This window comes from Desmodus rotundus, chromosome 1 (genome assembly GCF_022682495.2).
Source record: "Desmodus rotundus isolate HL8 chromosome 1, HLdesRot8A.1, whole genome shotgun sequence".
Classification (NCBI taxonomy): domain Eukaryota; kingdom Metazoa; phylum Chordata; class Mammalia; order Chiroptera; family Phyllostomidae; genus Desmodus; species Desmodus rotundus.
In genome coordinates, this window is record NC_071387.1 from 25,435,493 (window position 1) to 25,507,581 (window position 72,089).

A 72,089-nucleotide genomic window follows, 5' to 3' on the forward strand; every position below is an offset into this window, starting at 1 on the left:
TATAGAGTTCAAAACAATAGTTATAAGGATGCTCAAGGAACTTATGAGCAGAATGGATGAACTCAGAGATAACTTAAGCAAAGTGATAGTAATCATAAAAAAGGAAATAGAAACCACCAAAGAGAACCAGTCAGAAATGAATAATATAATACTGAAATGAAGAATACACTAGAAGAAAACACAGGTGAGATGAAGCAGGGGATCAAATCAGCAATTTGGAAGACAGGGTGGCAAAAAAAAATCAGAACAGCAAAAGAAAAAAAAAGAAAATATTAAGCTAGTTTAAGGGACCTCTAAAGCAGTGTCAAGCATAATCAATGTTCATAGGGGTACCAGAAAGACTAGAGAAGAAAACAAAGGATTGAGAACATATTTGAAGAAATAATGATTGAGAAACTTCCCTAACTTTGTGAATGTAATAGACATACAAGTACAAGAAGTAGAGAAAGTCTCAAACAAGATGCACCCATAGAGGCCAACACCCAGACATATCAGAATTAAAATGCCAAAGTTTAAAGACAAGGAGACACTGTACAAGGGAGCTACAGAAACACTATGAGGGAGCTCCCAAAAGACTGTCAGTTGATTTCTCAAGAAGCATTTCAGGAGAGAAAGGATTGGCATGACATATTCAAAGCAGAAAACAAAATTAACATTCAGAAATCATTTGCATTTTATACAGCCATAATGAGCTATCAGAAAGGAAAACTAAGAAATCAATCTCATTTACAATTAAATTAAAAAGTACCTATGAATAAACTTAACAGAGGAGATAAAATACCTATATTCTAAAATTATAAGATACTGAAGAAATTGAAGATGATATAAATAAGTGGAAGCTGTTATTCTGTTTGTTTATAAAAATATTCTGTGTGTTTATAAGAAGAATGAACATTATTAAAATATTCATACTATCCAAATATATAACTATCGTTGTACTCAAATTTTTATCTGTAGGTATGAAGAAAGTTAATTGATTATCTGCAACAACTTCAGATAGCTTCAACAGAGGTTTAGTGTGCTCCGTATGTACATCTACTCTTCTCCACTTAATTCTGGTACAAATGTTCGTCTTTTTATTTGGGAGTAATTATTTAACATGTGTCAGAGTCACTCAGAGGGCTTGTTAAATGCTGATTTGGGGGACTTAAGAGTTTCGATTTTATGGCTCTTTGGCAGAGCTTCTGAGTTTGCTTTTCTAACAAGTTCCAAGGTGAAAATAATGCTCCTGTTCAGGTGACCACACTGTGAAAACTATTACTTTAGGCATACTGCCATGATTTGATCAATTTTAAAATAAATATTTAATCTTGTTATCAGAGATTGTTGGAGTAGAGGGAGTCATATGTGTAAAGATATATCAGTAATGACAAATCAGATCGTCTTTTTTTTTGTAGAAAAATGGTAATGTGCCTTTCTTCTCCTGCATGAAAATAAAAGTCCACATTCAAAATCCACTCAATCTGGAATACTATTTCCTAAGGATTAATTTAGGGAAATAAAATAGAGATAAGAAATTTCACTTTAACCTTAATAAATTTTATATTTCTATTGCAACCAAGAGAATGCAAACTAAATTGAATAAATAGTTATCATCAATGGCATTTGTCCATAATCATTTTTCCATTTGGAAAATCATCTAAGCTGAATGGTTACAAGTTTGCTTTTCTTCCTTTCCCTTGCTTGTAAATTTACTTAGCTTCAATTTTTTCCCCCTTAGAAAGATTTTTTCTTTTGCTTACCTAAGTGACAATCATAAAAATAAGCAAAGTAACACTTAGAACACATATAATATGTGAAAATATAATACATGCAAATGTTGGCTGTTCTTCAGTGCCAAGTACAGGAAAACTGTGATAAAAACGACTACAATAGTATAACACAAATTGCCTTGAGAACTGATTTTAGCTAAAAAAAAAATTTTCCAAACTACTCCTTTCAACTCTGGTATTAATATACATCTGTTTAATTTGTTTGGGGATTGTTCTACAAATGCAAATATCTGTCAAATCCAAGTACCTTTTGTACTATGAATGTCAAAACATTGTATTTGTGAATATGGAATTCTAGACAAACCACTTTGGGGCTAGATCATTTGTTATAAGCTCACACAACAAACATGTAATAAACTTCTATGAGATATCAGGAATTGTCCTATTTATGTATGCAGACATGAGCATTACATTAAATTTTTGAATATATTAATATAGAGAAACATGTAAGCAAAAAACTTCAAATAAACTTGAGGAAATATTATAACAAAAGTAAAAATAAAAGTTATCAAAGATTTATCTAAACTTTTATCTACTAATTCATTTAATTAAATTGTTTCTATTTTTATTCTTATTATTAGCTTGATTCCCAAGGGCAACACATAAATAAATTGCAGACTGAGGAGCTGTGCCTACCTACCTAAGCATTTTGGTTCCAGAATCAGTTCTTCTACTGACTGTACATATAATTCATAAGCTCTCTATTTGCAGAAGCAAGTTTGAAGGATTACGTGATCACAGAGAAACAAGCTTGCCCAGAGAATTCAGAGAGTAATGTTTTATGGGGAGTTAATATTTAATGCAGTTCTCAAGAGGTGAGAACTATATGGGTATCTATGTAGCCACAGAAGTATGAAATATCAAGGAATACAGGAGAAACAGAAGTAGTCTGTTGTGGAACAACTGAAAGAAAGGAAAAGTTGTCAGAAGATGAAGTTGGGATTTAGAAAAGAGTTAAGTTTTGGCTAATGTTTGTATGCAAAGAAAAGAAATTTAGCTAATGGTAGAAGAGGAAGCAAGTGCACAGTTTAGAAATAGAACAAAACACAATAATAAAAGGAAAGAGTGCTGGGAGGGGAGTCAGGAGTTCCCACCTAGTGACTCTCACACTGTACGGGACGCAGACGAGGCACTTTTCTCAGTTTCAGTGTTCCTGTGTGTAAATAAAAGGATTGGGCTTGGTGTTCTTTTTAAAATTCCTTTCTATTGAATCGACATTTTTGCTGAAGCAAAAAGTCATGGTTGGGAGTGCTTTTCTCTTCAGTTCTATATGTGTGTGAAAAAGGATAACTGTAACCTAGGCAATGAATACTTAAGATACACACACAGAGACATGCAAATTAGCAGTGAATGGGTTAAATTCCACATATTTGATAATATCATAATTTTTAATATTGAATGTTATGTTCTGCTTTCATTCATGTTATAAGCAATGAACAAATTGTCAAAACCAATATAACGTAAAGAGAGCAGGAGGGATTTCTTATCAACCCTCCAATAGCTAAGTAAGAGTCATGGGAAAATTTTAAAAAGGTGTGATGGTTTGACTTATAAGAGATTATTCTGGCTGTAGTCCAGTGTAGAGCCTTGAAAACTACTCTGCCTTGAGGATGTTCTGAGAAGAGAATGGAGAAAGTAACTATTTACAAACCTTCTAACCATCTGAGTTTATTTAGGTTCAGTACTTGACTTAAGTTAATCATTAGGCACTATAAAGTTAATATTTTTGTAATTTGGACACATTATCTACAAAGTTATGAAACAGAATAAATTGAGACTCTATAGGACAAGACATAAATTATGATGAACTGCATATAGTGTATAAGGATAATAGTTTTCCTTCTTCTTATTTTTCATCTAATGTTCAACAATCTGCCCCAGACACAATGACCGTGCTGATTCCATTAGGGTGAGTGCTGAGTAAAAGTAAAAGAAGCACTTTGGTTTGTGTATGTATTTCACCATCAATAAAAAATGACTTAAAAGATATTGTTTCCGCCCACGCAGCAGATGATAGTTTGCACGCAAAAATAAACACACAAACCATTCTAATATAAAATGTAAGAAGTCATTTTACACAGTAGGTAAGGGTTGACAAAGGTATGTGTTTAGCATATCTTTATTGAAAGATGAAAAATAGAATGATTATAGGTATATAATAGTTGTTTATTTTTGTGAAACACCAGTCATTCACTTATATTGTTCTCAAGTGCGAAAGTTGTCATTCGTTATTCTAAAATTGTCATGGAATTCAATAAAATGCTAAAATAATTACATATGATGAAGTGTGTTATATCTAATATGTAAATTCCTGCAGTTAACTTTTCAAAAAGGAATATAATGAGAAGACAAACAGTACAACAGATGTCTAATTGTTCCAAAGTTGTGATTTTTCTAGTTCGGATTTATAAAATGAAATCATTTTTGCTGAAACTACTAGAGTTTTCATTTTATATTAAAATTTTAAAATATAATAGTATATAAAGAAAATACTCATGGCATATTTATGTAGCATGAGAATATTTTCTGGAAGTTGGAAACTAATTTTCAAATTTTTCCCATTAACTGGACCATTTTGATGGCATTATTGAAAAATTCAAACAATGCTTATTGTGATGCAAATGTTTTTTTGTCTGCAGATCTGTGTATTAACAGACTATGTGAAAGTCATACAGAGGGTTCAAATTGTTTACAAATGTATTTATTATTTGAAAATTACACATGTGACCACACAATCTGGGGACATGGTTTGAACATTTTTATTTTAGCCAATTTTTTTGGTTCATCTAGTTTTTAAAATAGATATGGATTTTTCTTTCAGTCAGATGGATAATTAATTATGTTGTCTTTTCTCCAAAGTAATATTTAGGTTACCCTAGAATTCTGGGGGGGGTTTGTTCAGTCTAACTTTCAATCTTGTTGGACAAGAATGAAATTATACTCTTAGGAGAGATTTTAAAGTTATGCTTAAAGCAAAAATAGTAGTTTGAGTATATCAAGATCTCTTCATTGTTTTCTTAACTATGTGTTAAGCGTCTACAAACAAACACTACTCCAATGCCTTTTCCTACATTTCTTGTTGAAGTTACCAAAATTTCAACTTCCTCTGGTTCATAGTACTGTATCCATAAAATTCCCCTTACTAAAATCTCTCTGTCTGCCTTGTCAGCTTTCAACTACAAAAATGATCTTCCATGAACTTTTTCTCCTAGTCCCACTAGAACAGAAGCTCCAAGAAGGGAGAATTTTTAAAAATCTCTTTTTGTCCTTGCTTTATCACCTGTAATACATAGATATTGAGTAAATGAAGGTCACTGGCCTCTCACCAGCCCGCCTTGGCCCTGAATTTATTTCCTCATCAGTACACATCTTTTAGACCCCATGTATTTATTGCTTCACTTCTGCCACATGTTCATTACCTTCCCAATTAGCCTAAACCTGTGTAATCCCATCAACCTAATTCTATCCCAACTGAATTACAGGGTTTTCTCCACCTTTATTTTCATTAAAATTAATGGGTTTTGTCTGGAAACTATCACCAATGTAAGCTATTTAATAACTTCAAAATTATCATCACTGGAACATGTAAAGCTAAAAAAAAAAAAAGCAATTAGAACATACATAGGCTATTGTCAACTGACTAGTGTTTCTCAATTCAGTAAGGGATTAATCCATGGGAGACCTTTTGGGAATCATAATTTATTGGAACGGTAATGTTGCACATGCGTAAGTTTCACCTGATTTTCAAAAGAATCTATGTCTTTATAAAAGTCAGTCATTTGCCAGAGGAATTTGATCATCATCCATAAGGACAAAACTTTTTCTTAACATAGTACACATACATAAATGTATACTGAACATGTTTATTATCAAAATTATCTTTATTCACATGTGCCATACTTTTATTGCCCATTCTAGTCTACTCTATTTCATTTCAATGCATTTTAACTTATCATTTAAACTGAAACACTGGTCATAGATTATCAAACAAATTCTGTAACCCAGAGGCAAGGTTATATACTTCAGTTATAAAACACTGATCCACTATAACCTCTTCATTTTAAAAATATATAGAGATACCCAGACAGTTGAATTAGTTTAGTTAATAATTATGACTTAGTAAATTCCTAATCTTAGCTAAAACTGATCTGAAATTTCTTTGTAAGGGAATGATATTCAGCCTTAAACAATGGTTATTATAATATAGGTAGCTGGATATATATTTACTTTGTAATAACTTTACAAAAAGTAATATTATCTTAATAATTCCCATATAATATCAAATACCTTCACATTTCTCTTGCAACATTTCTGAATGATAGAAATAAGCTATTGAAGTTTTTAAAATATATGTGAACAATTATTTGCATGTGCTTTTTTTATTTCTTTCAATAGGATGGTGGTAATATTCTGTCATCAAATGTCACATAATTGCCAACAAAGTGGAAGTACTCCTTATTCTTCTGTAGTATTTCAGTAATGCCAAATGAGTGATTTTTGGATTAAATGCAGGCTATTGGTAGAATACACATGGCTATAGATCTTTACCACTAGTATTCTGAGTGTGCCTTAATTCTTGATGGAATGATATTTATAGTTACGATGTACCCAAGTGCTGATGTTTACAGAACATTTATTCTCTCTTATATAACTGTAAAAGTGCATAAAACCAGAAATTTGCTTATAACTGCTTTAACATCTGAGAATTTATCTGTATGAGTTAGTTATGCACAAGTATAACACTTAAAACTTTATTACACCTCTGATGATAATGTTGAATAATTGTTAATGATATCTACTGTATATGGTTGCTGTGTGAATTAAATACAGTTTTATCTGAAGAGTGCACATAGCTAGTACTTGGTATATAAAAAATATTCAAGGGTTTTTTATTTATTTTTGTTTGTCAGCTTGAAAGTAAAATACTAAACATAGTCCATGAAAAAATTTTTTCAATGTGTATAAAGTTTCTGTTATATAAGATGAATAATTTCTAGAGATCTGCTGTATAACTAGGTTCATATAGTTAACAGTACCCCAATGTGAACTTCAAAATATGTTAAGAGGAGAGACCTGATGTTAAGTACTCTTACCAAACAATAACAACAACAAAAACACGCACACAAAAGACTACAAGGGAAAAAAATCACTTCCCAGCTTTTCAAAGAAGATCAGCTGGGGAAATAACTAACAATACTTATCCATACTTTACCTTCTTGTACTTAAACAGAGAGTGAACCATTCCCAGATTGTCTGGGAGAATTAATGTGAAAAGTAATATAAAATGATGAAATTACCAATTAAACTAAAATAGCATGCCTGACAAAACCTTAAGGTATTATATGAAAAGGGGAAGGAAAGGAAAATAAATTTATCACACCAATATGAATTTAGTCAACCATTACTTATTGACTGTGGTTTCGGAATCAGTGCCTTGCCAACGTCTGAAAATTCATGAGAGAATAAGACATTATCCCCCATTCCCAACAGCTTACAGTGTAGTGGTGTGGGGATGGTACATAAGAGACCAGACAATGACAATATACATTTAAAACTAGTGCAAAAAGTGTATTAAATGGTCTGAACTGGTAAGATTACAGCTTTGCTTTGCTCTCATTATGACCTTCAAGTAAGCTGTTTCAAATCTGCTTACAGATTTTAGGATATCTTGGGTACATCCAATAATTTAAAATTGTCCAGCTGGGGAAGGAGGTGCCGCGGTCCCCTTCTTGAAGGCACTTCAGATAGCTAGGACGGTTGTCATGGAGACACCGTCTCTTGTTCAGTGATGGAGCCATGATAGGTGTAGTTTCGGTAGCAGCAGTTAATAGTGTATCAGCAGTGGTGACAAAATCAATGGAAGGTCTTGTCGGAGTTCTTTGCTGTCATCTCCTAAAACCACGGACACAGTCTGGCCCTTTTCAAAGAATGAGTCTCTACAGGTCACCATAACATACGTTATTCTCTGAGTTTGCTCCATCAGAAAGGTGGAAGGAGTCAAATGCTTGCTACTTTGGATTAAACTGGACTTTGGATTAAGTTCACCAGAGGAGTATTGAGTGTGAGCGCTTTGTTTTCCACAGAAGGATCAAAAGTCATTGGATGATTGAAATGCAGCACTGAAGAGTTCAAGAAGAATGCTAAAAAGAATGAGCTATTGTTTGGTATCCCAAGTAGGTAAAGTGCGGGACATAGCTTTTGTACCTTAAGAGACCAGGGAAACCATAGGTATAAAGTAAAGGGCTTAGATATCTAGGAAATATTTCACTCGTTTCTCCCTAACATTGATTAAAAGAAGGAATATCTTGCTTTTATGGGTTTGGATTGATGGCGGTTTTAGGTTTAGAACTATGGTCCAGGATAATTGTTGAATGCTGAACTGCTGATCGAGGATATGTGCATAGGAAGTCTGTCCGAAAAAAGCCCAGCCATTGCTAATTTAACAAGAACAGTTTGTGCAGCGTCAGTGTAACCTGGCAGCCAAAGAGAGTGGACTGCAATGCGCATGCATGAACTATGATGACTTCATGGTGCTGATCAGTGCAGGTGACAGAGGCATTGAGTGAGCATGTGTACTGTGTAGCCATCACATTCAAAATGACTGAGCGCGCAGAACAACAAACTGCATCAAAGTTTGCATTAAGCTTGAACACTCCTCCATGGAAACTATTCAAATAATTCAGAAGGATTTTGAGGAGGATGCAACAAGGTCAATGAAAACAAAAGTGTGGCACAAACGCTTCAAAGATGGTCAAGACTCTGTTAAAAATGATCCATGTTCTGGAAGGCCTGAAACAAAGCAGAACATCTGAGAATGTTGAACGTGTACAGGCTGCAATCAACAAAGATTGGCGACTCAGGTGATGCTGCCCCCTCCAGCCCAGATTTGGCACCCCATGACTTCTGGCTTTTCCCCAAACTAAAATCATCTTTGAAAGGGAAGAGATTTCAGAACATTGATGAGATCCAGAAAAATATGATGGGGCAGCTCTTGATGATTCCAACAAAGGATTTTGCAGAGTGTTTTGAACAATGGAAGAGACACAAGAGAACTCTGTGAGGTCCCAAGGTGCCTACTTTGAAGGAGACTATGTACAATGTTTCCTATGTCATGTATCTTCTGCAATAAATGTCTCCATTTTTCATATTACATGGCTGGACACTTTCTGAACAGGAAAACAGTGTTTGCTCAGAGGCTCAGAAACCATACTCATGCAACGCTTTAATACTTTCGGTAATGACTCAGCCTCCCAATAACATGTTCATGTCTGCTTGCTTTATGTCAGACTTAAAGTTCTCCTCATCTGGTGGATTTGTTCATTAGACCTGCCTCAGCTTATGGATAACCAGACGTTAACTGTATAAAAATGATTTATTTCTGAGTTCAGATTTATCCTAAATGGAATCAATATCATAAAGACAGGTGAGTTCCTATTACTGGATAAACAGGCACCAGAGGGTGCTAGAAAAACCTGGGGAAATCCTTTCTGCAAGGCCTCAGAATCCTGCTAAGGAGGAGGTTTTGATAGAGTCAGGACACATTGTACAAGGCCTGTGCCATTCGGTTTCCCCAGAGATCACTTATAAGTTATGAAAGAGAAGGATGGAAAGCATGAGGTGTCTGCCTGATACTGTTTTAATACCTTAATTTTTGTACTGAGTAGTTATGCATTTGCATTACTTTGTAACTACATACATACATTTACACATGTATGACTCTGTGTGCCAAGGTAAAGTCATGCTACAGAGCTGTTGGACGACAACTGCATATAGTTAACACTACTGGACTGTACATTAAAAACGGTTAAGGTGCGGAATCTGCAAAAGCAAAACAGATGAATAAATCAAAATAGAAACAGACCTGCAAGTGAAGAGAATAAGCTGATAAGATTGCCAATGGGGAGGGAGGTGAGGGGATGGGAATTAAAAAAAGGTTAAGGTGGTTCATTTTATGTTATGTGTTTTTTATCACAATGAAAAGAATACAATAATTATAATAAATGCAAATGATAACTCCGTGTGTTGTACCTGTGTAAATGTAATGATCAATAATAGTCATTCATGAGAGACTTTTTAAAAGTGATTTATCCATCCTGTTTGCACTATGTTAGACGCTTTTAATTTGCTAGGCAAATTGCCATTCTGTTCTGTTTGTAGAAGTGAGGAAACAACCGACAGCATTTTTTCTGTACTAAATGCTTTACATGTCAGAGGAAGAGAAAATTGTTGACTAGAGAAACCAGGAGGAAAATTTGCAAGTGAAGTCAAACAAAACACTGATCAATTATTTTATGTATTAAAATGTTTTCATTTTCATAACCCATTTAACAAGTAGGTGTTTCCTATGATGCAAAAATAATGTATTTTCTTCTTTCAACATCTCTACAAAATGCTTTTGTGTAAAATACTTCACCATAGGATACTAACTTACAGACTTGATGCAAAACCTCATTTTGGGAAACAAAAGCAGTGATGAGTTATACGGCAAGAGAAGGAATATTACGTTCCAAGTTGATGGAGGACCTGAGACTTCAAATCTAAAATAAGTGATTGGAACCACCCCCTGCAAAAATTTCAACATATTACCCTTTCCTTTGATATAAAATCTGAGAATGTAGAGCAAACAATGAAAATTCAAAAAGGTTAAAAACATATGTCATGTATCTGTAGTAATACCATAATAGATTATGATGACTTGAAAGGAGCAAATACATGGGTGAAAATCTATGAAATGCACTATGACTGCAGTTTGGGACGGGCCATTTCGTGGATATAAAGTAGCCAGACCTTTGCCGACTTTCACTCTTCCATTTTGATGTATTTTTGTCCCTGTGAGCTTTGCCTTCAGTGATGCTTCCTACATCAATGGCTTTTTTCTTTTTTCAAGTGCAGGTATAATTATTCAATAATTAAAACCTACATTTTCAGAATTTTTTTAAAAAGTATTATCCCTTTAAAAGCATTTAACTAGTAGCTACACAGCTCATTGTCAAAGTCATTGCAAGGTGGAATACAATCATGGATTTTACTTTTGTTGCATTATGTTTGTGGCAGACTAAATACCCCATGTTATGCAGTTTCCTGGTTTTCACTCAGCTCCTGTCCCTTTTTAGGGCTGATATGTCAGTTGCAAGAATTTGAGCTAGTAGAAAATTATACTAATCCTTTATCTCTTATCAACTTTCCAGATATGATAATTTACCACTCTCTCAAGTTCTAAATACCCAAACCACATCATTAATTCTAAATAAATAGAGTAAAGTTGAATTCAACAAATATTTATGAATTATATTAATCTGGCACATTGTGCTATGTACTAGAAAGAAAACTGAGTAATTCTTGACCTCAAGGAACCTTGTGTAAATAGGGATTGTGTGGGTATGTGTCTGTGTGTGTCAGGAGAGAGGGACGGAGACAGAGAGTGAGAAAGAGAGAAAAAGAGGGAGAGAGAATATTTTATCAGTGAGGAAGAATTTAAATAAAAGGGAACTCACTACCTTACCCATAACAACATGATACATACAATATTGCATAGATATTTTACCAGATAATTTTTATGGTGTGTTGAGTAAGGACAGTCGTGTATTCACACAGCAAAGTCATTTGCTTACATAAATTCAAAATATATAAATGAAGAGTCAAATTGCTATTAAACATTTTTGGCTGATTTATTTTATTAAGAATATGTGCCCTATTCTATCACTTCACTTTGATTAGAATAATTCCATCATGGTATTAAAATTGCTACATCTCAAAGGATTTTTAAATTCACTGTAAGTAAAAATATCCACAGTTGCAGGAAATGTTGGAGTTAATTTGCATTTTTTAAAAGACTGACCTTTTAAAATATTAGTGTTAGAGCTTCAGAAAGTGTTTCAATTCACAAGATATCATGTGGTCATTAAATTCAGAAACCAGCATGAAAAATATATGGGCTGAGTCAAAAAGTGAGTCAGAAATTGCGTTAGAAAAAAATGAAAAAGAAAATCAATTTCTCACAGTCTCTGGATGCTACTAAATTTCTAAAGGATGAGTTTGCCTGGGCTCTCTGCAGATTGATCCATTGAGTGGCCAGGTGTTGATCTAGATCAATCTTTACACTATCAGTTACTGTGAAGCAGGGTTAGTGAATATCTTTTTAAAAATATTTTTTTTAAATGAAGATGACATTTTATCAAATATATTTAAAGTGCCTATAAGCATAGCAGTCTTCTTGGGATGCAATCCCCAAACACCGTAAATGGATGGCTTAAACACAGACGTTCATTTTTGTCATCATTCAGGAGGCTAGTGGGTCATCGTAATAGCACAGGAAAATGTGAATTCTGTTGAGAGTTTTGTTCCCAACTTGTAGATGATTGCTTTCTACCCATGTCTGCATACGGCCTTTTTCCGCTTGGTCTGTAAGAATACAAGAAACATTAAGGGAATTACCACTTTACCCTGTAGCACAGAACTGTTTCTCATATAGTATTTTTTTATTTTGTTAATGATTGGTGTAAAGGGTCTTAAATTCATGTGTGCATGTATGTGTGTATATACACATATATAAATATATACGTGTGTATATATATAATCATTAGCCAAGCACCAGGTACTGTATTAATTGCCAAGGGTAAAAGGACAAAATGGGGAATAAAACACATCTAGTCTCTGCTCTCCTGAAATATGCATCGAAAGGAATATAGAACATATAGCAACAATCACATACATAAATAAATAAAATAACATACCAAGTACAAGTGTAAGAGGATAAGAAAGACTTCTCTGGTTTTGGTGGTCAGGGAAGTCCTCCCCAAGAAAGCGACTGTAAATGGTTTGAACTAAAGGGCAGGCGGGAGGGGAAATTCCTTGAGGAAGCAAAGTACATGCAGCGACAGTGGGCAGAAGGGAAGATGTTATGCACAGAGAGCCGGGAGAACAGCAGTCAGCTTGTGTGACTGAAGTACAAAGAGCGAGTGAAAAGGAGGTTACGTTTCAGTACATAGCTGGGGCCATGCCCTTAAGGTCCTCATAAGCCAAATTTGTTTGCTTTTCTTATTTATAAGATATTGAGAGGCCATTTAATGTTTTCTTTAAAAATTGTTGTTCAAGTAGAGTTGTCTCCACTCTCCAGCCACCACTTTCCCCTGCCCCACCCACCCCCACCTCCCACCTTCAATCCTACCCCCATTTCTCTTTGTGCTTTGTACATGTTCCTTCATGACCCTTCCCCTTCTTTCCCCCATTATCCCCTCCCCCCTCTGCTCTGGTTACTGTCAGTTTGTTCTTTATGTCAATGTCTCTGGTTATATTTTGCTTGCTTGTTTGTTTTGTTGGTTAGGTTCCACTTATAAGGGAAATCGTGTGGTATTTGTCTTTCACTGCCTGGCTTATTTCACTTAGCATAACTCTCTCCAGTTCCATCCATGCTGTTGCAAAAGTGTAGGAGTTCCTTCTTTCTTTGTGCTACATAGTATTGCATTGTGTAAATGTACCATAGTTTTTTGATCCATTCATTTACTGATGTGCACTTAGGTTGCTTCCAGCACTTGGCTATTGTAAATTGTGCTGTTATGAACATTGGGGTGCACAGGTTCTTTTGGATTGGTGTTTCAGGGCTCTTAGGGTATACTCCCAGCAGTGGAATTGCTGGGTCAAAAGGCAGGTCCACTTTTAGTTTTTTGAGGGAATTCCATACTGTTTTCCACAGTGGCTGCACCAGTCTGCATTCCCAACAACAGTGTACTAGGGTTCCCTTTTCTCCACAACCTTGCCAGCACTTGTTTGTTGATTTGTTTATAATGGCCATTCTGACTGGTGTGAAGTGGTATCTCACTGTGGTTTTAATTTGCATCTCTCCCACTGAGCCATATTTTTAATGGTTTCAAACAATGATTTACCTATTAAGATGTGCATTAGGAAGCTGCAGCAGTGGTCAAGTGTTTCTGGAAAAACAGTGAAGTAGAAAAGATTGTAAAAGATATAGAAGCTAAATTCCACAATTTGATAATCTGCCCACAGATGCATTGAACTGATCCCATTTGAGCACAGGGTGCTACTAGATTCCTCTCTCCAAACGCCAATAATGGAATAAGTATCCTCTACTTGTTGTTCTTGAAGAAATTGCTGTCTCTGAGTGAATATGGAAGTACGATGAGAAGAACAGACAAACACAGGATTAGAACTTTTCCAATGGCAATATTTGCACAGTGGAGATGAGGCTGCTCGATTTTTTATTGATGTTCATTGTTTGTTTCCAAACTCTGGGACTTAGAGTCAGGAAAGAGATGGCTGGGGTATGAAATATTTTTTCTGTATTTTATAAAGTATTCTGTTTTATGAGGTGAAGATTTTAGATGCCAAGAAAGAAAGACTAGATCAGTGTTTTCTCAATTCCCTTTTATCTGTCTATCTGTAAGAGTTCTTAAAACAATTCTAGCATTAGGTTTTCTGTCATTTTACTTCTGAGTAACTAGACGTTACAGATATTTTGTGTTTATAAATTTTTAATCCATTATTTCCTCAGAGAGATTATAGAAAGAGGTTAGAGATGACAATTTAGGCTGCTGATAAAATTGTGTTTTAAATGAGAACTTCTAGAATTTAATTTGGATGGGGCTAAACTTTTATTCAAAGAGCTATAAGAGACCTTCATAAATCATTTGGCCCTGTCCCTTTGCCTTCACATAACTGAGTGTCTAAAACTAATAGAAGAATATTCAATCATTTTCTTTCACTATTCAATACTAAGATAAGCAAGGATCAATAGGCAGTTTCACCTGATTACAACTATTTGTAATTTGATGGTATTCTCTCCAAGAACTACTGACTCCGTGCATATTCTCTTCACCAGAGCCTTGGCTGAGAAATTACTGTGATTGATTTATAGGGTTGCAAATATTATTCTCGTCCTCCTACCATCAAAGACAATAAAAAAATAATAGTTTTAATAAAATTCTCAGATATATGTCATTAGGTCTTTGCTTGGCCATGACATGAGTCATTTTGTAGAAAATCCATTCATCAATGAATTCATTTAACAGAATAGACAGTATGTTACCTTCTACTGCATGACAGGTTGTATAATGATCGAGTGGCTATTATGTGCCAGGCAGTCGGTGAACAAAACAAACACAAGCCCTGCTGTCAAGAATGTTACCACTGCAGGTGTCTGTTCGAATCCTTCTGGAGGACATGTACTGTACACTGGGGTTATTGGGTTGGCAAAAAAGTACATTTAATTTTTTTCCATAAAATAAAAGACACATTCTTCATTTTCACCAATGGCTTTATTGATTTGGATATTTTGAGTATGGCGGCTATCTCCCACGTGGTATAATGTTGATTGTTCTCAACGTCTCGATTTGATCACTGTCAACTTCAACGGGTCTACCCAATTGTTGAGCTCGTCCAGTGAGAAATCTCCGTGAGACTTCACAATCCACTTTTGACATGTTCATCGGTCACAGCATCTTTCCCATACACTGCAAAAATCTTGTTTTGCATTTCAGTTGTATTTTTATTTTTCTTGAAATATTAAAGCATAATATGCCCAAATGTTGTGTATTTTCTTCCATCTAACAAAATTGTTTCAAATGAAGTTAGACAACTAAGCACTACTAGAGCCACCTTACAGAAAAAAACCAAACGAACTCTTTGGCCAACCCAATATTTCACCTGAGTGGCAAGGCACTTGGGCATATATACCTCAGTTCTCACTAGATATCAATGACTATTGTTCACGGAAGGTGTTACATTTTAAGTGTTGCTGGCTTCTGAGCACACAGGTATATCCGGTTCAGCTGACAGAGAAATCCTTCAGTCGAACAGATGCACATGCTAGTGGTTGGAAATTGGACCAGCCGTGCCCTCACAACGGTATGTCCCGAGGGAGCCTGGGTGGGAAGTGATGGCGTATTCTATGCACTTCTGCACAGCCCAAGGCAATATATGCTTATGTTCATGCCCTCCCATCACTGTGAATTTTTAGGGTGTTGTCATAATTTATTTGAAACAAATGACAATAAGAGTTAGTGAGGTGGTACAGTCCCTGAAGCTATATTTGGTCTTGAGAATGGTTACTGACTGAATGTCTGTGCTACTCTCAAACTTCATATTTTAAAATCCTAACCCACACAGTGACAGAATTAGGGAGTGGTGCCTTTGGGAGGTACTTAAGTCATGAGGGTAGAGCTCTCATGGGTGAGGTTGGTGCCCTTATAACAGGACCCCGTGGAATTCACTCACACTCTCTCTTAGCCATGCTCCCTGCATCTCCGTGAGGGTATGAGAGAAGGCAACCATCTGCAACCCACATGTTTTTACTAAACCAACAATATTAAACTAATCTGTTTGCCAAAGATGGGCATAAATTATGTGTACTTGAAAAACATTTGGGCTAATTTCATTATTTCTAGGAGTTTTAGGAACATTTATATAAGTACTTATTTATTATTAAGTCAATTAAAACTATCTCATTTATGAACTCCTGTAAGAGATTTCAGAAATTAATTTGATAATACCATCCAGAGGTAAGATAATAGCACATATGCATAACATTTCTATATATATATATGAAAATACATAAACACAGATACAAATAGACATCATATATATTTCTTTCTAAAATTTTAGTTATGAGCCAAACATTAACACAGTGATACAAAATGCATTCATTTATATAAAAGTGTTAGCTCTTTGCTCCACTTAATTTTTTTCTGAATTATGTTTCTGGAGGATGGGACAAATTGAGGTTATCTGCTTAATATGATAGCTAAATATTTATAAAGAAGATTTTTAGGATTTTCTTTTGCCCCTTTTTTGCCTCCATGTTATGGAGGCTGTGGGCTAAAGTGGGGTGAGGTACTAACAGTTGACACCTTACAAGTGTCCGATGAACATTTACTGAAATAGACCATGCCCTAGGTCATAAGACGAACCAAAACAAATCCAAAATAATTGAAATCATACAGATCGTGTCCTATGACCACAACAGACTCAAACTAGAAATTAGCACAAATATAATGTGATCATCTCCAAACATTTAGGAACAAAATGATACACTTCTAGACATTCCATGTATCAGAAAGGTAGTCTTCAAGGAAATAAAGAAATACACTGAACTGAATGAAAAAGAAAGTACAAAATTTGTGGAATCATGAGAGGGAAAATTATAGCATAAAATACATTGTGTCAAAAGAGAAAAATTTCCAAATCAATAGTCTAAGCTCTCATCTCAAGAACCTAGAAAAGAAAGAGAAAGGCAAGTCCACAGCAAGCAAAAGAAAGGAAACAATAAAGATAAGAGTAGGAATAGATGACATTAAATATTATAAAACCACTAAGAAAATTATGAAGGCAAAGAGCAACTTCTTTAAAAAAAAGTTGAAATTCACAAACTTCTAGCAACATGATAAAAAAAAAGAGAGAGAGAAGACAAGTTACCAAATCATGAATGAAACAGGAGATATCACTGAAGAACCTGAAAACATGCACAGGGTATTTGGAGAATATTATGAACAATTGCACAAACATAAATTTTATAACTTAACTGAATTGGATCAATTAATTAAAACACAAAAACTTGACCTGGCTGGTGTGACTCAGTGGATTGAGTGCCAGACTGTGAACCAAAGGGCCGCAGTTCAATTCCCAGTCAAGGCACATACATGCCTGGCTTGTGGGCCAGGTCCCCAGTAGGGGGCAACCACACATTGATGTTTCTTCCCCTCTCTTCTACCCTCCCTCCCACTCCCTAAAAATAAATAAATAAAATCTTTTAAAAAAATAAAGTAAAACACAAGAACTGCCAAAACTCACTTAATATTAAATAGATTATTTGAAAGCCCCTATTTTTTAGCCCTGTGCTATTAAGGAAATATTGTTCACAATTTTAAAATTTCTCCAACTTTGTTAATCAGTGTAATTTATACTTTATATATTTTGTGTTCTCTCAGACTTTGCTACTTTCAGTCAGTCTCCTTTCTCAGAAATGAATGATGAAAGCAATGCCTACAAGTTAGAAATACTGTGGCCAACATAACTCATCATGGAATCTGTAGTAGAATGAATGGTAGTCTCCAAATATCCATGTCCACCCAGAAATGCAGAATGTGAACTCACTTGGAAATAGTATCTTTGTAGATGTAATTAAGGTAGATATAATGTAAGATCACACTGGATTAGAATTAGCCCTAAATCTAATAAGATCATTTTATTTATTTATTTTTAATGTTGTTCAAGTATAGTTGTCTCCACTTTCCCCCCACCACTTTCCCCTGCCCCACCCACTCATACCTCCCACCCTCAATCCTACCCCCCTTTGGCTTTGTCCATGGGTCCTTTATATCTGTTCTTTGAGTACCGTTTCCCTACTTTCCCCCATTATCCCCGTCCTCTCTGGTTACTGTCAGTTTGTTTTTTATTTCAATGCCTCTAGTTATATTCCGCTTGCTTGTTTATTTTGTTTATAGGTTCCACTTATGGGTGAGATCATACTGTATTTGTCTTTCACCACCTGGCTTATTTCACTTAGGGTAATGCTCACTCCAGTTCTATCCATGCTGTTGTGAATGAGAGCATTTTTATAAGAGACAAAACAGGGTATACAGAGACATCATGGAGACTAGAGTGATGTGTCTGCAAGCCAAGGAAGGCCAATTGCTGGAAGTCAATAGAACAAGGAGGAGAGACAGAGAAGTGATTCTCCCTCAGAGCCTCCTAAGGAACCGAACCTGTGACATCTTGATTTCAGATTTCTGGTTGCAAACATGGGAGGAAATACATTTTTGGTACTAAAACCCAACAAGTTTGTGGTACTATGTTATGGCATCCCTAGGAAACTAATACAGAATTAATTACATAACATTTATAGAATATTCATTACCAGCCAGGTACTGATGTGTGCAGTTGGCATGTGACATTCAATAAGACCCAGGTACAGCCATGGATTCAAGTTTAATAACAATGAGCTTGAGGGATGACAGTAATACAGGCAGGTACAAATTGCTAAGGACCTGAGTTCAAGCAATGGGGTAGTAAAACTGCTTTTTATTTCTTTTTCATTTCACTATATATTACTTTGTCACATTCACATTTATTGGCATTTCAATGACACTTCTTAGCTTTAGGTATTGTCAGCTGCCTCTACATATCTAAAATGTACTGCTCTCTTTCTACTGCAGAATGAATGTAGCTTCTTGTGGATATAGATCCGTAGCTTTACATGAAATAAAGTGATATTCTCTCCTTCATCAACAAAGATAATGGTATTTGAACAGTTACAAAGAGAATCAAATAAAGTAATACAATAAAGTTACCTGAATTGGAAGGGAAATATAATGGTTTTCCCCTGTTAATACAATGTCAGCCAAGTAGAAGAAAAACTACTGTGTACAGAGTTGGAACTCAAAGGTTGAGCAGTGCTTCACAGCCTTGTAAGCTCAAGGAACATATGAAAAGCCAAACCAGTGTTTTAAGTTCTGGGTTATCTCAATCAGACATGAAAGTCACCATGTGTGTGTATGTGCACGTACATATGTATATATGTGCATGTATGTATACATGCCTTTCCAAGAAGGCAGTGTTTTTCAAAATGCGTGTTAACAATAGGTGTATGTTTCTTTGTTTTCATACTTCTTTCATACTTTCATACTTCTAAAATGAAAATTTATTTAACAAAATCTATTTGGATATTCCAGTGTTTGGAAGTTGAGTTTCTATTTATTTTCATTCACTGTGTTCTAAGTATGAAATCAATTAAATGAATAAATTTCCTCACAGTGTCCTCTCAACATTTCTTTTTTTTCTGTATATATATATATCTGTATAAAAGACATAAAATAAATTTTGAATGTAAGTAGACTAGAGTAGTTCCTTATTATTGGAGTAAAAAACGTGCTATTAATAAGAAATATGCTTAAATGCTACAGGAAGGTCTAAAGCAGTAGTACGTATTCTGGAGTACATCACTTTCTCTGAAGAGATATACCGGACATTTTTAAAGAGGTTTGCATTTTATTTTATTTTTTCAGCTTTCTTATTTTTAATTTTATTTTTCAAGTACAGTTTATACTTAATATTATTTTGTATTAGTTTCAGGTATACAGCATAGTAGTTAGACAATCATATACTCTACGAAGTGTTCCCATGACATTTCCAAAACCTATGGGCCGCAGCTAAGGCCATCCTGAGTGGGAAGGTCATAGCCATACTGGCCTACCTAACAAACATAGAAGCATTTCAAATAAACAACCTAACCCTACATCTGCAAGAACTAGAGAAACAACAACAATCAAAGTCCAGAGCGAGTAGAAGGAGGGGAATAACCAAGATCAGAGCAGGATAAAATGGCAGAGAGACTAAAAGAACAATTCTCAGGATCAATAAATCCAGGAGCTGCTTCTTGGAAAAGATAAACAGTATTGACAAGCCTTTAACCAGACTCATCGAGAAAAAAAAAAAAGAGAGAGAGAAAGGACCCAAATAAATAAAATCAGAAATGAAAGAGGAGAGATTACAATTGATACCACAGAAATGCAAAGGATTGTACGAAATTACTACGGACAATTATATGCCAAGAAATTTGAAAACCTGGGTGAAATGAACAAATTTCTAGAAAACTATAATCTTCCAAAACTGAATCAAGAAGAAGCAGAAAGCCTGAACAGAGGTTTGCATTTTAGAAGAGTTTTCTTGTAGCTAGCATGATCAAGGGCCAGGAAGACTGGAGTCAGAGTGAATGAATAGGACATTGCAGCAATTCTGGGGGAGAGGTACTGCGACTTGGACTGAGGGATTGGTAGTGGGGATGGGTTGGATAGTACTCTTTCGAGAAGAAGGAGGCAGAGAGAAACCTAACAGGATGAAAAATCACCAATGAAAGGCAAATGGGAAATCCTCCTTTGTCCCACTCCTTTTCTTACTTGGTTTTGGACCATTATGGAAGAGCATTTGTTTTGATAAAGGTGACCTTGGAGAGTCATAGGAATAGCATCGATGAGTTTTGCTGAATATTTAGGCAATGAAAAAAGGAAATTCAGCCATCACTGAGTTACTCGGGGACTGATTATCTAGGTGATAAACTTTTTCAGATTTACCCCCCTGTTTTCCATCTGTTGATCGCAATTGGTCATTTCCCTGCTCATTAGTCTCCTCAGCAGAGGAATAGAAGTTATTTGAAACTCTGTCTTCGAATGCTACATCCTGTCTGCATCTTAATAGAGATTTTGTTAGTTTTTATTTCGGTGGATTACAGTAATCATTTTCTAGCATCAAAGGGTGTTTTTAGAGCAGGAACAGCTCTTGAAAATCATTTAATCCAATGCCACCAGAAAATGGGAAATGATTTGCTCCAAGTCATCTGGCTGGAACAGAGGAAAAGAACTAATTCAAACCCAAGTCTCCTCAAAATTAACGTGGCATTCCTTCCACCGAGTCCACTATCTCTCTTTACTACATTACGATAACGTTAAAAATTAGCTTTAGAAAACAGGTGCATTGGAGATTCTGTAGGTTCATGTTCTGACCACTCAGGCCCACGTCACCGTTTCCCAGAAGTTGTTGCATGCATCTTTATTTTGTGATGCCAGTTTAGGCTGCCTCCCATCAGACTTCATGCCTGCAGGTCCTTTTCCTTTTAAACTTGGCTATAGAGTGGCAAAAAAACCTTCCAATCTTCCCTCTCTTCTTTGGTTCCATCAAAACAAGCAGATATATTCTTTACTTTTTAAATTATTTTAATATTTTATTATTAGGAAAATAATAAATGAGAAAAAACAGCATATAACCCTTTTTAAGATGGTAAAGTGGAGATTTCTAAACTGGAAATTTCATCGAAGTTTTACTCTCTTCCTTTATTCCTACATGAGGAGCTCTCGTATGCTTCCCTTCTTCCTAACCACAGCCCTCTCATTACTCCAGGATTTAGTTGGAAATATAAGTGACATTTGCTTCAACCATAACTGCCATACTGGGTGGCATACACTTATCTTGGAAACTAAATATTTAAATTAAAAAGTGGCAGAAAAGGACAAGAATTTAACAGTATCAAAAGTGTATTTTTTTTCTTTCTTTAAAGAACATTGCTACATGGTGTGTGTGTGTGTGTGTGTGTGTGTGTGTTTATTGCCGAGTTTCTATTGTGCCATTGAAATTTAAATCAATCACTCTGAGGAAGCAGAGTAACCTATGTAGCATTTAAATAGACTGACATTCAGTAAGTTGCCTGCATCATTGCACTAACATATTTTGCAAAGAATAGGAACTTGTTGCCATCTTATTACTACTAAAGGACCCATAGAACTAGGTAAACATACATATGTCAAAATTCACTCAACATTCATTCAGCAGATATTAATTGAGATATTACTGTTCATTAATTATTCCAATCACAGTAATATAAAATATTTCATTATACAGTACTTTCATTTTCTATTAACCGTTTCCACTTGCCCTGCTTTTTCAAGACCTTTGACTCCACACTGTCTGGCTTCCAGGAATGGCCTGTTTCTGCATGTATAAACCATAACTATTTTTAAAGTTGGTTTCTGTATTTTTATTGACATTTTCTTCCTTAGAATCACCCTTTTGTTCCACATCTCTAGGTACACTCTGTAGAGAAGTGAACCAGCATCAGTCAGAGGCCAACCAAGGGTCAAATCCCTAATATGTGCCATTTTATTGAATCCCAACTGAAAAAGTAAGTGTAATCACTTATTGTTTTACAGGTAAAAGAGACACATAAAAGGCTTACTCAATATCATAGCGCAAGCAATTGTAAAAGCTGTTATTTGAACTCTGATAAGCTGCCTCCAGATTAAGGTCTTTCCACATTAAGGCTCTTCACTACATTTCACCACCTGTAACTATGTACGTGTCTATGTATCAACAACATTACAGCTTTAGCTGTCTGAGAGGAGGAACCAAAAGTCATTCAGACCTGTATCTCAAAGTGACAGACTATTTTTGTCTGTTGTACAAAATAAATGTTTTTTGAAAAATATTAAATTGAATGTTTTCTCAATCTCATTATAAGAGAAGTGACTTGTACAAAAAGCTACACTGCAAATCTTGTTATGATAAGCTAGTCACAATTCTGAATCCTGTGGGGAAGTGAACAGGATTAATTTAACCGTGCAATAGGTATCTTCAGTAGAGGAGGGGGCAAAGGTCCATCGAAGAGCTAAGCCTCCCACTCAAACTGGGAAATGCTGCACTGCCTGGGAGTATCTCTTCGGGCAACAAGCCAGATGCTTGCTTTAAAGTGCTATTGTAATGGCTGATAGACTCGCTTTAGTCAACCAGCCTGCAAAGTTGTACCATCAGAACCAGAGCAAGATACATGAAAGGCACGAGAGTGGTTTCTAATAGGGGTAAATGGGGCACTTTCAAATCAAATTCTGTGTTAGCTGTGTAAGAAAGCATTAAATCTTTTAACATTTCCTCATGTTATTGTTGTAGGACACTTATTTCATTTGAATCATTGATTTTTAGGGCCTGAGGTAGGTCGGCTCACTTGGGTTTAAATCGATTGATTATGCCTAGCAGCCTTCTAATATGTGAAGGTTAGTGGATTTCATTCCATGAGGAGAAGAATCTCGCATTGCTAGGGGAAGAGTTTATGTATAGTCTAGGTTCTAACCCATAATAGAAATTAATGGATCATGGGTTTCATCTGGTATTGACCCATCTGTTATTCTGTTGTTCTGAGGCTACAGGCTAAAGCAGTTATCCATATCAGCCTTCAGTACATCTACACCACAAGCCTCAAAGGGGTTAGGTCAATAAACACTGCTGGACTACTAAAATCTGATGCATACCACTTAAAAAACCATCTCTAAGAATATGCATGGTTAAGGTTTGACTGGTGATATAATCACTGTACAAGCAAGACAACACCTTACTACAAGGATTTCATAGAGAAAAAATATGCAAATGATTAGGTTCTATGTTCTAAATCAGAGGCCTGCAAACTTTTTCAGGAAAGGGCCAAATAATGAACATGTCAGGCTCTATGGGCCATAAGGTATCTGTGACAACTACGCAACTCTGCCATTCTATCATGAAGCAGCTAAGATGATACATAACAAACACTGGGGCTGTATTCCGATTAAAGTTTACCTATAGGAGGGCTGGGTGAAAAAGTGAAGGGATTTAGAAGTACAAATAGGCAGTTGCAGAATAGTCACAGGGATGAAAAGTATAACACAGGGAATACTATAATTAAAACATTGTAACAACTATATATGGTGTCAGATGGGTACTAGATTTATCGGGGTGATATCAAATCATGGGGTTGTTCACCTGAAACTAATATAATATTGTATGTCAACTATAATTAAGAAAATATGAAATTTATTTACAGAAACAGAGAGCATGGTACATGACCTGCAGATCATATGAGCTGCGAGCCTTCATTTACTGACTCCTGTTCTAGACACTGCATGTGATTTATCTCATTTAATTCTCACAATATTTATATGGAGTACTTTATTATTATTATTTCTTATTTGAAAAGAGTATATGGAGGAACATAATGCTTAAGTATGTTGTCATTCCACTAGAAGGTTGAACTGTGAAATGAAACCATATTTTCTTGACCTATTTATCATGATACTTATTCTTGTGTGAATTCTTCTTTTGGTCAAGTGTTTATATTAGTTAAGACCAATTTTAACTCCGAATGACCACAGATATAAAATATTAACACCTTAATCAGTATAAAAGTTGATCTTTAATTTAAAGTCAGACAAGTGGCCCAGGTTTTATATAAAAGCCAATAATGTCTAACAGTTCAATTTCTTTTATCTTGTTATTCTGTGATTCTCATCAAGAATATCGCAGCTTGTGATTCAAGAAACACACTCTAGTTCCAGTTAATATATCCACACTCTCAACAGCAGGAAAGAGAAAAGGAAAGGGTACAAAGGAGAGCAACACTATTTGCTTATATGAAACTACCTACCTATTGCATACAATGCTTCCATTTTTTTTCACATGACCACATTAAAAAAAAAAATGTGGAAATAGTCTTTTTTTCTAGGTAACTACACACTCACATAAAATCACAGATTTTATCTAGAGGGAAAGAGGAATTGAATAGGAGAATTGGCAGATTCTCAAAGAGTTATACTTTCTCTGCTTCAGGCAAGGTAACTAGAAGTACGAGTTGGTAGCTGAAATTTATTGAGCCACTTCAAGCATGGCACGGTATGTGGCCTTCACATAGGCTTTGCCATCTAGTCTTCACCAGAGTCCAACTAAAAGGAGTTCTAGGTTGATGAAATAACTTTCCAACTTCACACAGGTAGTAAATAGCAGGTTCAGAGAATGAATTCAGCTAAGTGTAATCTCCAAGTCCATACATTTCACTAGGGTAGTAATTTTTGAACAAGTTAGGGATTTTCAAGCCAGCTTGAGCATGTGTCAAAACTGAACTGAAAGAAAAATACTTAAAACAATAAAATGTCTCCTAAATTTTCTCAGGGCCAAGACCCTGTGAAAACCAAAGAGGAATATTTACAGCAATGGTTCTCAACAAAATTATGAGAATAGGGTCATTTGATCAAAATTTGAGTTGAACTGGGAAAGAGGGAGTTATGTAATATATATTTTTATTAAAAGTAGAAATGAGCACCCTGGCTGGTGTGGCTCAGTGGATTGAGTGACAGCCTGCAAATCTAAGGGTCGCTGGTTCCATTACCAGTCAGGGCACATGCCTGGGTTGTGGGCCAAGTCCCCAGTTGCGGATGCACTAGAGGCAACCACACATTGATGTTTCTCTCCCTGTCTTTCTCCCTCACTCCCCCTCTCTCTAAAAATAAATACATAAAATCTTTTTTAAAAAAGTAGAAATGATTTAGAATAGTAAAAGTGAGAAAATTGTCCCGGGGCAGTACATTAAAAAAAAAAATTAAAAGAAAACCAACTCTGGGAGAATCTCACTAAAGTGCAAATTCTGCATCACTAGGAGTAGGTCTGAATTGGAACCTGCAAACCCAGATAGCCACTTTTTCTCAGTGTTTCCACAAGATGCAGGGCACTTGGGAGTTCTGTGAGGTCTTTTGTATAAGAGTATTAAATCCTACTCATAAGAGCTCCACCCTTATGACCCAACAGCCTCCCAAAGGCCCCACCTCTTAATAGAATCACATTGGGCATAAGGGTTCAATACAATAAGTGGGGGAGGTGTCCTGCAAATATTCAGACCATATGACACCACAAATAGCCAAAACAACTTTGGAGATCTTACACTTACTGATTTTAAAACTTATTACAAAGCTGCACTACTCCAAACAGTGTGGAAAGTTACAGAATAATGACAGATATATAAATCAATGGAATAGAACAGCAAACTGGATATCTCATGCAAAAGAATGAAGTAGGACCCACACTTTACATCATATATAAAAATTAACTGAAAATGGGTCAAAACTTAAATGTAATAGCTAAGACTATAAGAACTCTTCAATGAAAATGTGGGGAGATATCATGACATTGGATTTGGTAATGATTTGTTGGATAGGACATCAAAAGTACACACAACAATAACAAAAAAAAAACCCTAAATTTGACTATACCAAAATTTAAAACTCTTGTGCATGAATGAACACTCTCAATAAAGTTAAAAGACATGCCACAGAATGGAAGAAAATATTTGCAAAATGCAAAACACAAAACCGACCTGATTTCTTCAAAGAAGCTATCCAGTGTAGGGCAAAAGTAGGTTTATAATTATGAATACATGAAACACAGAGTTTATTCTTGTATTATTATTTAGTAACTTAATTGGTAATTATTGTATTGTTTTCCATACATCAACTGTAAACCTACTTTTGCCTCACCCTGCAAAAATGAGCAGTTTGAAAATTAAAAGATACTCAATATCACTTATCACCAGGGAAATGCAAATTGAAACTACAATGAGATACTACCTCACACTTATCAGTTTCGTTCCTATCAAAAAAATAAAAAATAAAACAGACAATAACAAATCATTGGTGAGGATTTTGAGAGAATCTGAAGCCCTTGTACACTGTTACTCAGGATGTAAAGTGGTGTAGCCACTATGAAAAAACAGTATGATGATTTCTTAAAAAATTGAAAATAGAATTAACATATGGTGCAACAATTCCATTTCTGGATATGTATCATAAAGAACTGAAAGAGGGGTCTTGAAGAGATATTTGTACATCTGTGTTCATAGCAGCCTTATTTAGAATAGCCAAAAAATCAAAGCACCTAAGTATTCATCACCATCAAGGGATGAATAGATAAACAAATTGCAGTGTGTGTATAACAGCGATTTATTTATCATTCATATATGCACATATAAAATGTATAATAATGTAATATGTTAATATATATTATATACAAGTATAATAGAATATTATTGAACCTTAAAAATGAAAGAAATTCTGACATATTTACAACTTGGATGAACCTTGAGGAACTTGCGCTCTGTGAAATAAATCAGTCACAACAGATCATGTAGCATAGAAATGTACACTTGAAACCTATATAATCTGATTAACCAATGTCACCCCAATAAATTTAATAAAAATAAAAATAGATATGATTAAGAGAAAAAAAAGAAATATTATAGTTCTACATCTGTGGCCTATGGATATTTGAAACAGAAATAAATATATTAGAGAATGTTGAAAATATATTAAAAATCCTGGGGGAAAGAAGTGCACGTTTTTCTATGACTCCCTGTCCTCACACATATCTGCCTTCTGCACATCTTCAATGATATAAATGTCACATCCACCTGGAAGAAATTTTTGGCAATTCTTATAATTTCTAGAATAGAATTTATAATTTTTTTTCTGTTAATCTGCATGATTACAATTTCTAAAATAAAACCTATTATTCTACACTGGAGTTAATTATATATAAGGTTAGTTTGGCTCCCCAAATGGATCATTGCGTGTAGGGACTTAGCACAATGGGGACAATGGCTTAGGCACTGAAAAAGTTCTAAAGTGATGCCTGAAATTTGATTGTAGGGTGTTTTCCAAAACTGGTATAGGTTGGGAATTAGTAAGATTTAATTGTGCTATTATTCTGGTACCAAAATTTTACTTGAGTATGTCCTCCCATTAGAAGGCCCATCTAAATATGTCCAGTAATTCCAAAGTTTTCGATAGAAGTCTAGTGTGTCTGTGTAGTCTTTTTCACATTAGTGACACGCTTATGGCAACAACAGCCCTTTTTCCAGGCAAGTGACACTTCAGCAAATACTGAAGTAAAAATCTGATTCCATTGACATCCTAACAGTTAAGTACCTTGCTTCTGTCCCCGAGTCATCACTGAATCATATAATATCTAGTTCTATCACTGTGCCTGTGCTACAAGATCAGATGGAATAGAATAGCTTTACAATACTGTTTGGGGTACTTTAAAGGTTACATCTTTATATCTCAACAAATTTAGAGTTGAAAGTCTAATTTTATCATGTTGCAGCTGTCAAGTGTGTGACACCTGGGTACTTACTCTAATGGAGCAGGATGTGGGCTTTCGTTTAAGGATAGAACTGCCACATTTTTCATGGAAAAATGAATAATAATGTTGAGCCGAGTCCAGGTAACAGGTTTGTTTTATAAGTCACTATTACCAAAAACATAGAATGAGGGCCTAAACAAAAATATGAAGTAAGATGCCTCTTTTTAAGAACAGAGAGTACATGGCGGAGATATGGGAAGGTAGAAGAGAGGGATGCTGCAAATCAGATCACATCGCCGGGACACAAGACTCGGGCGTTGCACCCGAATCGATTTAACTGTGAAGATGAAACACAACTCTCCATTTTCGGAAGGGAATTGAGATGGCTAGGTCTGTTTAGGTTTGACCCGTTTCATACTCGGCTTGTATTCTAAAAATGGCAGAACTGGTGAAAAGGAGCTTAGTCAACCGAGGTTTAAATTTGCTATTAAAGAAAAACAAAGAAAAATGAGCCAGGATTGACAAATGTCTGATCTCTTGGACTGATTGTGTAACTCATCCAATTTCTGCTTTATGAATGTCTTAAATTCTTTTCTACTTGGTAAAAGACATGCTTGTATCAGGAATATTAAATAATGTGGTGATATCTATTTAATAGCAAGATATACCATCTTAGTGTAGAAAATCATATAATTCAACTATTTAATTGCATTTATAAAAGTGGCATTTATGTATTACATGAAAAGCATACCCAGAGTTAGCACAGTGGGTCCCAGAAGCTTTCCAGCAGTTGGATACCACTAGGGAAGCCAGAGAGAGGACCTTCTGACAGCAAAAGCAGCCCAACCTTCAGACAGCAAGGACTAGCCAGAAAAAGTCTGTTTTCCCAGTAGCTGAGGGACCACATACTATGTGGTTCCAAGTAGGAGACTGGGTCATGGGCCAGAAAAATAGATGCGTTGTCCAAAGAAGAAGAAAAGTCTCCATGTCTAGTCCACTGAATTGCCTAAGACCCTTTGAGACAAGAGACCCCATCAGTCCTGCCATAAAACACACGGGTTCTTTAGAACAGTACCAGATGATCTCACCTGTTGTGGAACCTAATCAACAAAACAATCGAGCAAGCAAAATAGAACCAGAGACACTGAAATAAAGAACAAACTGACAGTGACCAGAGGGGAGAGGGGGGGAGGGAGATAACAGGGTAAAGGAGAAGGGTCATCAAGGAACATGTATAAAGGACTCATAGGCAAGGACAATGGGCAGGGGATTGTCTTTGGGAGCGAGGATTAGATGGGGCAGGGAAGAGCAATGGGGGGAAAAATGGGAACAACTGTAACTGAACAACAATATTTTTTTAAAAAGATAAAATAGTGCTATAAGTAACTGTAAAAATTTCAAGGCCATCTGTAAGATGTGATAAAGATGGTATGAGAACAATGGATTCCATGATCAGTGTGTCCCTTTCATTTTTTTAAACTTCCATTTCATGCTTAAAGCCACGTTACACAAGGCAGGAGGAATGTCCTGTCTTCCTATCAGATTCTCATTTTACAGCAGGGCCAAGACCTCTCATAAATGTGAAGCAGGTGGATTGGGGGCTGCAAGGAAGCTCAGGTCCACTCCTGGAATAGCTCTCTGTCATTCTCCTGAGCACAAACCTGGCAACCACTTTGTGTTATGTGAGGCAGGAGCACTAGTAAAGCAAGCTTCCAGGAGAAGGTGGTAGGAAAGGTTTGATTCCCTGTGGCAGAGAAAATAAGTCTACCAGGGAATCCAGCCAGGCATATTTTGGCTATTTGGGGCCAGGCAGAGGGTGAGGCATCTGAAGGTAATGGTAAGCAAAATAGTCTTTTTTCCATCATGTATTCAAATTATCATGAATATATATAGTTGAGATAACCACTGTTTACATAAAAACAAATGACCCCCTTATTATTAAAAGGCCAAATATATAGATTACATATTAAGGATGTTTTATCATACGTGATAATTAGTTGTGGGGGGAGGATCCTTTCACAATGTATAGACTATATGAAATCACAATAATTTTAATGGTGATTTTAGAAAATCTTACAATTTTACACTTTATCAATTATACCTTAATAAAGCTGAAATTTAAAAAAGAACGGTCTACCACAAAAAAAATGAGTGTTTTACTGAATCCCTCCAACTGCCCTATGCAATAGTTCTTATTAATGATCCCATTTAACACACACAGTAACTGACTTTAAAGAGTTTCATTAACTTTTATTCTAAAAATCTTCGCAATCAATAATCTTTGTTCCATACCCCTGGTGAGCTGAGCCTAAAATACCAGAAGTAGCTATAGAATAAGGCAGATGCTGGAACATGTAGAAATTAGTGAGATTTTTTTTTCCCCCCTAAGGGAAATAGTAGGGGTTTGAGAAGTTCTAACCATAGAAATTGCAAAATCTGATTAACATTTTAAAAGGACACCCTAGACATTTTGAGAAGCTTTGAAGAGAATTGATTTATAAATTGGTAAGAATGTATTCAAAGAGACATATTAGGGGGCTACTTTTGGAAAAAGTTGTGTGACTTGAAAATTGAATTCATGGGTCTTATAATAAGGAAGAAATAATAAAATGGCCCCAGGTCTCTGAATGAGCAAATGGATGAATACAAGTATGCTTTAATAATTCAGAAAAGCATGGCCAACAAAGCTCAATTTTTTTCCGGTAGAATATATATATTTTTTTCAGAGAGGAGTAGATTTCGTCTTCTAAGCATATGACCTACATATACTAGGGATTAACAAGGGCTTACCCTGTTTATAATTTGATCTTTTATAATGGATTATAAAAGATTCTAAGATTCCAAATAGTTGTCTTCTTAACCCAGAAGTTTTCTGTCTTCTTTCAAGCAAATTTTAGTTAACTGTGAGCAATTGCTTTCTGTTTGTTCTTCAGTGGCAATAGCAGTACTGTGACATTTGTTGGGATGCATAAATGACTTTGATATTAGAATTGTACTCTTGAATTTCCTTTTCTTCAATAGTAGCATCATTTTCCTGATCCATAGAATAAAATAATTTGAGCAAGGAAATAAAAATTATGATGAACACAGTTATTTTCATGGACTTATCTTTTTTTAACTAAGCCTTTACCATTTGTTCTCTTTTCTTTACATGTTTAAGATGTTTATCATCAACTGAGCAATTGTATGATAAAAGGAAGGATGTGAATGATTTCAGTGCATCCTGATATTCTTTATATAGCACATCTGTTATGAAAAGATTTTCTTCCAAGCACATGTTTCAGGTACAAATTATAGAAATCATTTTTTTCTTTGGTCAACTCTTTTTTAAAAATAAATAGAAAACACACACAAATTTAAGAATTTTATTTCCATTGCAAACACACAGCAAGTTATGGGCAAGATTAAGATAAATCACACAGACAATGGTATAATGGTTACCAGAGAAGTGGGGGTGGGAGGGTAGCAAAGGGTAAAGGGGGTCCAATACATGGTGATGGAAGAAGATTTGACTTTGGGCGGTGGGCACACAGTGCAGTATGAAGCTCATTTATTGTAGAAATATACACTTGAAATCTAAATAATCTTATTAACCAACATCACACATAGAAATTTAATAAAAAGAAAAATAATTAATTAAAATAAGATTAGGTAACTCACTGCTAATGTTGTTCACAGCACAGAAAATGTGAACAGAAGATATTTTATCCTCTGGTTTATCTCTCCTAACTAAGTAGTGCTACTTAACTTACCATACTTCAATTTGACACACTTTTCCTCTCTCTAGCACTTACAGCATGCTGTTTGTTCTGCTTGAAACATGTTCATAGATTTGAAAATTATCTCTCTATAAAGCATATCTTTGCAATCATGTTATACTTACCATATATTACCAGAGCATAGCGTATATACCCTTTCACTGCAATTATCCGTCTTCAGCGATAGAATGTATGCTCTGTTAAACCACGGGTAGTATCTTTATTGTGTAACTTTGTGTCCTAAATATATAACTAATAGAAATTAATAATGATTAGAAATTTGATGAACTAATTTAGTAATGGTGTCATCATTATTACTGATCTTGAAAAAAGGAAAAGTGAATAAAATGCAAGGAATCCACTAATACCTGAAGATGAGTGTAGTAAAGCGTGTAGCTTTGGAGAGAGGCTTTTTATGTCTGCGGGGAAAATGGGAGGTATCCTTTCAAATGTAAATTCCAGTGCCACAAAGAAAATGGAAGTATATAAGGAACTTTCAATTTTATAGAAATTTTTTTAAAAGTAGAGATTTGTGTGTTTACTAAGAAATAAAATCTGTAGTTACATAATTGGAAATTTTTAAGGAAATTGTGCCTGGTGAGCTTTGAAAGTACCAACACTGTGGCAGCAGAACGCTGTATTTAATAATAAAAGAAAGATAATGAATTGGATTGTAAAACCGTTGCCTGTCTGTAAATTTTAGAGTAAAATTAAGACCTGGATATTTAAAACCAAAATCATTAACTTTGCCCTGAAATGCAGTCAGCTGTAGGCAGAAATTTATCACTGACTTGCAAAAGCAAAAAGAAAAAGACAAGAATAATAGATTGCCAAATGCTATATCCTTATATCCCTCCAATGAACTTCTTATGCACATTACACACACACACACACACACACACACATTCATTCTCTTTCATTTCTTTGGCAACTAGGCAAAGGCCTAAAGATATCCCCAAATCATATAATTATGGATTAATTTTTCCAAGAACCTAAAAGCTCCTCAAATGAATTACTTTATTTTATTGTCCTATATACTGTCACAATTCTTGAAAAAATTATATAGAAAGTCACCACCAAGTTCAAACAGTGCTATAATTCCTTTGCCACTTCTAGAATGAAATAGCTGTTGTAAGTATATGTGTGTGTATACATGTATATATACACATATGTATATGTCTTGATTTAAATGTATGTTTTGCATGCATAGCCTACTGAACTTTGCTACACTATTTCTTCTTTTTAAATCCTCCCCAAGGATGTTTATTGATTTTAGAGAGAGAGGAAGGGGAGAGAGAGAGAATGAAAACAGAGCAACATCTATGTGGGAGAGAAACACCCATTGGTTGACTCCCGTGTGCAGCGTAACAGGGGACCAAACCCACAATGTTTTTCATTAACGGATGATGCTCCAACCAACTGAGCCACCCAGCCAGTGCAGTACAGTATTAAACACTGTTATAGTTTAACACTGTCATAAATTGCTTGATTATTCTATTTCTATTTTAATTTGGTTTCTTTGGCAGTTGGTTGTATTCCCCTCGGTAGAAATTACAGTGATAGTCCTATTTTCCCTAGCAGGGTATAATAAATATTTAGATCCAAAATACAAATGGAACTAGAAACAAACAATATACTGAGCAGATATTTTTTAAAATATCTGGCATAAGGCTAAGGAACCCACAAAATCCCCAAACATAATAAAATATAATTCAGGGGAAATAACTAAACTTCAAAGCTTAATTATAATCTTAGACTCTCTACCAAATTCTGGAGGCCTTGGATTTCTGTTTTCACAGTTTGAAAGATGTGAAAGATAGGATATAAAAATAATGGCTCACCAATGGTGATAATCTAGCAATTTATTTCTGCATAAAACTCCCAAAATCTTTACTGTCATTTTAAGAGTGAATGAAAAAGTCGGTATGTTAAGAGGAATAAAGAACAAAATTCCCTGATGAATTTTGATTGTTCTTCAGTGGAAATAAAGTCAGAAGTGATCATTGGTAACTAATCACAAGTCAAATCTTCTAAGGTTTTTTAGTCATTCACCAAAATTCAAACTACATGTGTATTCTGGAAAAGTAAGTTAGAATTTAATTTAATGTAACTTTTGCTTGAATGTGAGAACAGATCAATGTAAATGAGCACAAAAATGTTATAAGGAAGGTGAGTTTATTCTTCAAAATCACAGCAAAATAAGGAAAGAAGCACCGTACACAATACCCAGCAGACGCAGGCATCAACAATTTTCACATATTAAGTTTCTTCATTATGGGCTCCTTAAACATCTCCTGATAGAAGATTCTCTTTTAGAATGTGAGGCTGGGTATAGTCTAGCCTGCATGTGGCAGAGAGGAATCAAGGGTACATAATACAGCTACAGCAGGAACTTTTCACTGTGGTATGGCATACTCTGTATTAGGGTCACAGCGTTTGCAGTATTCTATCTAACTCAGGCTATACAATATGGTTGACCCTAGGCAAGTTTCTTCACCCATCCTGACTCAATTTACCCATCTGTGAAAGGAAGAAGTTAGAACTGGAGGGTGTAGTAAAGCCTTTCCAGGTCCACCATTCTATTCTTTATGATTCTTTGAAAGACAATATTTTGCTTATTTATTTCAGTCTGTTCTCATACATGGAAGTTGGTGCTGGCTAAGCAGAGACATGCAGCAGGAAGTATGACTTACAAAAAGATAGAATCAATAACCCTAAACTGGATGCTTTAAAGATTGTGTGTGTCCTTCGTTTCTCCTGTGGGGGGAAAGGTTTGAAAAGACAGAAAAAAAAGCGTCAGGAGAACAAATGAGAGCTACTGGGGAGCAGACAGAATAAAGACAGTTGGGGGAGAGGAGAGTGAAGGCAGGATTACATTGTTTGTAGAAGAGTTAGGAAATTGTGAGGTCTGTTGAATTTTAAAAATTCAATTTGATGGATGCTGCAAAGATTTCCTCATGTGCAATGATGGCTTTAGTATTTATGCAAGTTAATAGGTAAAATTACCCTTTGGGCCCTGTCTCTCTAACTCCCCTTGCATTCCCCAAACCCCAAATATGACCTTCCTTTTCCTGTGTAAAGAAAAGCTTTTGTTTTGAAATAAATAAAAACATGCTCAGGGATAGAATTAACATAGCTCAAGGTCACAGATGCCTGTTTTTATCATCTGTCCCATTATCTGTTATTTTTGTTACTCCTACAATTTTATCTGTTTGCTTGCTTTAGTCTACATCCAGAAATGTTTTTCCTTTTTCTGACTTACTCTTTTCCACTCCCTTTATGCTTATCTCTCTCTAATAAAACTCAAGGCAGAAATGAAGCCAAAAGTATTAGTCTTGAACAGAGCTCACAGATCTTCCCAAAGTATTAACATTTTACAGGTGAATAATGAGAGAGAGGTAGACAAAAACTTATTAAGCTTCTTCAACTAATAGCAAAAAGCTAGAACAAGAAAGCTCAAATGTTGCTCAAAGGGTCTATTATTACATTAAATGGCAAAGAAAAAAAATGTGTACTATGATTTTGACCTCAATGAGTATTTTGCTAATTGCATTATTAAAATTACAATAACTTGATTTAATTTCTTATGTATGACATTTTTGGTACTTTGGTGAATTTCACTACAAAGTTATAAACTAAAATTGTCTTTAGTCTTCTTAACCAGAAGTCCATTGAATGACAGTTCAGTAATACGATCAATTTTGTATTTCAGGAAAAAAAAAATTACCCTGATAGTTCCAAAGAAAGATAAACTCAAAGGTAGAGCCAAGAAAATGCATTAAGCCCATCACATAAAGACAAATACTCCATGATTACACTTACATGAAAAATCTAAAACAATCAAACTCATAGAAACAGCAAAATGGCAGCTGCCAAGGGCTGGAGCTTATGGGAAGTGGGGAGTCGTCGTCCAACAGGTGTAAACTCTCAGTTTGCAAGAGGAAACAAGTTCTACAGACCTACTGGACAACATAGAACCTGCAGTTGGCAACGGAGTGTTATACACTTAAAATTTGTTCAGAGGGAAGAACTCATGTTAAGTATCCTTACCATGAAAATGAAGGAGGAGGACACTTTGGGAGACGATGGATATATTTATCTACCTTGATTGTGGTAAGGGTTTCATAGGTATATAAATATATTCAGTCTGATCAAATTGTATACATTAAATATGTACAGTCTATTTGTATATAAAATATACCTCAGTGAAGAGATCATTTTAAAAGGTAGAGACAAGAGATTAAAAAATTATGTAAAACATCTATAATAACGTGAATGAAATGGAGACCAAACTATGGTTGTTCAGCTGAAGGGATGGATGACTACTTCCAATTCTGCTCTTTGGTGTCAAATGCCGTTAATCACTCAGGATTAGGTCAGGGTAAGTATGATTCCAGTAGGTGGTCTTGCCACAGACAGTGGGCTGTTGAAGTATTGCAAAGGAAAGGTCAGGATGAATTAAGGATTAAGTTTATTTTTCACATAACGTTAATTTCCCATTAGATAATATGAGTGAATAAAGGTAAAATAATAAAAGGGCAGAATATGTGATTTTAAAAATATTTAAAGACAGGTGTAGGGAACTACTAAGAAAACAGTAGCTTCCGAGTCATGTTATACATTAACAGGAGAGAGAACCAGGTCATTTTCCTCATGTATGATGGATGATGTATAAAGTGTTTTCCAATGAATCAGCACTCCAAAATCACAACAAAAATTGTAATAGAGAATTTTGGAGGTATAGTTCATTTTTAAAAAATGTCAGAGTAGCGACGACAATATAAAACAAAATGATCTTAGAAATTGTATTGCCAAAAATGGAAGCACACAAAAATTCATTTTCTGATTTTGATTATTATTCAGCCTAAATTCAATTTAATAACAGTTCTGCTTTTCCAATCTAATTCTGAAGACACTGATTTTCATTCTGAGCAGACATTCTGTAACAGTCTAACATTACAACACTTAAATATCATATCGGAAAAGATCTCTGAGTTTCTGTTCTTAGTTTTGGTGATAAATTTTGCTGACTTTTCAATGACAAATATCTAATGGTTTTATTTCATATGCATATATAGCGCTATGTACAGCACATAGATTTGCATAAGAATGGGCTCTTGCACAGTCTTTGAAAGGGTTAAGTGTTTCCTGAGTTCAAGCTTTTTGCACAAGCATCTGAATTTATAGAGAATAGATGTGAACTGCAGAAACTTTGGAGATATATATCACAAATACACAAAAGAATACACAGATACAAATTTTATTTCATTGAGGAAAGGATATTACCTATTTTATTCACCTCTGATTCCTCAGTAACCAAGCATTTTACCAGGCACAAAGTAAAAAGTTATTAACACTTATTAAAATGAACAAATCAATAAAAAGTAATGAAAATATTGTGTTTGGAAACACAAAAAACATTCCAAAACATTCATAAACTCAGTAAACACAGACATCCATGTTCCAGTACTTTTATTTAACAGATGCCAAATGCCACCACTGCCAACAACAAAAATTTCAAGAAACTCAAAAGTTCACCAAGTAGTAGGGAGTTAAATGGAAGTATTGAATTTAGAACTTATTTATAAATTTGGATTCAACTACTTCAGACATGTACTCAGATAAAATACGTGTGAAACATGATCTTTTATTTTCTAATTTATATTTGCTCCTTTAAAAACCAGCATGTGCTAAGCACTGAACTAATAAATTTATAGATATTAATGTATTTTATTTTTATAATAGAAAATGTAGGCAAAATCAGAGCCAAAATTTGCAAAAATGAGTCTGTTGTGAAATATATATATATATCTCCTATTAAAAGTGACTGGTAAAAAGCTGTTTTGAAACTTTACAGAAAATACATCAAAGCATTCAATTAAATTAATTCTCTATAAAGTTTAAATTGAGTATTATAACATTTCAGATAGAATCTGAATTCTAACAAAAACACATCAATTTTTCTGAAGAGATTGATATTTGACTCCTTACTCTTACTTTTCTTCTACCATCTTATGTCAGTTTTACTTTCTTACTATTTCATAACTAATCATTTTTCTCCAACCCATTTCTTTAACTTAATTTTGGCCCATATCATCACTCACATTGGTTCCTGTAAGAGCCTCCTAAAATATCTTGGTACTCACCTCTCTGTGAAATGTATTCCACAGAGATATATTTAAATCAAGTCTGATTAGAACATGCTCTAACATAAATTTTTCAGTGGATTCTAACTGCCTTCAGCATTAAATCAAAAGTCCTTAGCATGACATACAAATTTATCAACTGACCGTCTGTTTAACTTTCCTATCTGCACCCTCCTATTTTTTCTCATTCTTTCCTATACTTAGTCCATCTAAACTGTATTCCTTGTACACAGCCCACCCAGCTATTTCACTTCCTATGCATTTCATGTGACACCCCCTCTAACAGAATGCCCGCTCTCCTGTTTCTCATCTTTGTTTCTGACTCATCAAATGCCATCTCACCGGAGTGATTCATCACTCCTAAGCTTCCAATCCCTACCTCCAAATGTCCATGATGCAAACTTCTATAGTTAGAAATACCAAATATTCTTCTTATTGCCTATTTACTATCTTAGTCTAAAACACGGCCTCCTCTGGGACATGGGATGTTCGAGCCTTTTCGTTTTTTATATTTAATCCCAGTGACTTGTATGTGACAGGGACAAAGTAGGTGCTTGATACTTGAGTGAAGAATAAATGAAGACACAGTAGCACAAATGGCTTTCCAGTCATCCTAAATTATCTTTTTTTATCAGTACCTTTTCTGTGGTCCTTTGCAATATTATGCAAATTAGTTTCTGAGTATGCAATTACAAGCACAATAGCAATCCCAAAAAGAGTTACTTTTTATTGGAACATTAAAGATTACTGCTTTTCAGAATAGAATTTTGGGTAATTTGGCAGTCTGTAGAGATTGCCAGTTGTGGATGACTCTCTTTCCTGCTGAAATCGGCAGTCCTCTGATAACCCCGCTTTCTAAAGTTATTACTAGGCTCATCAGGTTTCACATATAGCACCTAAACTGACTATGCAGATAGAATAGTACCATGAAAATCTGCCATGTGCGGGTTCCTATACTGATTCTCTGTCATTTGTATTATCTTACCAAAGAGGCAAATAAACCATTAAAATACATAAAGCATTGTTCATGTACAGCCTTCTTTTATAATCATCTTGCAGAATTGCAAGATGTTCAATTAGGTTTTATGGCACTAAGATTTTGATTTATGTTATCTGTAGGAAAGAAAAGAAAAATAAACTAAACGTTGCAATTAAAATGGGACAATACCTTATCAAGTAAATCTCAGCAGTACACATTTAAAGTATAATATGCTGAAAGAGATATAAATACATGAAAGATGATGTCACCGCTAAAGTAATGACTCATTGAGATATATGTTTGCCGAGAAAAGAACCTATCATGTTTTGGATAGTGCCAGTTCAGCAACAATGGCCTAACTAATATGTTCTGTGTGGCTTCAATATTACATATTCTTCTTCTCTTAGTACTTTGAGTCATGCTAAGTATTTAAGTTTGCTTTTCCATTTGCTTATCAATAACTGCCTTAGAAGAGACACTATTTTTTTTGAGAGATGGGTAGGTGCACAATAAAATATGCAGTACACCTGGTTTATTTGAAGCTCTTGCAGTCAAGACAGTGTCAGGTCATGAAGCTATTTTTGTATCATTTCAGGATGGCAAAACTCTGCGCGTGCCAGGTTCTGAGAAACTACAAAGACTATTTAAGAAAGAACCTGGCTCTTACTGCCTTGTGGCATCTATACATTCATAAACTTTGTCTTCTGCAGCTGAGGTGAAGGCATCTTTTCTCACACTTACGCTTATCCTCCCTCTGAACCTACTCAAATGTTACTTATTTTCTTATATGGCATATGCCACCCTCTGCAATGCATAACGGTCATGCATGCATTTACTCAGAACAGCCTTATCAGTAGAACACATAACACCCAGGCCCAGGGGAGCAATCAGGAGACATTTTTTAGTTTGATCTATTTTTCATTTGACCCCATGACTGCGTTCTCTTCTCAATATTTCTCTCTTTTTCTCTCCTCCACCTCCTCCTTCATTTCCTCCTCCTCCTCTTTCTCCCTCCCTCCCTCCCTCTCAGAAAGATAATGCATTTTTTCCCTGCATTTTATCACTCCTCTCTAGCAACCTCTTTCCACACCCTTTTGTGGGTGCTAACTTTAGATTTGTGCTCTTTATAATATTCTAGAACTCACTAGAACATGAATTCCATAAAAGTGAATTGGTTGGCAGTACTTTTCACTGCTGTATCACTGATAGATAGTTCCATGCAGAATTCGATGCTTCATAAATAATTGTTAATTTATAACTTAATTATCAAAGTGGATTCTAGTCCTTTTCTTCTGTGGAGCTCTCCCTGCCTATCCCATCTGGTGACTTGAGATACCATCGATCTGCTAGTGACTATTTTCCACTTTTGGCCATTATTTTTTTTATATATCTTAGCTGTTGCAATCAATATATCTTACACTAAAGGGTAACCTTGGCCTTGTATTATGGATACTCTTATTGCAGCCTGTATTTTCCCAAATTGTTAGGTTTCATTTAATTTTTGTGATACAGATTCATTGTTTCCTACCCAAAATTTGCTGTACACCTTTGGCCCTCTCCCCCGTTTTTAATAAAAAAATCCATACTCCACTTTAGAATGTGAGCTTCAAGCATCTCTTTGAGAATTGGTCTTTACTTACCCCTTAGGTTTCAGTATTATATATTGACTTGGGTGAGAATCTCAAGTGTCATAGGGTATTACCTATCTATTGATAACACAGCCTCTCATTTTTTTTGTTGCAATGACCCATCCAACCTCAGCTTTCAAAAATATTAAAAACAAAACAAAGAACAATTCTATGAATTATTTACAGTCAAATGAACTACAATAAAATTGATTTGCTCCCAAACAGATCCTATTAATTTTTTCCTCAATCCTTTTTCTGTCATCTGCTTTGCTCAGTGTTTCAACTATAATGATGAAGAATTGTGCAATGCACAGATTTTACGGCAGTACAACTTTGATTTTACATCTGGAATAATAGAAAGAATAAGACGGGACACTGGAAATTGGTCAACATATTGTGACTATCGGCAACACAATTCAAACACTCATAATCTGAAATAAATGCCTCAATCGTACACCTTGGAATCATATTTGAAGTCTGATTTCTATTCCCTACTTAAACAACTGCCAAGCATAAGAAAAATATTTCCCATGGATAGGGTGAAGGTGAAGGGTATGGAATGTCCTAAATACAATAATAAAAGCAAAATATTATTTTATCATGTGAAGGACTTTAAAATAATTGACCCTACACATACAGGCACAGACATCTGTATGTTATTGTATTAATAGTTGCTTTTTCCTAAACCAGGTGTTTTAAGATATATTTGGGAGGTGTTCAATTAATAATAGATCAATTATTATCTCTCTATTTTTATAGGATTGCATACTATGGGTATAACAATTTATCTTTTTATCAATCTTATTTAAGGGTTTTTGTCAGTGTGAAATGCTGTGTTAAAGCCACAGTAACTGTATTTTAGTCACAAAAAATGTTTCTTTCTCATAACTGTGCACATGTATTTTCATTTATCTGGAAATTCCTCTCTTGCCTGCATATCTTTTTCTCTCTCCTTGCCACATTTCTGACAAAGTGTCACTTCCTTAGGGGAAATTTCTCTAATCTCACAGACTAGGTTCCATTCTTTAAGGGGTCCCCCCTCAACGCTAACACCACCATGCCGCATGTTCGAAATATTAGCCTAAAAGTAACTAACTCAGCAATGTTCGCTTTAGTGTACCTCAGCGTACACACTACGTCAATTATGCTCTCATAGCATCCTGTATTTATTTTCATATTCCTTTCACAGTTTATATCTAACCATCTGTGGGAATATTTTACTTTTTCCTCACTTATCTGTAATCTTCATGAAGGCATGTGTTGGATCTATTTTTCTTGTCACTTAATTCCTAGTGCCTAGTATAGTTCCTGATGTATTGACATATTGTAGGTGCTTAACAATATTCGCTGAATGAATGAATGAGTGAATTAATATTGAATGCCGCAAAGAATATTAAGAAAAGTCTACTTCTGTTTCCATTTGAAGGATTCCTGCAAAATATTCCTAGACCTAGAGTGGTTTCCTAAAAGGGTCTGTGCACTTAAATTTTAATGTAAACTACTGACTTTCCTGAAGTATTGTGTGTGCTACACAGTTGCTGTGCCTGTTGCTTGTTGTCAGGGAATGCTATTCCATTCAAGAGGCATCTTGTCTTATCCAAACACAATCTCATGTTGATTGGTGTCCCATTTCTTAGTGTACATTCCAAAGCCCTTCACACCTTTATTCTCACTGAGCTTTCCTACATTCAATGCAATGCACCTGTGCTCTAGCGAGAGAATAACTGGACTCAGTGTAGGTGGTTGACATGCTGAGATCTATGCTTCAGATGAAGTCACTAGACATTGTGGTGTACAATGAACTGCCTAGGGTGAGAGAGAGAGGGTGTAGGAAGTCAACGGCGAGTGAGGGGAGGGAAGTAAGGGACACAGGCTTATGAAAGTTGCAGTGGAAAAAGACTAATATGAGTTTACAAATGTTAGAGTTTTAAAATATGTACTATAATAATTCATTGTATAGTTAATAAAATTAATTATTAACATGAGGCATTATTCTGTACTATTTCATTTGATATGCTTATGAGGGTTGAAGATTTACTCACTTGAGCCCCCTTTCCCATGTAGGAAAAGGAGAGAATATGAGGGACTTGGACGAGTCAGAGATGACTTAAAGATTCTTAGCAGAGCATAGTGCCATGAACAAGAAATGGGATTCAAAAGGATGGGGAAGAAACGTAATTCATCTGATTTTTTAATTGATTAGTTTGCCTGGAAGGCATCCAGATGAAAAAAAAATGTGTGAGGTTGATTGGAGCTGGAAATATAGATTAGTCCATACTACATAATTTGTCAGTAAAAGATATTTTCCATTTTTAAGCCTTTGTAATTTTTGTTTCATCTTTTTCAAAATGATGTGTGGGTTTCTTAAGCACCTGTAATTGTTATTTTAAAGTAATTAATAGCTGAGTAAACTTAGTAATTGCTTTTAAATGACCAATAAAATTGTTGGACATGGAAAATAATGAAATAATATCTGCTGTGGTCCTTCCAGGAAAATGATCTGGGCCTCATAATAATATCCAAAGAAAGTTTGAAATCGCAAAGAAGTATAAGTGTAGAAGGAGGGGCCACTTGTAGAAAACTAAACTGGTTTTGTTCCTGGATCTATTACTCATTGGCCTGGTTCTTCTGGCAAGAAATTTCACTATTCTGAATTTCTTCTACATAATAAAGATATCAGTGTGTTTTCTATAATTTGTTCAGGGTGACGGATATAAGAAACGTCAGCAGCTGAGAAGCCTGTGGCTCAAAAGCCTGTCTATCAGTCCTGGGTAGCTAAACTAGTTTCTAGTCAGGAAGAAGTGAAAATACTGAAATTTCACATCTTTCTTCATGTTGTTCCTCTTTCATTTTCTCATTTTTTCACGTGTCACACTCCTGGTCCCCATTCATCTATGCTCAATTTAGACACATCATGACTGTGAGATGGATTCCTCTTCTTCATGGTCCCCAGTAGCATGTGACTATGTTCCTGCTCATAGTTCCTAAATAATGCAAAAGATTGCTATTTTTATGATTGTCTCCTGTAAAGGTCCCTTTCATGAGCCTGATATCTAACATGAAGTTTGGCACTTAGACTTTTGTGGAACTGACCCAGCATGAATTACAAGGGCACATGACTTGCAAAGGAAGTCGATGAAGAACTTTTCTCCTGATTATTTGTACTGATGGTTTAAGGCAATTTATAATCTGCAACTCATAAAACATTTTAAATAGAATTCATGTGGGGATATAATATTCATAAGAAAATTCAGAGCACGAGCAAAGAGGAATTGCTTAAAGGGAGAGAATATGGAAACAAGCTATTATATAAATTCTACTTCAAAATCAGGATTAGTTAGTGTGTTAGCCTGCTAGTACTGCCGTAACAAAGTACCACAGACTGGGAGTCTTAGACAACAGAAAATATATTTCCTCACAGCTCTGGAAGCTGGAATTTCCAGATCAAGGTTCAGGCAGAGTTGTTTTCTGGTAAGACCTCTTTCCTTGGCTCTTTCTCCCTCTGTTTTCTTATAAGCTTTTATCTATGAATGCACACTTCTGATATTCCATCCTCATCCTTATGGACATTGGCTGTATTGGGTTAGGGTCACACCCTTATCACCTCATTTTAAGTAATTACCTCCTTAAAAACTATCCCCAAATATAGGCACATTCTGAAGTACCAGTTATTAGAGCTTCAATTTATGAATTGTGGGGAGCATAATTCACCCTATAAGAGTTAGGGAATTGTTTCACAATGGAAGTTGTCAGTATGGGTTGGGGGCACTTGTTAGAAAAATGGCAAATTCCAGAGATGAGGAAAATATTATGAGAAAGGCCTATGGAAGTGAGTTGCTTAGTTCAACATAGGGAAAGACAAAAATTTGGCCTGGATGTGTGGGAATATTTATGTGATATAAATAGAAAATTTAATAAGCTGTACAAAGCCTAAAGCTGCATTAAGACTTTTGGGAAAAAATATATATGGCATCTTTATAAACTTTAAATTAAAAATAAATATACAGACTATAAAACAAGTTAGTAAGGAAAATAAATTTTGTAAATTCAATGCCTCTAGGAAAGCAATGTAAGAAATAATGCATAAAGTTATTTTTTTGCAAAATGAATACTTAGAAAACAATCTAAGCTATAATCTTAGAGAAAAATTCCAACTTTAATTCCAAAAGCACAAGCAAATGTGAAAGGGTGAAAAAATTGCTTATATAAAAATCTAAGACTATATATTTTCTCTTATTTACAAAAATTAATGAACTAAATAAGTTTCTATACATGTAAAATACAGATTGTAAGTAATGGGTCATGGATTTTTAACAGTTCTCTCCAAGTAGTGACAAAGCTTGACATATGAAATCTATTTATCTTTATTATTATCTGTAAGCTGGAAGAATAGAAATTAAATTTAGACAAATATGTTGAACTCACCAACAGACATGTTGAGTGGCAGAGTATGCATCTGTGAATTTAGAACTAAAATATGTGGCTTAATAATAATAATGTGAGCTCTTCCTGAGAAACTCTGAGGCAACATAACCTAGTCTCTGATCATCCTTTCATTTCTCTCTTTTTTAAAATTTTTTTATTGTCATTCAGTTACAATTGTCTGCATTTTCTCCCCATCCCTCCACCCCATCCCAGCCAATCCCACCTACCCCCGCCACCTCTACCCTCCCTCTTGATTTTGTCCTTGTGTCCTTTATAGTAGCTCCTGTAGTTTGGTGGTGCATTTCTTCATTAGCTATGTTAGAAAACCTGGTTAGTTTCCTTTATGATCTGCTTGGGTAACACTATTAGGCATATCATATGTGTGTGTGTGTGTATACACCCACACACATATATAAAGTATTTATATATAATCTATTTTTCTAAATAACATCCAGTTATAATATTTAAATATTTATTTGGACCAAATATTATGAGGTTTAGAAAGATGAAAATAATTCAGCAAAAACAAGAGCAAAAGGCAAGCTAACAGAAAAAACTCTACTCTATGAACCTAAGATAGTGTTGGAATCTGTGTGCTAGAGAAGTGTAGACAATTGTGTATAGTTTAGTATAAATTTGTGCATAATGCAAAAGCCCTCAATTAGACAACTGAAATTGGAAGGTGGTGTGTCAAAATGTTCTAGAAGCAGTGGGAATTTATCTCTGTCTTTGCATTTTCCATTCCATGACTACTCCCAAGAATTGGAAGAGAAAAGGGGGAAGTGGAAGGGATTAGGATGTGTATAAAAAAAGGAGTAAGACAAAATAGAGCAGGAAGAAAGGTAATAAAAGAAAAGAAGATCAATATTTTAATGAGAAGAAGAAGAGGCATGATAGGGAGATAAAATATAGTGAATAGAAACAGAAGACCAGAAAAAGGAGAGAAAAGAATAAATAAATAAGAGAAGAGCACAAGGTGTAAAGGAGCAAGACAAAGGGAGAAGCACAAGTCTGAAGAAGATAGAAAATGATCATGATGATTTATAAAACATTTTCTGTTTCTAGTCAGTATTTAAATATTATGTGTCCAGAGTAAATGGATCCTTAAAAACATCTAAAACTGAGTTAATAGCCTCATCATATAAATGAAATAAAAAATGAACTGAGACAGTATGTGGTATAGCTACTTTTCAGATATAGTGTTTATAGTGTACATCCTAGGGTATACAGATACTTCTTTAGTCTATTAATTTTTATAAATAAGGGAAGCATATAGTCTTGCATTGTTATATAAGCAAAATTTTCTCCTTTCATGTTTACATGTGCTATTGGAATTAAAATTGAATTTTTTTCTCTAAGATTATATCCAAGATCCAGATTAAAATAAATTTATTTAGCATGGCAGGGTTTTTTTCACAACAAAATATCAATACTGAAACTACTTCTGCATAGCTTATTATGGTGTAAGCTTGTAACAATCATACCTTTTTTTTTTGCACTCTACTTTAAAATTCTTTAATTAAAGGAGAAATTAAAAATATCACTCTACTATACTTTTATGGAGGTATTAATAGATTTTCTTGATTTAAATAAAATAGTTTAGTATGAGCAAAAAAGCAGTGTCTATTCTTTAATAAATGTTAAGTGATCTTTTCTATGTTGTTGAGGTCCTAAGTTCATTGAGCATCCTTATAGCCAGTGTTTTGAAGTCTGTATCTGATAGATTGCTTATCTCCATTTTGTTTAGTTTTTTTTCTGGTGTTTTGATCTGTTCTTTCATTTTGTCCATGCTTCTTTGTCTCCTCATTTAGACAGCCTCCCTTTGTTTTTTTTCTATATATTAGGTAGAGCTGCTATGACTCCCTGTCTTGGTAGTGTGGCCTAATGTAGGAAGTGTCCTGCAGGATCCAGTGGCACAGCTTCCACTATCATCCGTGCTGGGTATTCAAGGTGTGACTTTTGTGTGAGCTGAGTACACCCTCCTCTTGTGGTTGAGCCTTGATTGCTGATGGCAGTCAATGGGAGAGATTTACCCAGGTCAACCAGCTGCAAGGAGTAGCTGTGAGCACAGTCCTCCAACGTTCACCCTCCGTGGAGGATCAGCTGTGCAGGGGCAGGGTGATGGTGATCTGACATGGTCTGTAGCTGGACACCAGGTGTGCTGGCCTTGGGGTTTCCTGAGTGGTGCAGGCCAAGATCAGCCCCCACCTGTGTTCTGCCCGGAGCCACCCTGCATGAGCTATGACACAATCTGAGATAGCTGCTACTTGTGCTGGGCTTGGAGATTCACAAGCAAAACTAAGCTGTGAAGCTAGGCTGGCTGTTGCTAGTACCAGCCCTGGGGCCACTTAGCAAGTGGTACAGTGCTGGGGGCTTACTCAGGCTGGCTGTTCCTTATTTGATAGGATTTAGGAAGTTGTGAAGCATGAGCCAAGACTATCCATTCAAATGGAAAAGTCATGGTTAACAGTTTGGGTGGGTGGGTAGGTTGGGTGGGATGGAGTCTCAGGGGATCACCAGAGTGGGCCAAATAGTGTTAGCTGGGTTGATGGAGTTTCAGATATGGCATCTACCTACCAGCTCTGTGGTGCTGTCAAGGAAGGGCTCAGAAATGGGACAATGGCCTCTGCCTGCCTTTCTTTCTGAGAGAAATCTGTCCCCCAACTCCTGCCTTGATGCCAGACACTTCAGTTCCTCCCTGTATGCCACTGGAGCCTTTCAAGCTGCTACCCTAGTGCTGAACCCTAGAGGGAATGAGTATACATCCATGTGTGAAGGGAAATTGCTTGGGACTCCAGAAGTTTCTTCCACCAACTCATTCCCCACTGGTTTTTGCAGCCAGAGGTTGTGGGGACTTATCTTCCTAGCACTGGAACCCTGTTCTAGGTGGCCTGGTTTGGGGCTGGCACTCCTTGCTCCCAAGAACTCCCTCCCAAATTTTAATCCACCATACATGCATGTGGGACCAGCCCATTCCGCATATCCACCCTTCATACTAGTATGGATGGATGTGGTTTCTTTAATTCCATAGTTGTCAGATTTCCATTCAACTCAGTGTTTGAAGGTTGTTCTTTGAGGAGATGAGCCATGTTTGCCTATACTGCCACCTTGATCAAGTAATAAAGAATAATTTACAGGGAAACAATAGTAGAGTAGATGAAGCCAAGAATCAAATCAATGATTTGTAATATAAGGAAGCAAGAACAACAAGAAGAAAAAAGAAAAACACAAAAAACAAGGATAGTGTAAGCAGCCTCTGGGATTTCGAGCATTCCAATGTTCACATCATTGGGGTGCCAGAAGGAGAAGATATAGAGCAGGAAATTGGAAATATATTTCAAAAAATAATTAAAGAAAACTTCCCTAATTTGGTGAAGGAAATAGACATCGCACATCCAGGAAGTACAGAGAGTCCCAAACAAGATGGATGCTAAGAGGCCCACTCTGAGACACATCATAATTAAAATGCCAAAGTTAGAGATAAAGAAAAAATCTTAAAAGTAGCAAGAAAAAAGCAGTGACTTACCTACAGGGGTGTCCTCACAAGACTGTCAACTGATTTCTGAAAAGAAACTTTGCAGGTCAGAAGGAATTGGCAAGAAATATTCAAAGTCACGCAAAGCATGGGCTATAGCCAAGATCGTTATACTTAGAATCAAAGGGCAGATAAAGAGCTTCCCAAACAAGGAAAAAATTAAAACTTTTATATTATTAGTAAATAAGAATTTTTCAATTGTCAAAAGCATATATGGCTCCACACATTTCAAACTCTACAAGAATGAAATAAAGACAGATTTATTGTGTTTTATTTGTTCTCGCTGACTGCACTGGTACCTGCATCCAAAATGATCTAATGTCATCTAGTAGGATGTGTGATCCAGTAGGATTTAGACTATGTAGATGGATGCCAATACCTATCTCAAGATGAATGGTATTTTCCAATGTTTTAGCCATAGAACCCAGACATTTTTAAATTAAAATTAAAATAAAAGATGTTCTGTAATCAAACAGAAGCGTTAGATAATATCATATGTCAGACAGAAGGAATAAGAGCCTTTGGCTATTCTATGACTTCAACAGCAGCTGCAGATTTGGGTTACACCGCAGTGATCAAACAGTAACTCCAGAATGCACATGCTTTCTTTTCAAAAGCTTCCATGTTTCTTTGAAGTAAATGAACTGACAGCAGGGTAACAAACTTTTTGGCTACTTCTTCCTGATAAATAAGATATTTACTGTGATGTTTTATAAACATGAATGATTCAAATTTCAAGTGGCTTCATTTTTAATGTTTTTGAAAAATTTCACCTGATTTGTTAATGATGGTCATTCTGACTGGTGTGAAGTGGTATCTCATTATGGTTTTAATTTGTATCTCTCTAATGTCTAGTGATATTGAGTATTTTTTCATGTGTCTATGGGCCCTCTGTATATCCTCCTTGGAGAAGTGTCTTTTTAGGTCCTTTGCCCATTTTTTTAATTGGATTGTTTGTCTTCCTGGTGTGGAATCATGTGAGTTCTTTATATATTTTGGAGATCAAACCCTTGTGTGAGGTATATAATTGGCAAATACGTTTTCCCATATGCTTGGGTCCCTGTCTATTTTGCTGATGTTTGCTTTAGCCATGCAGAAGCTTTTTAGTTTGATGTAGTCTGAATCACCAATTCAGAAGAACCGATGCACCCCAACATTCATAGCAACATTATTTACAATAGCCAAGTGCTGGAAACAGCCTAAGTGCCCATCAGTAAATGAGTAGATTAAAAACTGTGGTACATTTATACAATGGAACACTATGCAGCAGAAAGAAAGAAGGAGCTACTACCCTTCATGACAGCAAGGATGGAACTGGAGAGTATTATGCTAAGTGAAATAAGCCAGGTGGTGAAAGAGAAATACCACATGATCTCACCTATAAGTGGAATGTAATCGACAAAACAAACAAATGAGCAAAATAGAACCAGAGACTTCGAAATAAAGAACAAATTGACAGTGACCAGAGGGGAGGGGGGAAAGGATAACAGGGGAAACAGGGAGAGGGGCAAGCAAAGGAACACGAATAGAGGACTCAAGGGCACGGACAATGGGGTGGATTGTCTGTGGGAGTCGGGGGGATGGGGTGGGGTGAACAATGCAGAAAAAGGTGAGCCAACTGTAACTAAACAACAATACTTTTTAAAAAAAAATTTAAAGAATCAAAAAAAACTTCACCTGACTTTAATTTTCCAATACCTCACTGAATCATAGACCATCACTGTGCCTAATATATTAGTAATAAAGAACCAGAAATTTGAAGTTATACTCAGGTTTACTTTTGAGTTATTGTATGACTCAGCTTTGTCTTTATCATCAAAAAACTTGTTTCATTTGTTTTTATAAGACCTTATTTTCTTCTATGGTGCCTATACAAATTTTGAAAAATGTATTATTTAACATAGCTACCTTGAAAGACATTAAATGTTTACTATTTGCATTGTTATTAAAAAGTAAACTGAAAATAAAAATAATGTATACATAAAATCAATAAAAGAGCAGTCTTTTAAGTGAAAACTTTTGAAGGTTAAATGTCATCTTAGAATAGTATAGACATTAATTAAATAGTATTACACTCAGTGAGAAAGTAGTAGTAAATGTTTAACTAGCTGTCAAATTTTTTTTAAATAATAGAAAAAGTAGCTCTGCATTTCCACAGATACTCCTACCATGGCAGATTTTAAGCTGACAACTTGATATTTCTAAAAACAAGGTTGAAAAGAGTTGTGCATACTTAGCTCCAGTGAGTTGGTATGAGCTGGCTCCATTAAATCACTGCTTATATCTTAGTAATCTCTGGAAAATACACCATAAATTGTATTTAAAAAAGGTTAAATAAATATTCATTAAATAAGGCAAGATATAGTGGCTTTCAATATCACACTATTTTATTACAACTGTAGATTTCAAAATTGATTGTTGATTAAGTAAATAACTCATTCTAATCAAACACTTCCTCCACTATATTCACTTTATATTCTGATCAGTAAGATTCAACACTTGCCGCTCTCCTGGAAGGATTCTCTACCCTCTCTAAGTGAGCTTCTTTCATATCTGCAGTTACTTTTCTTTATCATCTCTGTTCACATATATTCCTAACGTATACCAAATTTGTTACTTACATATACTTAATACTTGTCTATAGCTAATCTAAACCCATGTACATTTCTGTATTTCTCCATACCCAAACCATTATCCATGCCCATTCCATCCCCTCAGGCCCACTGACATCTAACAATTTGTCACAATGATATAAATCTTTGTTTATAATGTAAACTTTGATCAGAATGACTTTAAAAATCAACTGGATATATTTGATGCATAAATATGAATTGATTTCCTCCAAAATATAAATGTGAATTTTAGTTTTACTTTTCTTGTTCTCATGAAAGGCAAAAGTTATGTATCCTGGAGTCTCTGAGCCTTTAAATAATTGGTCATAGAATTCTAAGAAAAGTAAAAGAAAAAGTCGAGTTTCTGATGCAGAACATAAAATTTATCAAATCTATAATTTAGGTTTTTGATGGTTACCTAGATGGAGTCAAAAGTCCATTTGAGCATAAAGATTCATAATACGTTTATCCTCTACTGACTTTGCTTTTCCTAATTCCAAAATAATTTTAAATAGCTTTTAATAAAAACAGGTAAACAGGACAATTAATATGAGGGTGAATATAGAAGTCTAAGTGTTTGGCTAAGAAGGGATTAAAAACAGAATTTAAGATGAAATAGTTCCTGTGATTGGTCTGTTTCTTGGCTTGCAAGGATTACATACACACATAACACACGTTTTTCTTTAAAAAAGAAAACAACCTTATATGTCTCAATTCAAAATCTAACTTTTCCTCATGGTCTATTTCAAGGTAGATTTCCTTAGAAAAACTTTAGGTAAGTGGAATCTACGAATTAAATATTACTGGCTAATTAATGTTCATATAAGTTTGCAATTACAGCTTGCATTATATGTCATTACAATATTTTTCTTCAAATGTTTATTCTCCCTGTGTAATACTTGTTAAACACTAGTAAAACCATACCATTTGTCCTCAGTGAGAAAGTGGGAAATGACTTTTATAAAGGTGAAAAGAACTTCTTATATATCTAAAAATATTTTTCATTGTGATCAGAAATATTTCTGATGATAAGCACCTTTGAGATATTGAAAAGTGTTTTTTCCGTGTTCTTCCTCTGCCCTTTGAAGCCATTAATTTGGTGTGCAGCAATGAGAGGCTTATGGAACCTATGGAAAACATATAGTCCAGTAATGCATACCAAACAATAAAATTTGGAAGGCCTTGGAGATGTGAGGTTAAGACCGAGTTGACTCAGAACTGTGAAATACAGCAATCAGGTTTAGACTTCCATGTTTATTTCTTCATGCCCTTTGACTCTTGCCTCCTCACACAACATAACTCTTTCTCTTATACACTACTAAAATATTGTCTGAGTATTCTGCTCTTCAGTCAGATGTTTTTTTTCTATTTTTATTGCTGGCCATAGAGGGCTCAGAAAAGGCACTGAGTCTAAGATTACCCCATGCACTGTGTCCACATTTGGAGGGACATTAAAAATGGTAATGCATAGAAGGAATTTTAGAGTGAAATAAAAACTGAATACAAAATTGAACAAACTCTGTAATGTTGGGTAATGCTGAGTATGGGACTTATGCTAAGTACATAGCAATATCTACCTGTATCTATAATAGACCATTAACCAGAACACAGTACCACAGAGGATGGCTTCAGCTTACCAACTGTAGTTCAGCTAGAAGTGGTTATCAGAAGATTAACAAGAAATAGCTGCATATCTTAAATGGTGTTAGAATGTGGTGACACAGCCCCAGCTCAGTGGATTGAGCTCAGTGGATTGAGCACCAGCCTGTGAACCAAAGGGTCTCTAGTTTGATTCCCAGTCAGGGCACATGCCTGGGTTTCGGGCTGGGTCCCTGATGGGGGGTGCACGAGAGGCAGCCACACATTGATGTTTCCCTCTCTCTTTCTCCCTCATTCCCCCATCTAGAAAGAGATAAAATCTTTATAGAAAATTGTGGTGACACAAAACACAGGAGCAGACAGTACTCCGTAAAGCAAGTTGGCAGAAAGTCAGTCATTTCAGGGAATTCTATCAGAGTGTATACCAGGCCTCAAACCAACTCAGTGAGTTCAAAGAGTAAACTTTGCTTACTTCAAAGGATAGTACAAAAACTAGCATGGTTGAAGTTCAAAGGCAACCCAGAGTGCCTGTGAGGTTCTCTAGATATGGATAAGAACCATTAACTAACTAATCAAATGAATTAATCAGTTTAACTTAAACATTTAAAAATCAACTTCAGAGATTAAGAGCCAGTGAGAATCAACAAGAGGAGGTATTTAGTGCTAATTCTTAGACTATGGAATAAAAATTACTTAACCTAGGGTTGTAAGATAAAATACAAGACAGTTACATTTGAAATTCTGATACACGTTGAATAATTGCAATTTGGGGGACATATCTATACTTGAAAATACTGTTCCACGAGCGGGTGTGTTTATAAAACCTAGTGTTCCTAATTTAATGACATCTGCGTGTGAGAAGCCGGCCTTGTGCACTGCACCTGAAGCTGCAGAAGAGAACGACTCTAGAACCTACTTTAGGACACAAAAAGTGTAGATAGAGGTTGGCAATCAAGCAGTACCAGACATCTGTTTGGCATAAGTCTCAGAGTTGAAACCAGTTTCCTTAAACTATTTTTTTTTTAACAATGGTATGGGTCAAACTAATCCCTTTGTTTAATGCACAGCATTGCTCTAGATGTAGCCCGAAGTGAAATGTGATTTCTAGTCTCAATGAGGGGTTGTCTGCCATAACTTTTGAAGTTACTGCATCTGAAAGACAAGCAGATTTCTTTAATGGATTGCAGTTTAAACTATAATTTTAGTCTTGCAGTAACATTCATTGATAATGTCAATACTTTAGGATGCGCTTTTAAGTCCTGGAAGAATTAAGCCTTCTAAGAAATACATCATTCCACTCAAATGACTCTATCAATAATGATTCATGGATAAAGAATATGTGGCATGTATGTATAATGGAATATTATTCATCCAGAAAAAAAGAAATTCTGTCACTTATGACAACATGGGTGGACCTTGAGGCTATTATACTAAGGATGTGTGAGGCAGAGAAAAACGAAACCTATGCGCTCTCACTTATAAACGTGATCTAAAAATGTTGAACTCATAGAAATCAAAAAATGGTGGTTGCCCATGACCTGAAGGCAGGCAAAATGGGGAGATATTGGTCAAAGTATATAAAGTTCCAGTTATAAGATAAAAAGGTTCTAGAGAATCTAATGTAAAGCAAGGCAAATATAGTTAGCAACACTCCATTAACAACTTGAAAGTTGCTTAGAGAGTAGATTTTAAATGTTCTAAAAAAACAGTAGTTATGTAAGGTGCTGGAAGTGTTAACTAAAGGTACAGTGTAATCACATCACAAGTATATGTATCCAATCCTTATGCTCTTCCTCTCAAACTCACACCACGCTGTACGTCAGTAACGCTGGGTCAGAAAAACACGATCACTAACAACAAGCAACTGAACTCTAGGTATCAGCAGCGTGTTCTGAACTCTGCCTATTCCCGTAGCAGCAAGCATGGTCTGTCATTCCTGTCTCAGAGGAGGGGAGTTGGGATATAAACTCATATTTATTGCCTCAAATTTTACTTTGTCAGTATCCTATCAATAGTCATAACTCTGCTAATAACATGGTCATCCATTTGAGGCTGAAATTCTATTGCCTAAGAATTTATGGTTTGTAGTATTAATACCTAGACTTATGAAACCTTTATTCTATCCCCAGAAGCTCATGAGGTTGGGGTATAAGTCAGTGCTTCATCCCCTTTGTATTTTAAACAGGGATGGAGATAGAGTCGCTATACCTACTTTAGGTAATGACAACATTCTGGCGAAATTACACTTCTTTTGATTACTAGTGCCTGCCTCTTTACCGCATGTTAATACCAAAAGCAAAATGAGGTCCTAAGGCTGTTTTCCCAAGGGTAGTATTTTTATTTACATAGAGAACAGTGTTGCCAAGTGGCAGAGTCCTGGGTCTCTGAGACAGGTTTTGACTGCTTTCCTTTTGCCTGTATATTTTTCAGGATGTTTTAAATTATAAAAAGCTGTATGGCTTGCTTTACTTCTTTTTCAAAAACGATTTCATGTAATTAGTAGGTAAATATTAAGTGACAGCTTAACAGGAAATCCTTCCTCCTGAGAGCGTGGGGGACTGGAGCACGGTGTGATTGAAGGCATCTTAAAACCTCACCCCAGGGAGTGACTTGCTTCAAATTACAGATGACACAAGAATCTTGCTGGCTGCTAATAAATACCAGAACACTAAGGAAGAAGATACAAATCATAGAATGAGAACTACTGGAAGCAAATTATTTGTCCACATCTTCTTAGAAGCATTTCCAGTGCTTTTCATAATGGAATACAGATTCTTGTGATAATATCATATAAAGAGTTATTATTTCCAAAGAACAACAACCAGTAGCAAAGAATGCATTGAAGAAGATCTTGAATTATAAAATTTTAGTAAAACTAAACCCTGATACCAGGGTTTGGGGTTTCACTTCGTCTGCTCTTGGGATATTGTTGCCATAGAGCAAAAAAGCATCTTAAGATTCTTCAAGCCAGGCTCAGTGCACTGCAGCTAATTCTCTGATAAACCACAAAGAAAGTAAGGATGGAGAGGGAGGAAAAGGCTCAGTGTATATTTTTAAATCTTGAAAAATTTCCCAAGTGGTAATAAGCTGCAGTGGAGTCAAGAGAGTGCAGTAGGGAGATCCTGGTCTCACCTTCTTCCATGAAACACACCCAAACTATAACTACATACCGAGAAACTATCTCTGGGAACGATCTGAAGACCAGCAGAGCGGATGCTCGCCAACTGCGGATGTAAAGAAAAAGCCGCATGGAGATGGCTCTGAGGGCCGAGCTGCGGTCGCGTCATGATCTGTAAAAACTGGAAGATGTCAGCACGGCCTTCAATGTGCACATGGAAAAAATGTGTGCTACGTTCACAAACTAGAACATTCCTCAGCAATAAATAGGAATGCGCCATGAAAAGGCATGGCTGAATCATAAAGGATATCGCTAAATCAAAGAAGCTCATCTGGAAAGACTACATCGTAATGATTCCATTACTATGACACTCTGGGCAAAGCAAAGCAGAAAGACAACAAAAAGCCCAGAAGTTGCCAAGGGTTGGAGGGGGGAGTTAAAGAGGTAAAGCATTTGCGATATTCTGGTATTCCCAATATTCCAGTTGCATGTATTGTAAAAAATGCGCTGTCTGTTGCTTATTTTTTTTATTTTTCACATTGTTTATGCAGTCTCAGTGGTTTTACTTCAATGTTGGTAAGAAAACTTTGCCTAGAATAATATTCTGAAGTTTGAGAAATTCGATTCTCCTTGAATTTTTGTCTGATATGAGTTAGTAATAATAATACTTCTCCCAATTCATATAAACCATCATTTGAGTACCTTTAGCTTTATGAATGAGAATATCCTTTCCTCATTTTATGATTTATAATTTTACAAATTTAAAATTTATAATTGTACGGTGCCATAAATTAGCCACTCATTCGTATGTGGATCTCTTTCTCTGGATTTTCTGTGATGTCTCGTTTGCATACTTGTTTGTTCTTGAGGCCATTAGAGTAGGGAATACTCCACTTGGAATTTGGTTGTGTCGCTAAACATTTTATATGATCGTGGGAGTTTTCATCATCTGCTAAGTGATGAAATGGTAATATGTGTACATTACATTTCTAAAGTAATTCAAATTAATATATAGAAAAGCATAATTTAGAGCCTACGTCACAATAGCTATTATAAGCGATGTTTCCACTTAACCCACTGGTCTTTGTACTTATGGTATATTTGACTCTCTTTTTAATTCCTCTCTTTCTCGTGCACATTTGTTTCTGCAGCTAATGGATGTGCAAAGAAGCCCAAAACACTTACATAACACAAAGATGAACAAATTTCTAGACAATGATTTGATTTCGTGATTTTGCCCTCATACTTCAGATAAGTCCAATGTACAGAAAACAATTACTATGGAAACGAGAAGAGCTTGGGAGAACTGCCACAAACAGGATAACTATTAGCTGAAAACTGACACACAGACATAAAGATTAAATTAACTAATAGGATAAATGTTATTCGAAAAGGCAGTATGGCAGTGGGGGGCAGTAAAAGAAAAAAACAGATAACAATTTGGTATTTTTAATTTATTTCCTTTGTCATTCTGTCAGTTTTTCCTTATGTATATGAAGTCATGTCATTAGCACACAAGTTAAACATTTAGAAGTATGTATAACCTTCTTTAATTCTACATTTAACTTTAAACTATTGTGGGGTTTTTCATTTGAAATATGTATTGTCTTATATTTGTATATCAACACCGGCTTAGACAACTTTGGTGATGCTGATTTTACTAGACAGGAACGACATTCACCCTGCCCGCACCACCCCACACATGTCAGCATACATCATTAGCAGTGTTCCAGTATATTAGAATGTTCTTGGATTCTTTCCCCTTTATATCTGCATCTTGAGAGAATTATTGTTTTGGTTATTATTGATAATGTCAGAAACCAAGATGCCTCTAATGACCAGTAATCAGATTTTGTCGGTTCTGCTACCCACTTACACAGACTACTATTTATTTCCCCTGGCGACTTGCACTCTAGTAGAGCAGTACCCTTCTTCTATGTTTGAAATTCTGTTATATAATGTTGCTGAAATGGCCTAAGGGAATCATTTGTAACAGTTTTATTTCCTCACATGGGAGAAAATAGCAAAATAAATCAACAAAGCAAATGTGTACTAATGCAAGTTCAAACAGCATTTATAAATGATGAAAATAATGACATGGGATTTAAAGCTACTTATCTTTATAATGACTTTTCTTATAGGAATTCTAACACCTACTCATTGAGCTAGAATAGAAACAAATTCATCTTTGAGCAAACTTTCATTAACATTTATGCCTATGATTTTATAAAGTTCCTAGTTTATCGTGTGCATTTTTACATGTAAAACTTTATATTATGAAAAGTTTTCATATTTTTTCTGTTAAAATCATGAATTTTTTTGTTTCCCGTTTCCAAAGGAATCACTATGACAAATGGCATATATACCTTATCTATGTATTTTATTCTCAACATTGCTTTCACTATTATGATTGTGACTTATTCCAAAAAAAGAATAGATATGTACATGTTTATTTTTATACTCATCAGTTATAGTATACATATTATGTTACATATATAACTATACATATATACAGTTATGTTGAAGTATACATATTACTCAAACTAAATATGCTTCATTTCCCAAGGAGTGATTAAAATTTTTGCAGGTAAAGCAGAACACTGTTAGCTAATTCAGTTCCCGAGCCCACAATTGAAGACTACAAGCAAGTTTCCCATGCTGATGTTTCTCAAAATATATATATATTGTGTTCCTCAAGTGTCTGCACGGCTTCCCACCTCACTCACATGTCACTGACTCACTAGCGTGGTGCAAAGCATGGTGGGCATTCCCAAGCTCACTTCAGGTAACCTACCATTTGTTCAACATTTCTTAATTTTGTAACAAAGTCCCTGTTTCTTTGTACATTGACTGTATGTTCTACTAATATAATATGTCAAGGGGGCTGGGTTGTGGGAAATTAAAATGATATGTTCATTTCTCAATCCTTTTCTTGAAAATAGTGTCTACTAATACATGTTATAAAGTTGATGCAACTCCCTGTATTTGAACTATTTTTTTTATCTTCTCATTTAAATATTTTTTATTTGCCCAGACCAGTAGTCTAAAATAGTGGGGATGGCGGGGTATGCGGTGGAAATCATATTACATTCTAAGGAATTTGGTTTAGTACGTGTTTCCTAACTACCATGCAAGTAACGTAGCTATTATCTAGTACAGCGATCTGTCAATCAGCATCATAGAAATAATTGTTTTGGAAATTTCTGATATTAAGAAAATAGTCTCCTTTCTTAGATACAGAAACTAGTTGTGATACATTTGGTATTTCCTCTCTTTCTATATACATTAAAAATGTATGTCTAGGACTCAGATTACTCTTTATAATAGCATTTTGCCGACAAAATGTTTTCCTTCATTATTGTGATTGTCAGTCCATGATCCAGATATTTGGCAATTCTTTCAATAGATACATATAGTGCTAACAGTGTACATCAAAATTTCACATAATGTTACGAAGAATAATTAGTATTTCTATTTAATATTTACATGCCAAATGGCATGGAAAATTATACGACAAGTGGTGATGTGGAAGTAAAATTTTTAGAAAGTATCTTTATGTGAGAATATTTATGTTTTGGAGATAAACGCTATATTAAATAAGGAGGTTTATAAAACATAATATAGTTGAAATACATAGGATTAATATATACATGCATATTGTGACCCCATTATAATTAGTAGAAATATTAAATTATAAGTATCCATACATATTTAAGGGTAAGAACTGCTTACTGTGCCCTAGGTAATCATCTCTCTGACTCAAAAGTCATGTGACTTAGGCCAACGTCAAAGAAGCTGTGGTCCAACCACCTGTGTGGGTGGAAGTAGGGTAAAATCTATAACCCTCCAGAATTTGTGACAGATTATTTTACTTTATTCTGCATATATAACCAAGCAGATATAAACTCAGGTTAGGAGCTCACTAACTGCACTGTAAATGCCACTGGTCATGTTCCAGCAAACTTTCCATTTTCTTAGTATGTCCTTCCCAATGTATGATGATTATGATAATAGTTTACATTTTTAATGCTTAATGTACTTTATAAGTATATATTCAAATCTAACAATAATTCTATGGGTTAGGAATTATTCCCGTTTTACAGATGGAAAAAACTGAGCAATCAGATGAGTTCTCTAGGGTCCGTCAAGTTAGATCAAATATTTGAATTCAGGGTCAAGTAGTTCAATGACCTACTGCTTCCTAGAGTGGTCCCCTCTCAATTAGTTGATATTTTCAGCATCTGTTCTTGTCTTAGGCCAACATTATAAATTGAACTGAAAAGTCTTAATACCCAGGAAGTAATCAACAAGGAGGTGATGTTAGGTCATTTATAGCTAGCTTGTTAAATCTTAGAGCACAGACAGAATTTTATTCCTTAAATTAATAATCACAACAATAACAGCAGCAACCTGATTTATATTTGTTTTTCAGTTAATGACTAAGTTTAAAAGGAAGAATAAAAAGGGAGAAATGCAAGGCAAGCAGGGAGGAAGGAAGGAAGGAAGGAAGGAAGGAATGAAGGAAGGAAGGAAGGGAGGGGATCTGGGAGGGAGAAAAGTGAGTGTTACAGGTAACGGTTGTGAAAACACTAGAATAAAGTATAAAGTAGTACTGTTTGTTTTCAAAAGTATTCACAAATTTTCAAAGAAATCAATGTTTATCTGCTTTGTTTATGTGCTTTGCTGTATAAGGTTATGTATTAACACTTGAGAATGTAAATGAGAGTAATAGAAATCCAGGTAGTGAATAATGTGTATTTTGAAGGATAGCCACTTTCCTTTTTCAAAATAATTAAGGAACTAATACACAACGGCTCTATCAAGCACTGTACAGTGAAGATTAAAAGAAGTAGCACAGTGAAGGACTGCACATAACAATTTTGCTAAAATAGTCAGCTTTCCATTGCCATACCTGGTAGGATTAGTGCTTCAATAATATGTTTGGGGAAAGGGATTTTTAATCAAAATAGATTGAATATATACACACACACACACATGTAACATGAATTCATAGAATTTTGATGTTGGATGATCTTTTTCTAAATGGTGGTTATAATATTGAAATTTATTTGAGAGGTTAAAAATAGAATTCATCAATAATTCACCGCTTAGAAACAGTGAATTTCCAGACTAGGTTGGGCGTACTAGAGGATGGCAATAGCAAACATTTGGATCATTTCATCGAAGTCCCAGGATAAAAGGCTGTGTGGGCCTCCCTGAATGTACACACCTCACACGCCCACACTTTTCCTTTTTACCACATCTTCTGGCTTGTCCTTTTCCCTAAATTAAACAGATGCTGCACGTTTGGGGGGAATTTTCTCCTTTTACTAAGCAGCTGTTTCTCACCAATATCTCATTGGGATTAAAATCAATTTTGTCACAACATGTAAATGGGTGTAATTTTAATTTGTGTTCAGATCTAATAACTCATATATGTATTCTGTAGTGTGAAGAGATGCAAGTTCTTTTAAGGCTCGGAAATTATAGAACGTAGTCGGTTACCCTGACCCAGTGCGGGCCCCAGAGGCGCAGTGAGGAAGGGGGGACTCACAGCATCACAGCTACTGGGTGTCACTTGCACTGGAGGCTGACCGGAATGCCCAGAGAATGTCAGGCCCAAGGACAAGAATGGAAATGCAGGCTGAAAAAATGGTGTTGAGAACGAAATGACCCCTGGAATCTGTCAGATCTTCCTGAGGAGCTGACAGGATGCGTTTCCAACAGGAAGGAAGGGCCCGTGTTTCGCTGACAACAGAACTAGGCTTTTCTTTCATTAGCAACCAGCTTAAAATAGAACACGTTTTAAGTACTGTTTTAAGTTTAACCCTCTAATTTGAATTTTTCTGTATTTAGTTTTATTTATTTGGGAATGTTTGATGTGAATATATTTTATAAATTTTATTCATGAATGATATTTGTTCTTTATGACAAATGTCTCTGATTAAGCAAATATTATAAAATATATGCTAAACTAACATCCAACTCATTTTTCATTTCAATCATGGAGATTGAAATGACAGTTTTCTAGAATTAGACAGGGATTCCCACAAAAAGCTGCAGAGAGAGTGCCATTTACCAGGGTATTATGTATGCAAAGAATAAGGAACAAGTTTGGGAGTGTAGACTCAAGAAAATAAAAGCACAATGTGTAAAACTGGGTTTGAGTGAATATAGATAATAATCAAAATAATTTTTGTGAAATCTTTTATTTCTAGTTATAGAGAAATGCAAACTTTGTAAAGCATTTTAATGCCTATTGTAGATATATCTGAGCATGTATATGCATACAATATAATATATATTTATAAAATTACCTTTTAAAAATGTATCCAATTTCATTTCTTCCTAAAGTGTAGAAAGATGAAAAAAGTATTTCACTCCAAAAATAAGGGGGAAAAAAGGCATTAAAAGACTCACGATCTTTCTTAATTGCTTCAGGAAGTTAAATTACAAGCTAACAAGTAGCCTGAAATTCAGGAAAGGGCAGCACTTGTCCCCACAAGTAGACGTGAGTCACTTAGACTGTCTTGCCTCTTACAGAGCATAGGAGGGAATCAGAACCACAATATAAGCAAAAAAGAAAAAAAATCAGCTAAAATTTTAACATTGCTAAAAACAAAGTTTGAGCTCGGGTGATCGAATACACAAACCCTGAGACACACAGGTAGAAAAGCATTTAGATTCCCATAGATGACCACGAATTTCCACCAGGTGCTTTTAAAAAGCTTACAGTGGGGGCACGGGGCAGGGTACCAGAGGAGCGTCTCTTCCTGCTGCAGGATTGGGAGGGCAGTATGTGTCCTGCAAAAAAAGGCACCGACCCTGCAGCTCTTCTTGTAAGCATTTCTTAAAGCCGTAAGCCTCTATGAGAGGGACAGAAAAATGCATCTTTCCAGGGAACAGACAAAGACACATCGTTGGTAAAAGAAAAGGCTGTGGTACTTCTGGAGAAAGAGTAGGAAACAGACTTGAGTTTGGCCCCTATTTAGAGGTCTCCTATACTGGGGAAAGGTGGGAAACTTTTTCCATCACACTACTCACCACAGATATTTGGCAGAACTTCACTGCCATGAGAAGGGGGACAGGAGGCTGACAAAGCCACACACCTGAGATGCAATGACACAAAGCTCAGTTAGCTACAAGGACAATAGAGAGCATTCCAGACATGCCTGCCACAACTGTGAGGCTAGCAAGCACCTAGTGAGAAGCAGAAATAGTCTGCCACTAGGGTAGGGATAAAATCATGGAGAGAGACACCCTTCATGAGATGCAGGCTTAAAGATTCCACTGAAACCTGAGGGGAAAGCTCTAATTCCAAGAAAAATCCACCTTTGGCACATTAAAAATAAACATAGCAAACAAAACTCAAATTCTGCACAATTCCTTACCATACTGATTTAATCCTTTTTCGTAGCTGCCAGGAAAGAGACTACCTATTTCCAGGCATACATACTACTCACTTTAATATCTATTGTTATACACAGGATATCTTGCATTTAGTTAAAAAATTTGATATATATATTATATGCATATGTATAATATATATCTATTTCAAATGGCACAAATGTTACATAGAGACTTTAAAAAAACTATGATTAAAATGTTAAAGAATCTAGAATCTGGGAGAAATAGCTAACAACATATATAAATATATAGGGCGTTCCAGAAAAGAGATGGAAAGTAGTAGAATGAGTTAAAATGAAACTGTACCCAAAAAAGCTGTAATAGTAGTAATCTTCTTTGACAGGCTCATTCAGTAGACTCAACAGAGCTGAAGGAAAAAATAGAGAAATTAAACATAGGTCAATACAAGTTACTGAAACATAAGGAGTAAAAAAGGGGTGGGAAGATCATCAAGTGGTCAAATACTGTGACATATATAAGATTGTAATTCCAGAAAGAGAAGAGAGAAATGTTTGAGTTGATAATTACCATGAAATTAAAAAAAAATAATAATGAAAAACCAAGCAATGAATTCAAAAGGTGAAGAATAGTCAAAGTAAGATAAATATCAAAGACACATACACACAACAGTAATAAACACAAACATACCTAGACAAATAATATCCAGATAAGCTGAAAATCAAGATGAAAAGAAAATCTTGAAGCCATCCTAATAACTAAAGACATATCAAATACAGAAAAACAAAAATAGCAATGACGGATTTCTCATCAGAAATCTTGCCAACCAGAAAAATATGGAGTGATTTTGAAGAACTGAGGGGGGGAATTCTGAAAAGTTGTAATTTTATAATGGACATGAAAATGGTTTACAACTGCAAACAATGTAAAGACTTGCAGACAAAATTTGAGAGAATTAATTGCCTGCCAGCATGTACTGTGAGGAATGGTAAAGGAGGTTGATACAGAAATTGTTACCAGAAAGAAACTTAAAACACACAAATAGTTCTGGAAATCATAAAAAGAAAAGTAAATACAAAAGGCACTTATCCTTAATTGTAACTACTCATAAAGATAATTGATTGTCTAAAGCAAGAATAAAACAATTAAGTATGGATTTTATGTTGTGTGAATTTCAAATCTATAACAAAGACAAAACATGGGGAATAAATTGGAAATACACTGCTGTAATGTTCATGTAATTGAACAAAAATGTATGGTATCTGTGCCTGTTCTATGATCATTTAAAGATATATATTATAAACCTGAGAGCAACCAATAAAACAATTAGAAAAAGAGGCACAACTAACAAGATAAAAATGCGATGCAACTAAATTATAAACAAAACACTGTTGCCCTGGCTGGCGTGGCTCAGTGGATTGAGCACCAGACTGCAAAGCAAAGGGTTGCTGGTTCAATTCCCAGTCAGGATACATACCTGGGTTGCAGGCCAGGTCCCCAGTAGGGGGCACATGAGAGGCAACCACACATTGATGTTTCTCTTCCTCTTTTTCTCCCTTCCTTTACCCTCCCTCTAAAAATAAATAAATAAAACCTTTTAAAAAAATAAACAAAATGCTATTAATTCAAAATCAAGTAGAAAAAGAGAAATGGTGAAGAAAAACAGATGGAAAAAATTTTAAATCAATATGGATGGACCCAGAGGATATTATGCTAAGTGAAATAAGACAGAGAAAGACAAATATCATACGATTTCACTTATATGCAGAATCTAAATAAACAAAATAAACAAAACAGAATCATAGATACAGAGGAAAAATGATGGTTGCCAGATGGGAGGAGTTGGGGGTCTGGGTGGAAAAGGTACATGGATGCAGTAGAAATTGGCAGCTATAGTATAGTCGCAGGATGTGAAGTACAGCATAGTGAATACAGTCAATAATATTGTAATAATTATTACGGTGCCCTGTGGATCCTACACGTATCAGGGGGATCGCTTTGTGAACTGTATAAATGTCTAACCACTATGCTGTACACCTGAGGCTAATATAAAATAATATTGAATGTTGACTGTAATTGAACAATCAAAAATAAACTAAAATAAACATAAACAGGAAAATCAACTAGCAAGATGATATTTTATATCCAAACATATCAGTGATTGTTTCAAGTGTAAACAGTCTGAGAATCCTGACAGAAAGACAGTGATTTTCAGGTTGATAATAAAAACAACATCCTGCTGGATACATCCCATGAAAATTCCATTTTAAATGTAAAGGTAGATAAGGGAAAAACTAAAGGAGATGGAAAAAGACTGTGAAGGAATTAATTGAAGAGAACCTGGAGAGGCTGTATTCGTACCTGGGAAAGTAAGCTTCAGTTCAAGGGCAATTACAAATGATGAGGGGACACTGCACACGTGACATGCTTAAAGGGTTAGTGCACCTAAGAGTACAACTTCAGATTGTGTGAAGGTACCCCAATAGAAACAAAAAAACGAAAAGAAGAGCTAGACAAACCCACAATTATAGTTTTAGACATCAACCTTCTCTTTCAATAACTGATTACAACAATCAGAGTACAAAGATCATAATATGAACTAGGCCTCATTAATGATAAAAGCAAACACTTCACCTAAGAGTAGCAAATGCACATCTTTTCAAGTACAAAGGGTTCCTGTATGTCTCTCGCCATTTGCACTTACAGTTGTTAATCTTACATCCACATGGTATATTTGTCAGAACTGAGAAACCAACTTTGCTGCGTTGTTATTAACTACACTCCACACGTGATTCATTTTCCAATAATGTACACTCTCGATTCCACGATCCCATCCAGGATGGCACATTGCCTTACTTTGTTATCATGTCTCCTTCTCTGGCCTGTAGTGGTTTCCCTGTGTCTCCTCATTTTTCATTACCTTGGCAGTTTGGAGGAATATTTTTCAGGTATTTTGTAGAATGTGCCTTAATTTGGGTTTTTCTCTTTTGTTCCTATACATTAGACTGATATGAGAGGTTTGAAAGAACAAAGAGGAAGTATCCTTTCTATCACACCAAGGCGTGGATTATTACTGATGACACTAACTTGGTTGACTAGCCAAAAGGGTGTTTGGCAGTTCTCTCCACTGCAAAGTTCCATCATTACCATACTCTTTGGAAGCAAGTCGCTAAGTGTTGCCTGCACTCAGGAAAGGGGAGTAAGCTTCACCTCCTGAAGGCAAGAGTATCTATTTAAATCACTTGGATTCTTTCGTAAGGAAAATATGTCCCTTCTCCTCTATTTATTTATTTATTCCTTTATTTACCTCAGTATATGGACTCATGAATATTCATTTCTCTTTGGGTTACAGTCTAATACTGTGTATGGAGAGTATATTTCGACTGTTAATAATTATTAGTAAAATATTAATCCTCACCATTTGTTGAGTGGCCATTAATTTTGATTGAAGGGCATATCAAGTTGGCATTAAACCACTTTATTTGTCACTGTTTTCTAGCCAATTAAATGACCTCTGAGAGTGACTATTTTTAGTGAAACATGAGATTCACATATGAACAATTTAATTAATTAGAAGTGTTCTCCCATCCTTCTCTTAATTTTGAAATCCTTCATCTGTTATTCTTTATTGGCCGGATGAGTCTTTGGAGATGGCAACATTACCAAATATTAGTGTCAATCTCATTAGTATTACTGTACATAAATGCACATCTTTTTCCTCTTTTGTGACATATAAAAAGGAAACCAGTTTTCAATTTCTCTACTATATTTTTGTTTTGATTTCAACTGGATTGTAAAAATATTATGAGATAACTAAGAGGACCTAACAGATTTATCAATACATCTTGCTTGGGTATTAAACACTTCTGGGAAAACATTGTTTTATTGTCAAATATCTGGTATATATGCAGTCATTTTCTCTTGTCTGTAAGAGAGATTACTAAACACTAAAATGTATTCCCGCATATATACTTACTTTAAGTTTTCTTACATTTCTATATTCCGTACACTTGATGCTACAGTGAATTATACACGGGAAACTTGGTTATCAGTATTGGATACAAGTTGAAAATATCCCCACCTGAATCCTGAAGAGTTTTAGTAAAAAGTTTCTACCACATAGTCATAGTATAACATTTACCTTTCCTATAAAATTTCCTTATAATATATGGAAGAGAAAAATAAACAACACAACCCCAATGAAAAAACTCAAAAACCTAAGAGATTTGCCTAAACTTTCAAGGTGAGAGTGAATCTAATCATCTACAAAAATTGATAAAGTTATCAATATTCCTATCTTTAAAATTTTATTTTTAGCAAAACTGTGTATAGTTAAGGTGCATATTGATAAACATGTACTTAGTGTTATTACTACAGTCAAGCTATTAACATTTAATCTTCTCATGTACCATTTCTTTTTTGTGTGATGAATGCCCCTGAAATCTGTTTTCCTAGTAAATTTTCAGCATTCAACATAACGTTATTAACAGCAGTCTTTTTGTGTGATGAGTGCCCCTGAAGCCTGTTTCCTGGTAGATCTGCAGTATTCAGTATAATGTTATTAACTACAGACACCACGCTGGACATTAGATCTGTAGACTTATCTGTCCGGTATAGCTGCAGCTTTGACCCTTTGACCAGCACACTCCCTTCTTCTCCCCCCTCCCCAACTGTGGTAGCCAGGTTTCCACTCTCTACTTCTATATGTTCAACTGTTTTAAATTTCTTATGTAACTGAGATCTTTCTGTTTTTTTTCTTTCTGGCTTATTTTATTTACCATAATGTCCTGCAGGCTAATCCATGTTGTTGCAAAGGTCAGGATCTCCTTCTGTAAGGAGGAATTATATATACATCTATAGTTATCTATAGACAACCATATATACATATATAGTTATCTATACACATGTGCATGTATATGTATGAGGGCTGGCCAGAAGGTATCCAGCCATGTAACATGAAAAATGGAGACATTTATTGAGGAAGATATAAGATACAAGAAACATTGTACATAGGACAATGATGCCTCAGTGCCCTTCAAAGTAGATACCTTAGGACTTCACACAATTCTCCCAACTGCCATCAGCTGCCCCGTTGTATTTTCCTGAGTCTCATCAAAGGTCTGAAATCTATTCCCTTTCAAATGTGTTTTTAGTTTCCGGAAAAGCCAGAAGTCACAGGGCACCAAATCCAGGCTGTAGGGTGGCTGAGTCACCTGAAAGATTTGATGTTTCGACCAAAATCTCTGCCTAAGTTTCTATAATTGAGTGGGCACGTTGTTGTGATGCAGCTGCCAATCACCAGTTGCCCATAGCTGCAGCCTTCTGAATCTCCTGAATAGTTTCTGTGGAGGAATGTTCAAGCTTAACACAAAATTTAATGCAGATTCATTGCTCTACTTGCTCAGTTATTTTGAATGCAATGACCACAGTACACATGCTCACTCAATGGTGTCTACCGCCCCCACTGACTAGTACAGTGAAGTCGTCATCATTTGTGTGCTCATTTGAGTCCACTCTCCTTGGCTGCCAGGTTACACTGATGTTGTGCAAACCATTTTCGTTATATTAACAATGGCTGGACCATTTCTGTACAGACCTTGTGTGTGTGTGTGTGTACAAATCATTATCATTATTCTGCTGATGAGCACTTTAGGTGTTTCCATACCTTGGTTATTGTTAATAGTGCTACAGGGAACGTGGAAGCACAGATATCTCTTTGAGGTAGATTTTACTTCCTTTGGGTATATATCTAGAAGAGAGAATTACTGGATCGTATGATAGGTTTATTTTTAGACTTTTGAGGAGTCGCCATATTGTTTTCTATAATGGCTTTAACAATTTATATTCCCTCCAACAGTGCACAAGATTTCTTTTTTCTCCAAATCCTTGCCACCACATTATTATTATTTATTATTATTATTATGTAATAGCCATTCTAATGTGTATGATGGTATCTCATTGTATTGTATTTTCCTGATAATTAGAAGTGTTGTGCATGTTTTCATATACCTATTGACCCTTTGTGTGTCTTCTTTGGAAAAATGTCTATTTGAGTTTTTGCCTATTTTTAGTTGAGTTTTTTTATTTAGTTGTGTGAATTCCTTATATATTTTGGATATTAACTCCTTATAGGTATGTAGTTTCCAAATATTTTCTCCCATTCTGTAGGTTTTCTTTTCATTTTGTTGATTGTTCTCTTTGTTGTACAGAGGATTTTTAGTTTAATATCCCACCTGTTTATTTTTGCATTTGTTAAGCCTGCGCTTTTGTTGCTATTTCCAAAAGATCATTGCCATAGCCAATGTCAAGGAAGTTTTTTCCTAAGTCGTCTTCTAAGAGATAGTTTCAGTTTTTACTTTTAAGTCTTTAATTCATTTAGAGTTGATTTTTTGTGTATGTTGCAAGATAATGGTTCGATTTAATTCTTCTGCATGTGGATATCCAGTTTTAGCAGCACCATTTACTGAAGAGTCTAACATTTTCCTATTGTGTATTCACAGCATCTGTCAAAAATTAGCTGATCATATATACTTGGTTTTAATTTCGGACTTTGTCTTATGTGCCATTGGTCTATGTGTTCATTTTTATGCCAGTACCATATTGTTTTGATTGCTCTAGCTTTGTAATGTGATTTGTTATTAGGAAATGTGATATTTCCAACTCTGTTCTTTTTTTATTAAGATTGCTTTGACTATTTAGGGTATTTTCTTTTTTTCTTTCTTTTTAATATATTTTATTGACTATGCTATTACAGTTGTCCCATTTTTTCTCTCCTTTATTCCCCTCCACCCTGCACTGCCCCTCCCACCAGCATGTCCCCACCTTGATTTCTGTCCATGAGTCGTACATATAAGTTCTTTGGCTTATCCATTTCCTATACTATTTTTAACCTCCTCCTGTCTATTTTGTACCTACCATTTACCCTTCTTATTCCCTATACCTGTTCCCCATTCTTCCCCCTCCCCCTCCATGCTGATAACCCTCCATGTGATCTACATTTCTGTGATTCTGTTCCTGTTCTAGTTGTTTGCTTAGTTCATTTTTGTTTTTGTTTTGTTTTTTTAGGTTTAGTTGTTGATAGTTGTGAGTTTGTGATCATTTCACTGTTTGTATTTTTTATCATCTTCTTTTTCTTAGATAACATTTCATATAATAAGGGCTTGGTGATGATGAACTCCTTTAACTTGACCTTATCTGGGAAGCACTTTATCTCTCCTTCCATTCTAAATGATAGATTTGCTGGATAGAATAGTTTTGGATGTAAGCCCTTGCCTTTCATTACTTTGAATACTTCTTTCCAGCCCCTTCTTGCTTGCAGTGTTTCTTTTGAGAAATCAGCTGATAGCCTAATGGAAACTGCTTTGTAGGTAACTGTCTCCTTTTCTCTTGCTGCTTTTAAGATTCTCTTCTTATCTTTAATCTTGGGTAATGTAATTATGATATGTCTAGCTGGTCACCTAGATTTTTCTCCAAATTATCTTTTTTGAGTTTTCTTAGTAAGAAAAACATATTTTAATTATTAGTATTAGATGGGAGTATATTACAGATTAAAAACAAAAAGAACTGAAGAATCAGAGTGAGAAAAGAGATACCTGATAAATTCAAATATGCAGACGAGTCTCTAAAGTGGATTTTGAGAAGGCGAATCCACTCCATACTTGCATTACTCACCTTAAGATTCAAATTTATTGTGATGAAAACATTTGTCTGAGAAAACTGGGATTTCGTTTCTGTCTCTTCACTCACAGTAGAGAGCATTTTATCTGGATGGATATTTTCGAAAAGGTAGGCAAAATGTGTTAAGAGTCAGTTCCCTAACAGCTAGTCAGAAAAATATCCAGAAAAAAATCCAGAGTGTTCAACACACAGGAGAGATCACAGCCCCATGAGAATGGTAGTGTTTTAGCTTATAATGACATAACTGATAGTTCTTCAGAGACTTTTTTATTTTTGCTCTGGCTTTTTACTAAAACCTGTGGAGGCTTCTATTTTTTTCCATTTATGTGTTTCATTTGTGCAAATTCAGCAAACAATCACAAAATGTATAGTGAGTGATTGTTATAAAATATAATCAGGTACTTTCTAAGGAATGCTAATTATATTTAGACTTTTTATAAGTTCTTAGGTTAAATGTGGACAGGAAAAGAAAAAAAAATTATTAAAGGCAAATGCCATTTGCCTAAATAAATAAATATTCTTTATTCCATTCCAAGGCAAGTCCCTAATGACCAGCTATTAAAATGGACTTTCTAGCTATTAGGTAGGTGATGGACAAAAGGGAGTTTGAATGATTGATTTTGGTGCTGTACAGAGGCTCAGTGGGGTTCGTGGATTACTATCATTTATCCATCAAGAATTCTAAAACTACATGCTGTCTTCATATCAGTCATGGGTGAATATCATCCTGGCCTGTTTAATTTACTGGAAAACACTAATGCACTAAGATTAATAGACATAGAACTTGAATTCTAAATCCTATTCCTTAACAGTAATGTAGCTACTATTACTCAGGTCACAATTGTGAGGCAAAAATTCACAAATCTTGAAAATATCAATTAAAATGTGTACTGCTCTCAGAAACAAATAAGAAAGCACCCTTTAAAAATAGCCAACCCATGCTAGAAAATTCATTTTTTCACACTGGACATCATATCTCAAACATCCCCTTGCCATACCTTTTTTGTATAATGGTCCTATAAAATGCTGTCAAATATTATATTGTCAA